This window comes from Eupeodes corollae, chromosome 1 (assembly GCF_945859685.1).
Source record: "Eupeodes corollae chromosome 1, idEupCoro1.1, whole genome shotgun sequence".
Classification (NCBI taxonomy): domain Eukaryota; kingdom Metazoa; phylum Arthropoda; class Insecta; order Diptera; family Syrphidae; genus Eupeodes; species Eupeodes corollae.
The window spans coordinates 154,332,773-154,404,861 of record NC_079147.1 but is presented as its reverse complement, the minus strand read 5'-3'; the positions used below and the strand labels follow the sequence as shown (position 1 = coordinate 154,404,861).

Below are 72,089 nucleotides of genomic sequence, written 5' to 3'. Positions count from 1 at the left end.
TCTGTAAAGTGAAGGGTATCTTCCTCAATTATGAATCTTCCCAAAAAATTAATTTCGATTCAATAAAAGAAGCGGTTTTAAATTCTTCTATACAAGAAGATTCTGAAGAAAGTATTGTCATAAAATCTAAAAATATACGACGTACCATAGAACATCAGGTAGTTACTGTAGAAGAAGTCAAAACATATAAACCAAGAGCTGAAAAACGTCAATTTTTCGACGATCACAGTTCTCTGCCGTACGGATATAAAAGGAAAAAACCCAACCCACCTTCATCATCATCATAATAATCATTATAGTAATAAAAAGTCGCACTTTATGTAAATATTAAAATAAAAAAAATAATTTAAAATTTTAAGCAAAAGTTTTTTTGTTTTATTTGAAAATATTAATTACAATTTTTAGCTTCTTTAATGTATCTGCTCAAAAGATAAACATTCTGGAGTGCACATATTTTTCCATGATACCAACATTTCAAAGTTATATCCGGATAAATTCTTTTTAGTTCTTTTAAATTAGGACACTTATAGTTAAGATCTTCAAGGTTAATGACTTCAACATTTTCGTTATTAATAAGTTTTTGTAGCCAATGTTTCTTTTCTCTACCCTTGACGTAAACAACATTTTTAATTTTTTTTCGAAGATATGACTTAACTTTGCAAAAATCTGTATCTCCTCCATCCCAGGTAAAACCATGATGATACTCACGCAACCAATGAGCTTGTCTTTTGAGGTGTGACGGAAGAAAGTTAGAGTGAAATGGTGGAGTGAGTATGAAATGTTGGTGATATCCATTAAAAAGTACAGCCATTTCCTTTAAGATAAACTCATTGTTGACTCCTCTAAAACCTTGAAAGTCTACAAAACAGGTATCCATGTTTAGATCTGTTCTAAGCAAATGCACTTTTTCTACTGAAAAAATATAGATTATGACACCAATTTAAAAAAGTTTGTTAACTTCTCAATGGATTGTACTCGATTATGCGATCATGAAGTATTAAACAATACATAGTTGTTGAAGCAGGAATCGAAGTTAATGTTTTAAGTTCAATTTTTACATCCACAGGACCCGTTTTGATTGACTCATTTTGATGAGAACAATCAATAACCAGAATTGGGGCGATATCTTTAAACTCTTGTCGCGATAAAAGTGGATTTGATTGTTGTTGATAATACGATTGTTGAAATTTACTATACATTTCATAGAGAATAGCATATCGATCCAGTTTATATTTAACATTTAAATCTTCGCGAGGGTAAGATTCGGAATTTAAATGTACTTTTACATTGCTCACATCACAATGATCAAATATGCTAGCATCTTTATTTCGTTGATTTTTTCTATCAGTTTGTAGAGCAATGATAATATATCTTGGTTTCTCAAGCTGACTTGAAGTTTTAACTGTCCATACATGATCAGTGGTGGTTGGTAGTGTTGGATATTCGTACATTTCCCAATTTCGAAAATGAATTTGAATTGGATTTGATTGTATTTGTTTCAATAATGTAAGTTTATTCGAATCAGATAAGGTAATGTGTGGTACTCTCCACTGCAGTTTAAAAATCGAAAGTTTTAATTCTTCGTTGTCTTTAGAAAAATAAGCATTCTCATTCGATCGAGTACGAATTAAAATCAATTCATGTCTTGCATTTGTTATGATCTTTTTATAATCTTCAGCAAATCCTAACAGATATTTTAATTTTATACAAAAATTAAAAGTACCCGATGCAAGAGAAAAACTGCTACCCCCAGTCCATGATCCATTTTCCAAGCTCTTACTTTCATTTGCGTTTAAAGAAATATAATTTTTTAAGGTCGATGTTATTCCCACGTTTTTATTGTTGTCAATGTTTACTCCATTCAGTTCATATTGTATTTCTTCAAAAAGAAAAGCCATTGCATTATTAGTTAATTTTCCTGCTGAAACAGTTCCATCTGCTTTTGTTAGACTCCCTTCTACATAAATATAGCTTTCACTAGGTAATATACATAAGTCTTGTTGTTGTATGGGAATACGTATTTCATCACTCGGATTGAAGGACTGAAGAAATGGTGAGTAACAATGGTACTCAAACTTAGATATGCTATTATCAAAGATGGGTCCTTGAGTAATATTTAATATATCGTTCATATTGTAAATTATTTTAATTTGAATCCCAGTGACAGAAGATAGGCTTTATTTTCAGGTGATAACTTAGGTGTTGACAGTGTTGATGTTTGGAAAGAACTAGTTAAATGGTTACCTTTGATATCTGTTAAATAATTATTGTAGATTATCATTATTCTAATATTGGGGTTAGATGTAATCGAACAGTTATTCTTTCTCCTCTAAAATTTATTAAGTCTCCGTTCTGGTCCACAAGTTTTAATGTTATAGTACTTATTCGTTTGACATTCACAGGTAGATAGATGACATTTTTTGGAACTTCAATGATTTTATACCCTGACCCTGTTTCTGGTGAGAATTCATGTATTGTATGCATAGGAGTATTATTAAAGTAAGAGCCAGTAATTATATTACACTCGACTCGTATTACATTTACCTTGTTTATGTCAACAGGTAAATCTGACAAATGAGTTTTTTTACCTTCTAGAACACGTTTACTGAAACCCAATAATTTTCCTATGGTTCTGTTCTTATTGAAATATATGTTCTCGTTGCATTGGATTTGACATTCCATTGTGTTATTATTTGCTTCTATTTCAATAATAATGGAGGAATTTCGCAATAATAATTCTTCGGATACATATTCTGCAATAGCATCAATTTCATACGATCCTATTGGGATTTCAATTTCATATTCGCCCACATGAAACAAATTATTATTCGCATCAACATTCGGTATAGAGTTGTACGTGTGAAAATCAATCAATCCACAAACATAGTCTTTATCCAAGTTCAGCGGTGGAAAATATTCAGCTGATAGAAGGGAAGTTCTCCCGCTCAGTGTAAGTGTCATTGCCATAGTGATGAAAAACATAATGAAAGCCATTGTATATAAAACTCTTTATTTATTGAAAATAACATTCATATAAAAATCTCAAACATAAATGACCACAGTTAAAAGAGTCATAACCTTGGTATTTTGTATAATTATAATTAATTTTTTCACCCAAATAATTAATAATTTCAATAGGAGGTTGAAGATTTCCAAAACTATCAAAATATTCAATTCGGTTGCCTTTTTTATAAAACGCTACCCAGTGTGTTCCAGGGCCAATTGATGAGTCTAGATTTACAATTCCACATTCGTTTTTCAAAGGTTTAGTTTTTGGTAAATTATCTCTCATGAAAACTCCTCGAAAATTCGGAATGAATTTCCTTGCAAAATTTCTCAAATCTATTTCATTTAATGCACGATTGGGTAGCGAACTTAGAAGTTTTTTGGCTGTGGATTTAAATAAAGTCCAAACCCTTTTCTATAAGGTTTAAGGTATAAGCCCTGGCCTACTGCAACGGATTCCAATTGTTGATTATGACGCTTTTTCTCCTCTAAATCTTTTTTAGCAATGCTAATATCGTTGACAGCTTTTGCTACGCCTGCAGCACCTCCCGTTAAAGCTCCAAGAGCTGAAAGTCCAGCAAACAACGGTACAAGAAATGGAATTACACCACCAATTTTCGGTACAGAAATAACTCTGGGTGTCTTAATGTTATTACTGTTTTTTCTTACTGTTTTCTTAGCAGATGATATGGCTATTTGGATTGCCTTTTCCAGATTGAAGGGTTTTTTACGTTTAATATTATTTCCAATAACTGTTATTATTTTTCTAAATGAGAGTTGCTTAGCGTTTTTATCTAAATTTGACTTATTGTCGTTTTCTTTTTTATTTTTCGCTTTTTTCTTAGGCTTTTTGTCTTTATTCTTAGAACAACCCATACCGAATTTTGTTTTTGCCTTCAAAAGATTGGTAACCAATAGTGCGTTTGCCTTTTCACCTAAACTAGCGTCTCCGGATTTAACTCGTTGCCAAGCTTTTTCAGTTAAAATCCTATCGGCAATGTGTCGATCAGATGTATTTTTAAATTTAGAATAAGATATATCGTGTTCCTTGCACGCTTGATCAAGTAAATTAATTCCCGGATCCCCTCGAGCTAGACGTTGTCGGAGTTTTGTTCCAGGTCCACAGTATTGATAACCAGGTAAATGTAGTTCAAGAGGTAGTTTGTTTATTAAAGTATTTAATAAACCTTTTCCTTTCACAATGTTTCGTCGACTGATATATTTTTTGGAATAATCAATCATTTTAAATGATTATCTTAGCGTAAGAATGGTTGGATGTCATATGACACTTTTAAAATATAAACTTGTCATTTATAGGAAATCATTTAGTTTTAATTACTATGCGTTTCGTTAAACAACAATGCCAGTTACCAGTAATAAATATGGAACTGGCTAACAATATTGAAAGAAAAAAACATGGTAAACTATTCCCTCATAGTATAAGAGGGTTAATTACTGGTCCCTCAAATTGCGGAAAAACAAATGTCATGATGAGTTTGTTACAACATCCAAATGGATTAAAATTTGAAAATATCTATATATATTCTAAATCCTTACATCAACCAAAGTATGAGTTTTTACGAAAAGCCATAAAACCTATTAAAAATATGGGTTTCTTCACTTTTGCCAATAACAGTGATGTTATTTCACCCGAAGAGGCTAAACCAAATTCTATATTTATTTTTGACGATATTGCCTGTGAAAAACAAGACACAGTTCGAGTTTACTTCAGTATGGGACGGCATCATCATATTGATAGTTTTTACTTATGCCAGACTTATACAAGAATACCCAAACACTTAATTCGAGACAATGCGAATTTACTAATCATCTTCAAACAGGACGATATGAATCTAAAACATATATATAATGATCATGTTAATTCAGATATGACATTTAATACATTCAGAATAGTTTGTGCAGAATGTTGGAAGACAAATTACGGATTTGTGGTAATTGACAAGGATAGTCCTTTGAATGAAGGTCGTTATAGAAAAGGCTTTGACTGTTTTCTTAAGTTATAAAACAAATAACACTTTTGCTTTAATACCATATGTAAAGAAATGTTCTATGAGAACAGTACAGAGCAGTACAGTGAGCAGATAGTAGCAGTAAAAAGCAGTTCCACTCAGATTGAGACCCAGTATTCTTCAGTTAAGATCAGTAATCTCAATATCAAATTCAGTTTAAAATTTTTTGAACGATTCTTTCAACAACTTCGAAACAAATTAACAACTTGCCTCTGTAGGAAGAAATAAATGTTTACATTATGATGAATATAGATGTAAAACTTACAAAGGAATTAATTAAAACTACAGATGCTCTACGAAAGAAATACAAAGCTCTTAAGATCGGTAGGGAAGCTTACGAAACTCAAATTAAAGAAACTCTTAAACCTCTTACAAAACCACTAAACGAATTAGTAAAAAAATCAAATATCAAACAAGATCAACATAACCTTATAAATAGTCCTTTAAAGAAAATAAAACTCAATTTTGAACATCCTCAATCACAAGAAAATGATTATGATAACAAGAAACATTTTCATGAAGAATTCACAACCCCCAAAACTTCTATTGATGATGATGATGATTCACCAATTTTTTCCGTTGATAGTAATACTACTCCAAAAAGAACAAAGAACAAGTCAAGCCATAGTAGTTTTGCAGAACGCTTGTCACAAAAACAATTTCATGACACACCTAAAAAATATATAGATTTATTTCTAAATAATTCCAACACCCTTGATAAAACGTATGGTGTACATTCAAAAGATGGAAAAATTTACATCGGTAATAGTGAGTTAAACCTTATCGGAAAAGATATAGAAATTAAAAATAAAACCTTCGAAGGAACAAATGGGTTATATGAGCTTATATTTAAGAAAAACCCTGATAATCAAGTTTACACCAATGAAGATTTAAAAAACTACAGGACTATATTACATGACACTAATGCTCATAGAATTGATCATAATTCACAGAGACAAGTACACGGCAATAGAGGTTATAAGTATAAAAAAATTATAAGTAAATTATTCGGATTAACAACAAATACTTCTAATACTCTATCGCCATCATCTTCAACACTACAAATACCTTCAGGAAGTGGAATAATGCAATTATCAAATTTGAAAAAAGACTATATATTTTGGGATAATCCCAATGAACTAGTAGATCGATTGAGACTTCTTATTGGTTCACAACAAGCTGGACACAACAATCACTCTAACGAAATTATTTCAATCATTGAAGAACTTAAAGAAGCCAATATTATCGAATAATAATAAAAAAAAGATGAGTGTTGATAAATTTGGTCGTTTCTCAAATAGAACCCCACCCAGAGGACCAAGAGGAAAACAAGGAGAGCAGGGACCACCAGGTTTACAGGGAGAGCGAGGTTTGCCTGGACCACCTGGAGAGGGATTCCTCAAAACAGAAAGCGGAGATTACAACACACAATTTAAACGGTTAAAAAATGTTCAAGAACCACAAGAACAGGAAGACGCTGCTACCAAAAAATATGTTGATGAAACATACGAACAACTTAAAGAATACATCCAATATAGAGTAATTGACAAATTTGAGAAACTACTGTTTGACACAATTGATAATAAGGAAAAAAAATCTGAAAATAAAATTGAAGACAATTCTATTAGTTATTAAAACTTAAAACCAATCATTATATAACTTTAGTCTTTAATCTATCTCCTCAGTGTGGAGAACTCAATCATTATGTCTAACATAGATTTTTTATTAATTTTTGATGAAATTCTACAGTTTCTGAAAACAAATCATCATAATATACTAGAAGAACATCATGAAGAGCTTTTGAATTGTGTAATCTTTTTGAAAAGATTTATGAATGTATCTACTACAACATCAAAACATGGATGTCATTTCGATAACTGCCCATGGTCTTCAAACTTATGTAAAAATGGTCCAGATACATGCGCATGTTACATGCTTGAAAATAGACTGTTAAAAATAAAAAAACTGATGTCTTTGTATAAAAGATTGAAATAGTATGACTTAAACTTGTAGTTATTATATAGAAATATTTTAATTAATAAAATGCATGAACAAATACTTTGTTTTTATCATTCAATAAAAAGATGAGTCAGAGAAACGTTGTTGAAGAACTACATAAGCCTGCTCGAAGGAATTTTCCAAAAAGACGAGTAATTATTAAGGGTCTAGATGATTTATGGCAAGCCGACCTAGTCGAGATGGTTGTGTATTCACCCGAAAACGAAAATTATCGATATCTTCTCACAGTTATTGATACATTTTCTAAATTTGCTTGGACGGCTCCTATTAAAAATAAAACAGGAACGAGTGTCACTCAGGCTATGGAAGATATATTTAATAAAGGTCGTCACCCAAAAAATTTACAAACAGATGATGGAAAAGAATTCTTCAATGCATCGTTTAAAAAACTTATGAAAAAGTTTCAAATCAATCATTACTCTACATTTAGTGTTCTCAAAGCTTCCATTGTTGAACGATTTAATCGTACCTTGAAAACTTGGATGTGGAAAGAATTTAGTTTAAATGGTTCATATCGTTGGATTGATATTATAGAACAACTAACAAAAACGTACAATAATTCCAAACATCGTACGATAAATATGAAACCATCTGAAGTCAATGCTGCAAATGAAAACATATTACTCTCCAAGATCTATAATCACATCAAAATACATATTACTCCAAAGTTTAAAACCGGGGATTTTGTCAGAATTAGTAAATACAAACATGTTTTCGATAAAGGATACACACCGAATTGGACCACAGAAATCTTTAAGATAGCCAAAGTGCAACGCTCAAATCCAATAACGTACCTATTGGAAGATCACCAAGGACATCCCATTAAAGGAGGGTTTTATGAGCTTGAACTACAGAAAACTAAGTTCCCCGATACATATCTAGTCGAGGAAGTGCTTCAAAGAAAAAAAGATCGATTATTTGTTAAATGGCTCGGCTTTTCACACGATCACAACTCTTGGATTCCTATACCTAAAATTAATAAATAAGACACATCTTTTTGTAATTTTTTTTTAAATAAAAATCTTTATTGATATATACACTTATACATTTTTTTTTTCTTAAGAGATATTCATATGGTATGATTGTTTTAATGATTTGAAATTCAGTAATTCGACATCAGATTTGTATGCGAGATCCTCCTTCATAAAGACCTCAACTTCTCCATTACTTAATACTCTCTCAGTTTCATATTCATGATACTCATAACATTTAATGCTTAGAGTGCGCAAATTATAATTGCTATCATACGAACATCGAACAGTTAGTGCCTTATCTTCATCAAACTCAAGCTTGAAATGTCTATAAAAAACATCCTTACTTTGTATAATTCCTGATATTTCAGTTTCTTTTTTAATTAAGTCTTGCCTAAAACTCTCGATTGCTTCCTCTACGGTTACTATTTTTTTCTCCTCCAAAATTGTATTTACCACCGTTCTTGCTGTTGTTGAAGTCACTGTTGCATCATTTTGAAATGATGTTGTATCGGTTGTTGTTGTTGTGGTATTAAGCAAATTTTTACCATTTGTAAAGGTTAACAAACGAAACGATAAACCTATCTGCACAGTATCATTATTAGGTAAACTCAATGAAAAAGAGAGATTGTCAGTTATGTTTGCTTGTTGCAAATTGATATCCACAGGTAATGGCAAAGTAGCAATTAATGAAGGACAAATTAAAAGCAGACATAAGACTGATGAGTAAAACAACATTTTAAAAAAAAGATGTTTGCTATCCAAAGGTTTGTCATAAACTAATAAACATTACACTCAAATTTTAAATTTTATAAAATTTTTATTCTATCTATATTCATCTCTCTTTCTCACATCTTTTATTCTTATCTCATTTTGTATATATTAAAATACATTCGATTGAAATGATGTGTCATGAACTCGTTCAACTGTCTCTATTTTTATGCGATGACTGTCTTTTTTCTTTTTAAGTTTTTGAGGTTCATTAAGTAATTCAACCTCACCAAATGGACAAAGCGATGGATATTCACCCTCTTTTCTCTTTACAGCATTCGAATGAGGTGTAATCGTTCCGATCAGTGTTAACTCCCCTCCTATAATATAATTTTATGTTTTATTCATTTCATTTTACTTTTTTTTATGAAAACTAATATTCTCACCTAAAAGTTTAAACCGTACATGTTGCATAGATTGAAACTGCAACTTAAAACTCAGAATAGGCGAAACGGTCTCACCATTTCTAATATGAAACAAAACGCACTCGCTTCCATATTCTGGCTGTAGCATCAATTTTAATGTGTCATTATAGAATATTACATCCGTAAATTTTATGTCCAACCATCCAGATTCACAGATACAAAATGTTTCTCCTTCCCTTAATCTTTCACACCAAAACATATTATTTTTTCTACTTCCCCCAATTAATGTTCTCTATATCAGAGCTGTTCTAAAAATAAAAACACTTAAGCAATCATTGCTAGAATATACATTTTTTTTCTCACATATGTATGTAGACATATAAACCCATTAAACAAAATACAAACCACAAATTACAATGAATCATAAAAAACATATTGTGATAACACCATTACACATTTTTCTATAACTCACACTGGCACGCGCTCCTAACCCCAAAACATCAATACTGATAAGACATACACAACCACCACGACTCAAACACTACCTACAAAGGCTGCCGACCTCTTTGCCACGCGCTCCTAACCACAAAAAATTCCCAGACTAGAGTGCCCCCTTTCCTACTGTTCTACGATCTCTCGTTTCCGAAAATTCGTCAAAAAGTAAAAATACAGAATTTCGACCCTTTCCCAGCTCATCACAAATTATCTTTCGATTGCTCTATTTCTTCAACCAAGCCTCCAAACATGATGCGGTTTTCACTAAAATACAGAGCATCAACACACCTATCAATTGATGCATAAATCTCAAAAATGTCTTTTACAGTTTCTCGAGAAAATCGTGGGCTAACCCCTTGCCGAAAAAAAGTAGTATTTTCAAAACTATTTCCCACCCAATCAAAATACACATCAAAAGAAAGGTATTTAAATGCTCTACCCACAACTGCAAACCAAAATGTTCTACGATCTCTCGTTTGCGAAAAATTCGTCAAAAAGTAAAATTACAGAATTTCGACCCAGCTCATCACAAATTAACTTTCGATTGCTCTATTTCCTCAACCAAGCCTCCAAACACGATGCGGTTTTCACTTAAATACAGAGCATCGACCCACCTTTCAATTGGTGCATGAATCTCAAAAATGATTTTTTTCAGTTTTTCGAGAAAATCGTGGGCTAACCCCTTGCCGAAAAAAAGTAGTATTTTCAAAACTATTTCCCACCCAATCAAAATACACATCAAAAGAAAGGTATTTAAATGCTCTACCCACAACTGCAAACCAAAATGTTCTACGATCTCTCGTTTCCGAAAAATTCGTCAAAACGTAAAATTACAGAATTTCGACCCAGCTCATCACAAATTATCTTTCGATTGCTCTATTTCCTCAACCAAGCCTTCAAACATGATGCGGTTTTCACTAAAATACAGAGCATCGACCCACCCTTCAATTGGTGCATAAATCTCAAAAATGATTTTTTTTCAGTTTTTCGAGAAAATCGTGGGCTAACCCCTTGCCGAAAAAAAGTAGTATTTTCAAAACTATTTCCCACCCAATCAAAAAAACATCAAATGAAAGGTAATGCTCTACCCATAACTGCAAACCAAAATGTTCTACGATCTCTCGTTTCCGAAAAATTCGTCAAAAAGTAAAATTACAGAATTTCGACCCTTTCCCAGCTCATCACAAATTATCTTTCGATTGCTCTATTTCTTCAACCAAGCCTAAGAACATGATGCGGTTTTCACTAAAATACAGAGCATCGACCCCCCTTTCAATTGATTCATAAATCTCAAAAATGATTTTTTTCAGTTTTTCGAGAAAATCGTGGGCTTAACCCCTTGCCGAAAAAAAGTAGTATTTTCAAAACTATTTCCCACCCAATCAAAATACACATCAAAAGAAAAGTATTTAAATGCTCTACCCACAACTGCAAACCAAAATGTTCTACTGGGTCTCGTTTGCGAAAAATTCGTCAAAAAGTAAAATTACAGAATTTCGACCCAGCTCATCACAAATTATCTTTCGATTGCTCTATTGCCTCAACCAAGCCTCCAAACACGATGCGGTTTTCACTAAAATACAGAGCGTCGACGTACCTTTCAATTGATGCATTAATCTCAAAAATGATTTTTTTCAGTTTTTTGAGAAAATCGTGGGCTAACCCCTTGCCGAAAAAAAGTAGTATTTTCAAAACTATTTCCCACCCAATCAAAATACACATCAAAAGAAAGGTATTTAAATGCTCTACCCACAACTGCAAACCAAAATGTTCTACGGGGTCTCGTTTCCGAAAAATTCGTCAAAAAGTAAAATTACAGAATTTCGACCCAGCTCATCACAAATTAACTTTCGATTGCTCTATTTCCTCAACCAAGCCTCCAAACACGATGCGGTTTTCACTAAAATACAGAGCGTCGACGTACCTTTCAATTAATGCATAAATCTCAAAAATGATTTTTTTTCAGTTTTTCGAGAAAATCGTGGGCTAACCCCTTGCCGAAAAAAAGTAGTATTTTCAAAACTATTTCCCACCCAATCAAAATACACATCAAAAGAAAGGTATTTAAATGCTCTACCCACAACTGCAAACCAAAATGTTCTACGATCTCTCGTTTGCGAAAAATTCGTCAAAAAGTAAAATTACAGAATTTCGACCCTTTCCCAGCTCATCACAAATTATCTTTCGATTGCTCTATTTCCTCAACCAAGCCTACAAACATGATGCGGTTTTCACTAAAATACAGAGCATCGACCCAACTTTCAATTGATGCATAAATCTCAAAAATGATTTTTTTCAGTTTTTCGAGAAAATCGTGGGCTAACCCCTTGCCAAAAAAAAGTAGTATTTTCAAAACTATTTCCCACCCAATCAAAATACACATCAAAAGAAAGGTATTTAAATGCTCTACCCACAACTGCAAACCAAAATGTTCTACGATCTCTCGTTTCCGAAAAATTCGTCAAAAAGTAAAATTACAGAATTTCGACCCAGCTCATCACAAATTATCTTTCGATTGCTCTATTGCCTCAACCAAGCCTAAAAACACGATGCGGTTTTCACTAAAATACAGAGCATCGACCCACCTTTCAATTGGTGCATAAATCTCAAAAATGATTTTTTTCCAGTTTTTCGAGAAAGTTGTGGGCTAACCCCTTGCCGAAAAAAAGTAGTATTTTCAAAACTATTTCCCACCCAATCAAAAAAACATCAAATGAAAGGTAATGCTCTACCTATAACTGCAAACCAAAATGTTCTACGATCTCTCGTTTCCGAAAAATTCGTCAAAAAGTAAAATTACAGAATTTCGACCCTTTCCCAGCTCATCACAAATTATTTTTCGATTGCTCTATTTCTTCAACCAAGCCTAAGAACATGATGCGGTTTTCACTAAAATACAGAGCATCGACCCACCTTTCAATTGGTGCATAAATCTCAAAAATGATTTTTCAGTTTTTTGAGAAAATCGTGGGCTAACCCCTTGCCGAAAAAAAGTAGTATTTTCAAAACTATTTCCCACCCAATCAAAATACACATCAAAAGAAAGGTATTTAAATGCTCTACCCACAACTGCAAACCAAAATGTTCTACGATCTCTCGTTTCCGAAAAATTCGTCAAAAAGTAAAATTACAGAATTTCGACCCTTTCCCAGCTCATCACAAATTATCTTTCGATTGCTCTATTTCCTCAACCAAGCCTCCAAACATGATGCGGTTTTCACTAAAATACAGAGCATCGACCCACCTTTCAATTGATGCATAAATCTCAAAAATGATTATTTTCAGTTTTTCGAGAAAATCGTGGGCTAACCCCTTGCCGAAAAAAAGTAGTATTTTCAAAACTATTTCCCACCCAATCAAAATACACATCAAAAGAAAGGTATTTAAATGCTCTACCCACAACTGCGAACCAAAATGTTCTACGGGGTCTCGTTTCCGAAAAATTCGTCAAAAAGTAAAATTACAGAATTTCGACCCAGCTCATCACAAATTATCTTTCGATTGCTCTATTTCCTCAACCAAGCCTCCAAACAAGATGCGGTTTTCACTAAAATACAGAGCATCGACCCACCTTTCAATTGATGCATAAATCTCAAAAATGATTTTTTGTCAGTTTTTCGAGAAAATCGTGGGCTAACCCCTTGCCGAAAAAAAGTAGTATTTTCAAAACTATTTCCCACCCAATCAAAAAAACATCAAATGAAAGGTAATGCTCTACCTATAACTGCAAACCAAAATGTTCTACGATCTCTCGTTTCCGAAAAATTCGTCAAAAAGTAAAATTACAGAATTTCGACCCTTTCCCAGCTCATCACAAATTATCTTTCGATTGCTCTATTTCCTCAACCAAGCCTCCAAACATGATGCGGTTTTCACTAAAATACAGAGCATCGACCCACCTTTCAATTGATGCATAAATCTCAAAAATGATTATTTTCAGTTTTTCGAGAAAATCGTGGGCTAACCCCTTGCCGAAAAAAAGTAGTATTTTCAAAACTATTTCCCACCCAATCAAAATACACATCAAAAGAAAGGTATTTAAATGCTCTACCCACAACTGCGAACCAAAATGTTCTACGGGGTCTCGTTTCCGAAAAATTCGTCAAAAAGTAAAATTACAGAATTTCGACCCAGCTCATCACAAATTATCTTTCGATTGCTCTATTTCCTCAACCAAGCCTCCAAACATGATGCGGTTTTCACTTAAACACAGAGCATCGACCCACCTTTCAATTGGTGCATAAATCTCAAAAATGATTTTTCAGTTTTTTGAGAAAATCGTGGGCTAACCCCTTGCCGAAAAAAAGTAGTATTTTCAAAACTATTTCCCACCCAATCAAAATACACATCAAAAGAAAGGTATTTAAATGCTCTACCCACAACTGCGAACCAAAATGTTCTACGGGGTCTCGTTTCCGAAAAATTCGTCAAAAAGTAAAATTACAGAATTTCGACCCAGCTCATCACAAATTATCTTTCGATTGCTCTATTTCCTCAACCAAGCCTCCAAACATGATGCGGTTTTCACTTAAACACAGAGCATCGACCCACCTTTCAATTGGTGCATAAATCTCAAAAATGATTTTTCAGTTTTTTGAGAAAATCGTGGGCTAACCCCTTGCCGAAAAAAAGTAGTATTTTCAAAACTATTTCCCACCCAATCAAAATACACATCAAAAGAAAGGTATTTAAATGCTCTACTCCCAACTGCAAACCAAAATGTTCTACGGGGTCTCGTTTCCGAAAATTTCGTCAAAAAGTAAAATTACTGAATTTCGACCCAGCTCATCACAAATTAACTTTCGATTGCTTTATTTCCTCAACCAAGCCTCCAAACAAGATGCGGTTTTCACTAAAATACAGAGCATCGACCCACCTTTCAATTGATGCATAAATCTCAAAAATGATTTTTTTCAGTTTTTCGAGAAAATCGTGGGCTAACCCCTTGCCCAAAGAAAGTAGTATTTTCAAAACTATTTCCCACCCAATCAAAATACACATCAAAAGAAAGGTATTTAAATGCTCTACCCACAACTGCAAACCAAAATGTTCTACGGGGTCTCGTTTCCGAAAAATTCGTCAAAAAGTAAAATTACAGAATTTCGACCCAGCTCATCACAAATTATCTTTCGATTGCTCTATTTCCTCAACCAAGCCTCCAAAAACGATGCGGTTTTCACTTAAATACAGAGCGTCGACGTACCTTTCAATTGATGCATAAATCTCAAAAATGACTTTTTCAGTTTTTCGAGAAAGTCGTGGGCTAACCCCTTGCCGAAAAAAAGTAGTACATATTTTCAAAACTATTTCCCACCCAATCAAAATACACATCAAAAGAAAGGTATTTAAATGCTCTACCCACAACTGCAAACCAAAATGTTCTACGATCTCTCGTTTCCGAAAAATTCGTCAAAAAGTAAAATTACAGAATTTCGACCCAGCTCATCACAAATTATCTTTCGATTGCTCTATTTCCTCAACCAAGCCTCCAAACACGATGCGGTTTTCACTAAAATACAGAGCATCGACCCACCTTTCAAATGATGCATAAATCTCAAAAACGCTTTTTTTTTGGTTTTTCGAGAAAATCGTGGGCTAACCCCTTGCCGAAAAAAGAAGTATTTTCAAAACTATTTCCCACCCAATCAAAATACACATCAAAAGAAAGGTATTTAAATGCTCTACCCACAACAGCAAACCAAAATGTTCTACGATCTCTCGTTTCCGAAAAATTCGTCAAAAGGTAAAATTACAGAATTTCGACCCAGCTCATCACAAATTATCTTTCGATTGCTCTATTTCCTCAACCAAGCCTCCAATAATGATGCGGTTTTCACTAAAATACAGAGCATCGACCCCCCTTTAAATTGATGCATAGTATTTTCAAAAATGATTTTTTTTTCAATTTTTCGAGAAAATCGTGGGCTAACCCCTTGCCGAAAAAAAGTAGTATTTTCAAAACTATTTCCCACCCAATCAAAATACACATCAAAAGAAAGGTATTTAAATGCTCTACCCACAACTGCAAACCAAAATGTTCCACGATCTTTTGTTTCCGAAAAATTCGTCAAAAAGTAAAATTACAGAATTTTGACCCAGCTCATCACAAATTATCTTTCGATTGCTCTATTTCCTCAACCAAGCCTCCAAACACGATGAGGTTTTCACTAAAATACAGAGCATCGACCCACCTTTCAATTGATGCATAAATCCCCAAAACGATTTTTTTTCAGTTTTTTCGAGAAAATCGTGGGCTAATCCCTTGCCCAAAAAAAGTAGTATTTTCAAAACTATTTCCCACCCAATCAAAATACACATCAAAAGAAAGGTATTTAAATGCTCTACCCACAACTGCAAACCAAAATGTTCCACGATCTTTTGTTTCCGAAAAATTCGTCAAAAAGTAAAATTACAGAATTTTGACCCAGCCCATCACAAATTATCTTTCGATTGCTCTATTTCCTCAACCAAGCCTCCAAACATGATGCGGTTTTCACTAAAATACAGAGCATCGATCCCCTTCAATTGATGCATAAATCTCAAAATTGATTTTTTCCAGTTTTTCGAGAAAATCGTGGGCTAACCCCTTGCCGAAAAAAAGTAGTATTTTCAACACTATTTCCCACCCAATCAAAATACACATCAAAAGAAAGGTATTTAAATGCTCTACCCACAACTGCGAACCAAAATGTTCTACGGGGTCTCGTTTCCGAAAAATTCGTCAAAAAGTAAAATTACAGAATTTCGACCCAGCTCATCACAAATTATCTTTCGATTGCTCTATTTCCTCAACCAAGCCTCCAAACAAGATGCGGTTTTCACTAAAATACAGAGCATCGACCCACCTTTCAATTGATGCATAAATCTCAAAAATGATTTTTTTCAGTTTTTCGAGAAAATCGTGGGCTAACCCCTTGCCGAAAAAAAGTAGTATTTTCAAAACTATTTCCCACCCAATCAAAATACACATCAAAAGAAAGGTATTTAAATGCTCTACTCCCAACTGCAAACCAAAATGTTCTACGGGGTCTCGTTTCCGAAAATTTCGTCAAAAAGTAAAATTACAGAATTTCGACCCAGCTCATCACAAATTAACTTTCGATTGCTTTATTTCCTCAACCAAGCCTCCAAACAAGATGCGGTTTTCACTAAAATACAGAGCATCGACCCACCTTTCAATTGATGCATAAATCTGAAAAATGATTTTTTTTCAGTTTTTCGAGAAAATCGTGGGCTAACCCCTTGCCGAAAAAAAGTCGTATTTTCAAAACTATTTCCCACCCAATCAAAATACACATCAAAAGAAAGGTATTTAAATGCTCTACCCACAACTGCAAACCAAAATGTTCTACGATCTCTCGTTTCCGAAAAATTCGTCAAAAAGTAAAATTACAGAATTTCGACCCAGCTCATCACAAATTATCTTTCGATTGCTCTATTTCCTCAACCAAGCCTCCAAACATGATGCGGTTTTCACTAAAATACAGAGCATCCACCTTTCAATTGATGCATAAATCTCAAAAATGATTTTTTTGTCAGTTTTTCGAGAAAATCGTGGGCTAACCCCTTGCCGAAAAAAGTCGTATTTTCAAAACTATTTCCCACCCAATCAAAATACACATCAAAAGAAAGGTATTTAAATGCTCTACCCACAACTGCAAACCAAAATGTTCTACGGGGTCTCGTTTCCGAAAAATTCGTCAAAAAGTAAAATTACAGAATTTCGACCCAGCTCATCACAAATTATCTTTCGATTGCTCTATTTCCTCAACCAAGCCTCCAAACACGATGAGGTTTTCACTAAAATACAGAGCATCGACCCACCTTTCAATTGATGCATAAATCCCCAAAACGATTTTTTTTCAGTTTTTTCGAGAAAATCGTGGGCTAATCCCTTGCCCAAAAAAAGTAGTATTTTCAAAACTATTTCCCACCCAATCAAAATACACATCAAAAGAAAGGTATTTAAATGCTCTACCCACAACTGCAAACCAAAATGTTCCACGATCTTTTGTTTCCGAAAAATTCGTCAAAAAGTAAAATTACAGAATTTTGACCCAGCCCATCACAAATTATCTTTCGATTGCTCTATTTCCTCAACCAAGCCTCCAAACATGATGCGGTTTTCACTAAAATACAGAGCATCGATCCCCTTCAATTGATGCATAAATCTCAAAATTGATTTTTTCCAGTTTTTCGAGAAAATCGTGGGCTAACCCCTTGCCGAAAAAAAGTAGTATTTTCAACACTATTTCCCACACAATCAAAATACACATCAAAAGAAAGGTATTTAAATGCTCTACCCACAACTGCAAACCAAAATGTTCTACGGGGTCTCGTTTCCGAAAAATTCGTCAAAAAGTAAAATTACAGAATTTCGACCCAACTTATCACAAATTATCTTTCGATTGCTTTAATTCCTCAACCAAGCCTCCAAACAAGATGCGGTTTTCACTAAAATACAGAGCATGGACCCACCTTTCAATTGATGCATAAATCTCAAAAATGATTTTTTTTCAGTTTTTCGAGAAAGTCGTGGGCTAACCCCTTGCCGAAAAAAAGTAATATTTTCAAAACTTTTTCCCACCCAATCAAAATACACATCAAAAGAAAGGTATTTAAATGCTCTACCCACAACTGCAAACCAAAATGTTTTACGATCTCTCGTTTCCGAAAAATGTGTCAAAAAGTAAAATTACAGAATTTCGACCCAGCTCATCACAAATTAACTTTCGATTGCTCTATTCCTCAACCAAGCCTCCAAACAAGATGCGGTTTTCACTAAAATACAGAGCATCGACCCACCTTTCCATTGATGCATAAATCTCAAAAATGATTTTTTTTCAGTTTTTCGAGAACATCGTGCCGAAAAAAAGTAATATTTTCAAAACTTTTTCCCACCCAATCAAAATACACATCAAAAGAAAGGTATTTAAATGCTCTACCCACAACTGCAAACCAAAATGTTTTACGATCTCTCGTTTCCGAAAAATTCGTCAAAAAGTAAAATTACAGAATTTCGACCCAGCTCATCACAAATTAACTTTCGATTGCTCTATTTCCTCAACCAAGCCTCCAAACATGACGCGGTTTTCACTAAAATACAGAGCATCGACCCACCTTTCAATTGGTGCATAAATCTCAAAAATGATTTTTTTTCAGTTTTTCGAGAAAATCGTGGGCTAACCCCTTGCCGAAAAGAAGTAATATTTTCAAAACTTTTTCCCACCCAATCAAAATACACATCAAAAGAAAGGTATTTAAATGCTCTACCCACAACTGCAAACCAAAATGTTCTACGATCTCTCGTTTCCGAAAAATTCGTCAAAAAGTAAAATTACAGAATTTCGACCCAGCTCATCACAAATTATCTTTCGATTGCTCTATTTCCTCAACCAAGCCTCCAAACATGATGCGGTTTTCACTAAAATACAGAGCATCCACCTTTCAATTGATGCATAAATCTCAAAAATGATTTTTTTCAGTTTTTCAAGAAAATCGTGGGCCGAAAAAAAGTAGTATTTTCAAAACTATTTCCCACCCGATCAAAATACACATCAAAAGAAAGGTATTTAAATGCTCTACCCACAACTGCAAACCAAAATGTTCTACGGGGTCTCGTTTCCGAAAAATTCGTCAAAAAGTAAAATTACAGAATTTCGACCCAACTCATCACAAATTATCTTTCGATTGCTTTAATTCCTCAACCAAGCCTCCAAACAAGATGCGGTTTTCACTAAAATACAGAGCGTCGACGTACCTTTCAATTGATGTATAAATCTCAAAAACGATTTATTTTTCAGTTTTTCAAGAAAATCGTGGGCTAACCCCTTGCCGAAAAAAAGTAGTATTTTCAAAACTATTTCCCACCCAATCAAAATACACATCAAAAGAAAGGTATTTAAATGCTCTACCCACAACTGCAAACCAAAATGTTTTACGATCTCTCGTTTCCGAAAAATGTGTCAAAAAGTAAAATTACAGAATTTCGACCCAGCTCATCACAAATTAACTTTCGATTGCTCTATTTCCTCAACCAAGCCTCCAAACACGATGCGGTTTTCACTAAAATACAGAGCATCGACCCACCTTTCCATTGATGCATAAATCTCAAAAATGATTTTTTTTCAGTTTTTCGAGAAAATCGTGGGCTAACCCCTTGCCGAAAAAAAGTAGTATTTTCAAAACTATTTCCCACCCGATCAAAATACACATCAAAAGAAAGGTATTTAAATGCTCTACCCACAATTGCAAACCAAAATGTTCTACGGGGTCTCGTTTCCGAAAAATTCGTCAAAAAGTAAAATTACAGAATTTCGACCCAGCTCATCACAAATTATCTTTCGATTGCTCTATTTCCTCAAATAAACCTCCAAACTCGATGCGGTCTTCACTAAAATGAAGAGCATCGACCCCCCTTTCAATTGATGCATAAATCTCAAAAATGATTTTTTTCAGTTTTTCAAGAAAATCGTGGGCCGAAAAAAAGTAGTATTTTCAAAACTATTTCCCACCCGATCAAAATACACATCAAAAGAAAGGTATTTAAATGCTCTACCCACAATTGCAAACCAAAATGTTCTACGGGGTCTCGTTTCCGAAAAATTCGTCAAAAAGTAAAATTACAGAATTTCGACCCAGCTCATCACAAATTATCTTTCGATTGCTCTATTTCCTCAACCAAGCCTCCAAACACGATGAGGTTTTCACTAAAATACAGAGCATCGACCCACCTTTCAATTGATGCATAAATCCCCAAAACGATTTTTTTTCAGTTTTTTCGAGAAAATCGTGGGCTAATCCCTTGCCCAAAAAAAGTAGTATTTTCAAAACTATTTCCCACCCAATCAAAATACACATCAAAAGAAAGGTATTTAAATGCTCTACCCACAACTGCAAACCAAAATGTTCCACGATCTCTCGTTTCCGAAAAATTCGTCAAAAAGTAAAATTACAGAATTTTGACCCAGCCCATCACAAATTATCTTTCGATTGCTCTATTTCCTCAACCAAGCCTCCAAACATGATGCGGTTTTCACTAAAATACAGAGCATCGATCCCCTTCAATTGATGCATAAATCTCAAAATTGATTTTTTCCAGTTTTTCGAGAAAATCGTGGGCTAACCCCTTGCCGAAAAAAAGTAGTATTTTCAACACTATTTCCCACCCAATCAAAATACACATCAAAAGAAAGGTATTTAAATGCTCTACCCACAACTGCAAACCAAAATGTTCTACGGGGTCTCGTTTCCGAAAAATTCGTCAAAAAGTAAAATTACAGAATTTCGACCCAACTCATCACAAATTATCTTTCGATTGCTTTAATTCCTCAACCAAGCCTCCAAACATGACGCGGTTTTAACTAAAATACAGAGCATCGACCCACCTTTCAATTGGTGCATAAATCTCAAAAATGATTTTTTTTCAGTTTTTCGAGAAAATCGTGGGCTAACCCCTTGCCGAAAAAAAGTAGTATTTTCAAAACTATTTCCCACCCAATCAAAATACACATCAAAAGAAAGGTATTTAAATGCTCTACCCACAACTGCAAACCAAAATGTTCTACGATCTCTCGTTTCCGAAAAATTCGTCAAAGAGTTAAATTACAGAATTTCGACCGAGCTCATCACAAATTATCCTTCGATTGCTCTATTTCCTCAAATAAACCTCCAAACACGATGCGGTCTTCACTAAAATGAAGAGCATCGACCCACCTTTCAATTGATGCATAAATCTCAAAAATGATTTTTTTTTTTAGGTTTTTCGAGAAAATCGTGGGCTAACCCCTTGCCGAAAAAAGTATTATTTTCAAAACTATTTCCCACCCAATCAAAATACACATCAAAAGAAAGGTATTTAAATGCTCTACCCACAACTGCAAACCAAAATGTTCTACGGGGTCTCGTTTCCGAAAAATTCGTCAAAAAGTAAAATTACAGAATTTCGACCCAACTCATCACAAATTATCTTTCGATTGCTTTAATTCCTCAACCAAGCCTCCAAACAAGATGCGGTTTTCACTAAAATACAGAGCATCGACCCACCTTTCAATTGATGCATAAATCTCAAAAATGATTTTTTTTCAGTTTTTCGAGAAAATCGTGGGCTAACCCCTTGCCGAAAAAAAGTAATATTTTCAAAACTTTTTCCCACCCAATCAAAATACACATCAAAAGAAAGGTATTTAAATGCTCTACCCACAACTGCAAACCAAAATGTTCTACGATCTCTCGTTTCCGAAAAATTCGTCAAAGAGTAAAATTACAGAATTTCGACCGAGCTCATCACAAATTATCCTTCGATTGCTCTATTTCCTCAAATAAACCTCCAAACACGATGCGGTCTTCACTAAAATGAAGAGCATCGACCCACCTTTCCATTGATGCATAAATCTCAAAAATGATTTTTTTTTCAGTTTTTCGAGAAAATCGTGGGCTAACCCCTTGCCGAAAAAAAGTAGTATTTTCAAAACTATTTCCCACCCAATCAAAATACACATCAAAAGAAAGGTATTTAAATGCTCTACCCACAACTGCAAACCAAAATGTTCTACGGGGTCTCGTTTCCGAAAATTCGTCAAAAAGTAAAATTACAGAATTTCGACCCAGCTCATCACAAATTATCTTTCGATTGCTCTATTGCCTCAACCAAGCCTCCAAACACGATGCGGTTTTCACTAAAACACAGAGCATCGACCCACCTTTGAATTGATGCATAAATCTCAAAAATGATTTTTTTCAGTTTTTCGAGAAAATCGTGGGCTAACCCCTTGCCGAAAAAAAGTCGTATTTTCAAAACTATTTCCCACCCAATCAAAATACACATCAAAAGAAAGGTATTTAAATGCTCTACCCACAACTGCAAACCAAAATGTTCTACGATCTCTCGTTTCCGAAAAATTCGTCAAAAAGTAAAATTACAGAATTTCGACCCAGCTCATCACAAATTATCTTTCGATTGCTCTATTTCCTCAACCAAGCCTCCAAACATGATGCGGTTTTCACTAAAATACAGAGCATCCACCTTTCAATTGATGCATAAATCTCAAAAATGATTTTTTTGTCAGTTTTTCGAGAAAATCGTGGGCTAACCCCTTGGCGAAAAAAGTCGTATTTTCAAAACTATTTCCCACCCAATCAAAATACACATCAAAAGAAAGGTATTTAAATGCTCTACCCACAACTGCAAACCAAAATGTTCTACGATCTCTCGTTTCCGAAAAATTCGTCAAAAAGTAAAATTACAAAATTTCGACCCAGCTCATCACAAACTATCTTTCGATTGCTCTATTTCCTCAACCAAGCCTCCAAACACGATGCGGTTTTCACTAAAACACAGAGCATCGACCCACCTTTGAATTGATGCATAAATCTCAAAAATGATTTTTTTCAGTTTTTCGAGAAAATCGTGGGCTAACCTCTTGCCGAAAAAAAGTCGTATTTTCAAAACTATTTCCCACCCAATCAAAATACACATCAAAAGAAAGGTATTTAAATGCTTTACTCACAATTGCAAACCAAAATGTTCTACGGGGTCTCGTTTCCGAAAATTCGTCAAAAAGTAAAATTACAGAATTTCGACCCAGCTCATCGACGTACCTTTCAATTGATGCATAAATCGCAAAAATGATTTTTTTCAGTTTTTCGATAAAATCGTGGGCTTACCCCTTGCCCAAAAAAAGTAGTATTTTCAAAACTATTTCCCACCCAATCAAAATACACATCAAAAGAAAGGTATTTAAATGCTCTACCCACAATTGTAAACCAAAATGTTCTACGGGGTCTCGTTTCCGAAAAATTCGTCAAAAAGTAAAATTACAGAATTTCGACCCAGCTCATCACAAATTATCTTTCGATTGCTCTATTTCCTCAAATAAACCTCCAAACTCGATGCGGTCTTCACTAAAATGAAGAGCATCGACCCCCCTTTCAATTGATGCATAAATCGCAAAAATGATTTTTTTCAGTTTTTCGATAAAATCGTGGGCTTACCCCTTGCCCAAAAAAAGTAGTATTTTCAAAACTATTTCCCACCCAATCAAAATACACATCAAAAGAAAGGTATTTAAATGCTCTACCCACAATTGCAAACCAAAATGTTCTACGGGGTCTCGTTTCCGAAAATTCGTCAAAAAGTAAAATTACAGAATTTCGACCCAGCTCATCGACGTACCTTTCAATTGATGCATAAATCGCAAAAATGATTTTTTTCAGTTTTTCGATAAAATCGTGGGCTTACCCCTTGCCCAAAAAAAGTAGTATTTTCAAAACTATTTCCCACCCAATCAAAATACACATCAAAAGAAAGGTATTTAAATGCTCTACCCACAATTGCAAACCAAAATGTTCTACGGGGTCTCGTTTCCGAAAAATTCGTCAAAAAGTAAAATTACAGAATTTCGACCCAGCTCATCACAAATTATCTTTCGATTGCTCTATTTCCTCAAATAAACCTCCAAACTCGATGCGGTCTTCACTAAAATGAAGAGCATCGACCCCCCTTTCAATTGATGCATAAATCTCAAAAATGATTTTTTTCAGTTTTTCAAGAAAATCGTGGGCCGAAAAAAAGTAGTATTTTCAAAACTATTTCCCACCCGATCAAAATACACATCAAAAGAAAGGTATTTAAATGCTCTACCCACAACTGCAAACCAAAATGTTCTACGATCTCTCGTTTCCGAAAAATTCGTCAAAAAGTAAAATTACAGAATTTCGACCCAGCTCATCGACGCACCTTTCAATTGATGCATAAATCGCAAAAATGATTTTTTTTCAGTTTTTCGAGAAAATCGTGGGCTAACCCCTTGCCGAAAAAAAGTAGTATTTTCAAAACTATTTCCCACCCAATCAAAATACACATCAAAAGAAAGGTATTTAAATGCTTTACTCACAACTGCAAACCAAAATGTTCTACGATCTCTCGTTTCCGAAAAATTCGTCAAAAAGTAAAATTACAGAATTTCGACCCTTTCCCAGCTCATCACAAATTATCCTTCGATTGCTCTATTTCCTCAACCAAGCCTCCAAACAAGATGCGGTTTTCACTAAAATACAGAGCGTCGACGTACCTTTCAATTGATGCATAAATCTGAAAAATGATTTTTTATTTCAGTTTTTCGAGAAAATCGTGGGCTAACCCCTTGCCCAAAAAAAGAAGTATTTTCAAAACTATTTCACTAAAAAAAAAGAGCATCGACCCCCCTTTCAATTGATGCATAAATCTCAAAAATGAATTTTTTTCAGTTTTTTGAGAAAATCGTGGGCTAACCCCTTGCCGAAAAAAAGTAGTATTTTCAGAACTATTTCCCATCCAATCAAAATGCACATCAAAAGAAAGGTATTTAAATGCTCTGCCCACAACTGCAAACCAAAATGTTCTACGATCTCTCGTTTCCGAAAAATTCGTCAAAAAGTAAAATTACAGAATTTCGACCCTTTCCCAGCTCATCACAAATTATCCTTCGATTGCTCTATTTCCTCAACCAAGCCTCCAAACAAGATGCGGTTTTCACTAAAATACAGAGCGTCGACGTACCTTTCAATTGATGCATAAATCTGAAAAATGATTTTTTATTTCAGTTTTTCGAGAAAATCGTGGGCTAACCACTTGCCGAAAAAAGTATTGTTTTCAAAACTATTTCCCACCCAATCAAAATACACATCAGAAGAAAGGTATTTAAATGCTCTACCCACAACTGCAAACCAAAATGTTCTACGGGGTCTCGTTTCCGAAAAATTCGTCAAAAAGTAAAATTACAGAATTTTGACCCAGCCCATCACAAATTATCTTTCGATTGCTCTATTTCCTCAACCAAGCCTCCAAACATGATGCGGTTTTCACTTAAATACAGAGCATCGATCCCCTTCAATTGATGCATAAATCTCAAAATTGATTTTTTCCAGTTTTTCGAGAAAATCGTGGGCTAACCCCTTGCCGAAAAAAGTTTTGTTTTCAAAACTATTTCCCACCCAATCAAAATACACATCAGAAGAAAGGTATTTAAATGCTCTACCCACAACTGCAAACCAAAATGAACTACGGGGTCTCGTTTCCGAAAAATTCGTCAAAAAGTAAAATTACAGAATTTCGACCCAGCTCATCACAAATTATCTTTCGGTTGCTCTATTTCCTCAACCAAGCCTCCAAACAAGATGCGGTTTTCACTAAAATACAGAGCGTCGACGTACCTTTCAATTGATGCATAAATCTGAAAAATGATTTTTTATTTCAGTTTTTCGAGAAAATCGTGGGCTAACCACTTGCCGAAAAAAGTATTGTTTTCAAAACTATTTCCCACCCAATCAAAATACACATCAGAAGAAAGGTATTTAAATGCTCTACCCACAACTGCAAACCAAAATGTTCTACGGGGTCTCGTTTCCGAAAAATTCGTCAAAAAGTAAAATTACAGAATTTTGACCCAGCCCATCACAAATTATCTTTCGATTGCTCTATTTCCTCAACCAAGCCTCCAAACATGATGCGGTTTTCACTTAAATACAGAGCATCGATCCCCTTCAATTGATGCATAAATCTCAAAATTGATTTTTTCCAGTTTTTCGAGAAAATCGTGGGCTAACCCCTTGCCGAAAAAAGTTTTGTTTTCAAAACTATTTCCCACCCAATCAAAATACACATCAGAAGAAAGGTATTTAAATGCTCTACCCACAACTGCAAACCAAAATGAACTACGGGGTCTCGTTTCCGAAAAATTCGTCAAAAAGTAAAATTACAGAATTTCGACCCAGCTCATCACAAATTATCTTTCGGTTGCTCTATTTCCTCAACCAAGCCTCCAAACAAGATGCGGTTTTCACTAAAATACAGAGCATCGACCCACCTTTCAATTGATGCATAAATCTCAAAAATGATTTTTTCCAGTTTTTCGAGAAAATCGTGGGCTAACCCCTTGCCCAAAAAAAGAAGTATTTTCAAAACTATTTCACTAAAAAAAAAGAGCATCGACAGCCCTGTCAATTGATGCATAAATCTCAAAAATGATTTTTTTTTCAGTTTTTTGAGAAAATCGTGGGCTAACCCCTTGCCGAAAAAAAGTAGTATTTTCAGAACTATTTCCCATCCAATCAAAATACACATCAAAAGAAAGGTATTTAAATGCTCTACCCACAACTGCAAACCAAAATGTTCTACGGGGTCTCGTTTCCGAAAATTCGTCAAAAAGTAAAATTACAGAATTTCGACCCAGCTCATCACAAATTATCTTTCGATTGCTCTATTTCCTCAACCAAGCCTCCAAACACGATGCGGTTTTCACTAAAATACAGAGCATCGACCCACCTTTCAATTGATGCATAAATCTCAAAAATGATTTTTTTCAGTTTTTCGAGAAAATCGTGGGCTAACCCCTTGCCGAAAAAAAGTAGTATTTTCAAAACTATTTCCCACCCAATCAAAATACACATCAAAAGAAAGGTATTTAAATGCTCTACCCACAACTGCAAACCAAAATAATCTACGGGGTCTCGTTTCCGAAAAATTCGTCAAAAAGTAAAATTACAGAATTTCGACCCAGCTCATCACAAATTATCTTTCGATTGCTCTATTTCCTCAACCAAGCCTCCAAACACGATGCGGTTTTCACTAAAATACAGAGCGTCGACGTACCTTTCAATTGATGCATAAATCTCAAAAATGATTTTTTTCAGTTTTTCGAGAAAATCTCGGGCTAACCCCTTGCCGCAAAAAAGTAGTATTTTCAAAACTATTTCCCACCCAATCAAAATACACATCAAAAGAAAGGTATTTAAATGCTCTACCCACAACTGCAAACCGAAATGTTCTACGATCTCTCGTTTCCGAAAAATTCGTCAAAAAGTAAAATTACAGAATTTCGACCCAGCTCATCACAAATTAACTTTCGATTGCTCTATTTCCTCAACCAAGCCTCCAAACATGACGCGGTTTTCACTAAAATTCAGAGCATCGACCACCCTTTCAATTGATGCATAAATCTCAAAAATGATTTTTTTTTCAGTCTTTCGAGAAAATCGTGGGCTAACCCCTTGCCGAAAAAAAGTAGTATTTTCAAAAATATTTCCCACCCACTCAAAAGAAAGGTATTTAAATACTCTACCCACAACTGCAAACCAAAATGTTCTACGGGGTTTCGTTTCCCAAAAATTCGTCAAAAAGTAAAATTACAGAATTTCGACCCAGCTCATCACAAATTATCTTTCGATTGCTCTATTTCCTCAACCAAGCCTCCAAACATAATGCGGTTTTCACTAAAATACAGAGCATAGACCCACCTTTCAATTGGTGCATAAATCTCAAAAATGATTTTTTTCCAGTTTTTCGAGAAAGTCGAGGGCTAACCCCTTGCCGAAAAAAAGTAGTATTTTCAAAACTATTTCCCACCCAATCAAAATACACATCAAAAGAAAGGTATTTAAATGCTCTACCCACAACTGCAAACCAAAATGTTCTACGATCTCTCGTTTCCGAAAAATTCGTCAAAAAGTAAAATTACAGAATTTCGACCCTTTCCCAGCTCATCACAAATTATCTTTCGATTGCTCTATTTCCTCAACCAAGCCTCCAAACATGATGCGGTATTGCGGTTTTCACTAAAATATAGAGCGTCGACGTACCTTTCAATTGATGCATAAATCTCAAAAATGATTTTTTTCAGTTTTTCGAGAAAATCGTGGGCTAACCCCTTGCCGAAAAAAAGTAGTATTTTCAAAACTATTTCCCACCCAATCAAAATACACATCAAATGATAGGTATTTAAATGCTCTACCCACAACTGCGAACCAAAATGTTCTACGGGGTCTCGTTTCCGAAAAATTCGTCAAAAAGTAAAATTACAGAATTTCGACCCAGCTCATCACAAATTAACTTTCGATTGCTTTATTTCCTCAACCAAGCCTCCAAACAAGATGCGGTTTTCACTAAAATACAGAGCATCGACCCACCTTTCAATTGATGCATAAATCTCAAAAATGATTTTTTTCAGTTTTTCGAGAAAATCGTGGGCTAACAACTTGCCCAAAGAAAGTAGTATTTTCAAAACTATTTCCCACCCAATCAAAATACACATCAAAAGAAAGGTATTTAAATGCTCTACCCACAACTGCAAACCAAAATGTTCTACGGGGTCTCGTTTCCGAAAAATTCGTCAAAAAGTAAAATTACAGAATTTCGACCCAGCTCACAAATTATCTTTCGATTGCTCTATTTCCTCAACCAAGCCTCCAAACATGATGCGGTTTTCACTAAAATACAGAGCATCGACCCACCTTTCAATTGATGCATAAATCTCAAAAATGATTTTTTTCCAGTTTTTCGAGAAAGTCGTGGGCTAACCCCTTGCCGAAAAAAAGTAGTATTTTCAAAACTATTTCCCACCCAATCAAAATACACATCAAAAGAAAGGTATTTAAATGCTCTACCCACAACTGCAAACGAAAATGTTCTACGGGGTCTCGTTTCCGAAAAATTCGTCAAAAAGTAAAATTACAGAATTTCGACCCAGCTCATCACAAATTATCTTTCGATTGCTCTATTTCTTCAACCAAGCCTCCAAACACGATGCGGTTTTCACTAAAATACAGAGCGTCGACGTACCTTTCAATTAATGCATAAATCTCAAAAATGATTATTTTCAGTTTTTCGAGAAAGTCGTGGGCTAACCCCTTGCCGAAAAAAAGTCGTATTTTCAAAACTATTTCCCACCCAATCAAAATACACATCAAAAGAAAGGTATTTAAATGCTCTACCCACAACTGCAAACCAAAATGTTCTACGGGATCTCGTTTCCGAAAAATTCGTCAAAAAGTAAAATTACAGAATTTCGACCCAGCTCATCACAAATTAACTTTCGATTGCTCTATTTCCTCAACCAAGCCTCCAAACAAGATGCGGATTTCACTAAAATACAGAGCGTCGACGTACGTTTCAATTGATTCATAAATCTTAAAAATGATTTTTTCAGTTTTTCGAGAAAATCGTGGGTTAATCCCTTGCCGAAAAAAGTAGTATTTTCAAAACTAGTTCCCACCCAATCAAAATGCACATCAAAAGAAAGGTATTTAAGTGCTCTACCCACAACTGCAAACCAAAATGTTCTACGATCTCTCGTTTCCGAAAAATTCGTCAAAAAGTAAAATTACAGAATTTCGACCCAGCTCATCACAAATTATCTTTCGATTGCTCTATTGCCTCAACCAAGCCTCCAAACACGATGCGGTTTTCACTAAAATACAGAGCATCGACCCACCTTTCAATTGATGCATAAATCTCAAAAATGTTTTTTTTTTTCAGTTTTTCGAGAAAATCGTGGGCTAACCCCTTGGCGAAAAAAAGTAGTATTTTCAAAACTATTTCCCACCCAATCAAAATACACAACAAAAGAAAGGTATTTAAATGCTCTCCCCACAACTGCAAACCAAAATGTTCTACGGGGTCTCGTTTCCGAAAAATTCGTCAAAAAGTAAAATTACAGAATTTCGACCCTTTCCCAGCTCATCACATATTATCTTTCGATTGCTTTATTTCCTCAACCAAGCCTCCAAACATAATGCGGTTTTCACTAAAATACAGAGCATCGACCCACCTTTCAATTGATGCATAAATCTCAAAAACGATTTTTTTTTCAGTTTTTCGAGAAAATCGTGCTCTAACCCATTGCCAAAAAAGTAGTATTTTCAAAACTATTTCCCACACAATCAAAATACACATCAAAAGAAAGGTATTTAAGTGCTCTACCCACAACGGCAAACCAAAATGTTCTACGATATCTCGTTTCCGAAAAATTCGTCAAAAAGTAAAATTACAGAATTTCGACCCAGCTCATCACAAATTATCTTTCGATTGCTCTATTTCCTCAACCAAGCCTCCAAACACGATGCGGTTTTCACTAAAATACAGAGCGTCGACGTACCTTTCAATTAATGCATAAATCTCAAAAATGATTATTTTCAGTTTTTCGAGAAAATCGTGGGCTAACCCCTTGCCGAAAAAAAGTAGTATTTTTAAAACTATTTCCCACCCAATCAAAATACACATCAAAAGAAAGGTATTTAAATGCTCTACCCACAACTGCAAACCAAAATGTTCTACGGGGTCTCATTTCCGAAAAATTCGTCAAAAAGTAAAATTACAGAATTTCGACCCAGCTCATCACAAATTATCTTTCGATTGCTCTATTTCCTCAACCAAGCCTCCAAACATGATGCGGTTTTCACTAAAATACAGAGCATCGACCCACCTTTCAATTGATGCATAAATCTCAAAAATGTTTTTTTTTTCCAGTTTTTCGAGAAAATCGGGGTCTAACCCCTTGCCAAAAAAAAGTAGTATTTTCAAAACTATTTCCCACCCAATCAAAATACACATCAAAAGAAAGGTATTTAAGTGCTCTACCCACAACGGCAAACCAAAATGTTCTACGATATCTCGTTTCCGAAAAATTCGTCAAAAAGTAAAATTACAGAATTTCGACCCAGCTCATCACAAATTATCTTTCGATTGCTCTATTTCCTCAACCAAGCCTCCAAACACGATGCGGTTTTCACTAAAATACAGAGCGTCGACGTACCTTTCAATTAATGCATAAATCTCAAAAATGATTATTTTCAGTTTTTCGAGAAAATCGTGGGCTAACCCCTTGCCGAAAAAAAGTAGTATTTTCAAAACTATTTCCCACCCAATCAAAATACACATCAAAAGAAAGGTATTTAAATGCTCTACCCACAACTGCAAACCAAAATGTTCTACGGGGTCTCGTTTCCGAAAAATTCGTCAAAAAGTAAAATTACAGAATTTCGACCCAGCTCATCACAAATTAACTTTCGATTGCTTTATTTCCTCAACCAAGCCTCCAAACAAGATGCGGTTTTCACTAAAATACAGAGCATCGACCCACCTTTCAATTGATGCATAAATCTCAAAAATGATTTTTTTCAGTTTTTCGAGAAAATCGTGGGCTAACCCCTTGCCGAAAAAAAGTAGTATTTTCAAAACTATTTCCCACCCAATCAAAATACACATCAAAAGAAAGGTATTTAAATGCTCTACCCACAACTGCAAACCAAAATGTTCTACGGGGTCTCGTTTCCGAAAAATTGGTCAAAAAGTAAAATTACAGAATTTCGACCCAGCTCATCACAAATTATCTTTCGATTGCTCTATTTCCTCAAGCAAGCCTCCAAACACGATGCGGTTTTCACTAAAATACAGAGCATCGACCCACCTTTCAATTGATGCATAAATCTCAAAAATGATTTTTTTCCAGTTTTTCGAGAAAGTCGTGGGCTAACCCCTTGCCGAAAAAAAGTTGTATTTTCAAAACTATTTCCCACCCAATCAAAATACACATCAAAAGAAAGGTATTTAAGTGCTCTACCCACAACGGCAAACCAAAATGTTCTACGATATCTCGTTTCCGAAAAATTCGTCAAAAAGTAAAATTACAGAATTTCGACCCAGCTCATCACAAATTATCTTTCGATTGCTCTATTTCCTCAACCAAGCCTCCAAACACGATGCGGTTTTCACTAAAATACAGAGCATCGACCCACCTTTCAATTGATGCATAAATCTCAAAAATGATTTTTTTCAGTTTTTCGAGAAAATCGTGGGCTAACCCCTTGCCGAAAAAAAGTTGTATTTTCAAAACTATTTCCCACCCAATCAAAATACACATCAAAAGAAAGGTATTTAAGTGCTCTACCCACAACGGCAAACCAAAATGTTCTACGATATCTCGTTTCCGAAAAATTCGTCAAAAAGTAAAATTACAGAATTTCGACCCAGCTCATCACAAATTATCTTTCGATTGCTCTATTTCCTCAACCAAGCCTCCAAACACGATGCGGTTTTCACTAAAATACAGAGCGTCGACGTACCTTTCAATTAATGCATAAATCTCAAAAATGTTTTTTTTCCAGTTTTTCGAGAAAATCGGGGTCTAACCCCTTGCCAAAAAAAAGTAGTATTTTCAAAACTATTTCCCACCCAATCAAAATACACATCAAAAGAAAGGTATTTAAGTGCTCTACCCACAACGGCAAACCAAAATGTTCTACGATCTCTCGTTTCCGAAAAATTCGTCAAAAAGTAAAATTACAGAATTTCGACCCAGCTCATCACAAATTATCTTTCGATTGCTCTATTTCTTCAACCAATCCTCCAAACACGATGCGGTTTTCACTAAAATACAGAGCATCGACCCACCTTTCAATTGATGCATAAATCTCAGATGATTTTCTTCAGTTTTTCGAGATAATCGTGGGCTAACCCCTTGCCCAAAAAAAGTAGTATTTTCAAAACTATTTCCCACCCAATCAAAATACACATCAAAAGAAAGGTATTTAAATGCTCTACCCACAACTGCAAACCAAAATGTTCTACGATCTCTCGCTTCCGAAAAATTCGTCAAAAAGGAGAATTACAGAATTTCGACCCAGCTCTTCACAAATTATCTTTCGATTGCTCTATTTCTTCAACCAATCCTCCAAACACGATGCGGTTTTCACTAAAATACAGAGCATCGACCCACCTTTCAATTGATGCATAAATCTCCAAAACGATTTTTTTTCAGTTTTTCGAGAAAGTCGTGGGCTAACCCCTTGCCGAAAAAAAGTAGTATTTTCAAAACTATTTCCCACCCAATCAAAATACACAACAAAAGAAAGGTATTTAAATGCTCTCCCCACAACTGCAAACCAAAATGTTCTACGGGGTCTCGTTTCCGAAAAATTCGTCAAAAAGTAAAATTACAGAATTTCGACCCTTTCCCAGCTCATCACATATTATCTTTCGATTGCTTTATTTCCTCAACCAAGCCTCCAAACACGATGCGGTTTTCACTAAAATACAGAGCGTCGACGTACCTTTCAATTAATGCATAAATCTCAAAAATGATTATTTTCAGTTTTTCGAGAAAATCGTGGGCTAACCCCTTGCCGAAAAAAAGTAGTATTTTTAAAACTATTTCCCACCCAATCAAAATACACATCAAAAGAAAGGTATTTAAATGCTCTACCCACAACTGCAAACCAAAATGTTCTACGGGGTCTCATTTCCGAAAAATTCGTCAAAAAGTAAAATTACAGAATTTCGACCCAGCTCATCACAAATTATCTTTCGATTGCTCTATTTCCTCAACCAAGCCTCCAAACATGATGCGGTTTTCACTAAAATACAGAGCATCGACCCACCTTTCAATTGATGCATAAATCTCAAAAATGTTTTTTTTTCCAGTTTTTCGAGAAAATCGGGGTCTAACCCCTTGCCAAAAAAAAGTAGTATTTTCAAAACTATTTCCCACCCAATCAAAATACACATCAAAAGAAAGGTATTTAAGTGCTCTACCCACAACGGCAAACCAAAATGTTCTACGATATCTCGTTTCCGAAAAATTCGTCAAAAAGTAAAATTACAGAATTTCGACCCAGCTCATCACAAATTATCTTTCGATTGCTCTATTTCCTCAACCAAGCCTCCAAACACGATGCGGTTTTCACTAAAATACAGAGCGTCGACGTACCTTTCAATTAATGCATAAATCTCAAAAATGATTATTTTCAGTTTTTCGAGAAAATCGTGGGCTAACCCCTTGCCGAAAAAAAGTAGTATTTTCAAAACTATTTCCCACCCAATCAAAATACACATCAAAAGAAAGGTATTTAAATGCTCTACCCACAACTGCAAACCAAAATGTTCTACGGGGTCTCGTTTCCGAAAAATTCGTCAAAAAGTAAAATTACAGAATTTCGACCCAGCTCATCACAAATTATCTTTCGATTGCTCTATTTCCTCAACCAAGCCTCCAAACACGATGCGGTTTTCACTAAAATACAGAGCATCGACCCACCTTTCAATTGATGCATAAATCTCAAAAATGATTTTTTTCAGTTTTTCGAGAAAATCGTGGGCTAACCCCTTGCCGAAAAAAAGTTGTATTTTCAAAACTATTTCCCACCCAATCAAAATACACATCAAAAGAAAGGTATTTAAGTGCTCTACCCACAACGGCAAACCAAAATGTTCTACGATATCTCGTTTCCGAAAAATTCGTCAAAAAGTAAAATTACAGAATTTCGACCCAGCTCATCACAAATTATCTTTCGATTGCTCTATTTCCTCAACCAAGCCTCCAAACACGATGCGGTTTTCACTAAAATACAGAGCGTCGACGTACCTTTCAATTAATGCATAAATCTCAAAAATGTTTTTTTTCCAGTTTTTCGAGAAAATCGGGGTCTAACCCCTTGCCAAAAAAAAGTAGTATTTTCAAAACTATTTCCCACCCAATCAAAATACACATCAAAAGAAAGGTATTTAAGTGCTCTACCCACAACGGCAAACCAAAATGTTCTACGATCTCTCGTTTCCGAAAAATTCGTCAAAAAGTAAAATTACAGAATTTCGACCCAGCTCATCACAAATTATCTTTCGATTGCTCTATTTCTTCAACCAAGCCTCCAAACATGATGCGGTTTTCACTAAAATACAGAGCATCGACCCACCTTTCAATTGATGCATACGAGTAAATCTAAAAAATGATTTTTTGTCATTTTTTCGAGAAAATCGTGGGCTAACCCCTTGCCGAAAAAGAGTAGTATTTTCAAAACTATTTCCCACCCAATCAAAATACACATCAAAAGAAATGCTCTACCCACAACTGCAAACCAAAATGTTCTACGGGGTCTCGTTTCCGAAAAATTCGTCAAAAAGTAAAATTACAGAATTTCGACCCAGCTCATCACAAATTATCTTTCGATTGCTCTATTTCTTCAACCAATCCTCCAAACACGATGCGGTTTTCACTAAAATACAGAGCATCGACCCACCTTTCAATTGATGCATAAATCTCAGATGATTTTCTTCAGTTTTTCGAGATAATCGTGGGCTAACCCCTTGCCCAAAAAAAGTAGTATTTTCAAAACTATTTCCCACCCAATCAAAATACACATCAAAAGAAAGGTATTTAAATGCTCTACCCACAACTGCAAACCAAAATGTTCTACGATCTCTCGCTTCCGAAAAATTCGTCAAAAAGGAGAATTACAGAATTTCGACCCAGCTCTTCACAAATTATCTTTCGATTGCTCTATTTCCTCAACCAAGCCTCCAAACATGATGCGGTTTTCACTAAAATACAGAGCATCGACCCACCTTTCAATTGATGCATAAATCTCAGATGATTTTCTTCAGTTTTTCGAGATAATCGTGGGCTAACCCCTTGCCGAAAAAAAGTAGTATTTTCAAAACTATTTCCCACCCAATCAAAATACACATCAAAAGAAAGGTATTTAAATGCTCTACCCACAACTGCAAACCAAAATGTTCTACGATCTCTCGTTTCCGAAAAATTCTTAAAAAAGTAAAATTACAGAATTTCGACCCAGCTCATCACAAATTATCTTTCGATTGCTCTATTTCCTCAACCAAGCCTCCAAACATGATGCGGTTTTCACTAAAATACAGAGCATCGACCCACCTTTCAATTGATGCATAAATCTCAGATGATTTTCTTCAGTTTTTCGAGATAATCGTGGGCTAACCCCTTGCCGAAAAAAAGTATTATTTTCAAAACTATTTCCCACCCAATCAAAATACACATCAAAAGAAAGGTATTTAAATGCTCTACCCACAACTGCAAACCAAAATGTTCTACGATCTCTCGTTTCCGAAAAATTCTTAAAAAAGTAAAATTACAGAATTTCGACCCAGCTCATCACAAATTATCTTTCGATTGCTCTATTTCCTCAACCAAGCCTATAAACATGATGCGGTTTTCACTAAAATACAGAACATCGACCCCCCTTTCAATCGATGCATAAATCTCAAAAATGATTTTTTTCAGTTTTTCGAGAAAATCGTGGGCTAACCTCTTGCCGAAAAAAGTAGTATTTTCAAAACTATTTCCCACCCAATCAAAATACACATCAAAAGAAAGGTATTTAAATGCTCTACCCACAACTGCAAACCAAAATGTTCTACGATCTCTCGTTTTAGGAAAAATTCGTCAAAACGTAAAATTACAGAATTTCGACCCAGCTCATCACAAATTATCTTTCGATTGCTCTATTTCCTCAACCAAGCCTCCAAACATGATGCGGTTTTCACTAAAATACAGAGCATCGACCCACCTTTCAATTGATGCATAAATCTCAGATGATTTTCTTCAGTTTTTCGAGATAATCGTGGGCTAACCCCTTGCCGAAAAAAAGTAGTATTTTCAAAACTATTTCCCACCCAATCAAAATACACATCAAAAGAAAGGTATTTAAATGCTCTACCCACAACTGCAAACCAAAATGTTCTACGATCTCTCGTTTCCGAAAAATTCGTCAAAAAGTAAAATTACAGAATTTCGACCCAGCTCATCACAAATTATCTTTCGATTGCTCTATTTCCTCAACCTAGCCTACAAACATGATGCGGTTATCACTTAAATACAGAGCATCGACCCACCTTTCACCTTTCAATTTATGAATAAATCTCAAAAACGATATTTATTCAGTTTTTCGAGAAAATCGTGGGCTAACCCCTTTCCGAAAAAAAGTAGTATTTTCAAAACTATTTCCCACCCAACCAAAATACACATCAAAAGAAAGGTATTTAAATGCTCTACCCACAACTGCAAACCAAAAAGGAAAATTACAGAATTTCGACCCAGCTCATCACAAATTATCTTTCGATTGCTCTATTTCCTCAACCAAACCTACAAACATGATGCGGTTTTCACTAAAATACAGAGCATCGACCCACAACTACAAACCAAAATGTTTTACGATCTCTCGCTTCCGAAAAATTCGTCAAAAAGTAAAATTACACAATTTCGACCCAGCTCATCACAAAATATCTTTCGATTGCTCTATTTCCTCAACCAAGCCTCCAAACATGATGCGGTTTTCCCTAAAATACAGCACATCGACCCACCTTTCACCTTTCAATTTATGAATAAATCTCAAAAACGATTTTTATTCAGTTTTTCTACGATCTCTCGTTTCCGAAAAATTCGTCAAAAAGTAAAATTACAGAATTTCGACCCAGCTCATCACAAATTATCTTTCGATTGCTCTATTTCCTCAACCACGCCTCCAAACAAGATGCGGTTTTCACTAGAATACAGAGCATCGACCCACCTTTCAATTGGTGCATAAATCTCAAAAATGATTTTTTTTTAGTTTTTCGAGAAAATCGTGGGCTAACCCCTTGCCCAAAAAAAGTAGTATTTTCAAAACTATTTCCCACCCAATCAAAATACACATCAAAAGAAAGGTACTTAAATGCTCTACCCACAACTGCAAACCAAAATGTTCTACGGGGTCTCGTTTCCGAAAAATTCGTCAAAAAGTAAAATTACAGAATTTCGACCCAGCTCATCACAAATTATCTTTCGATTGCTCTATTTCCTCAACCAAGCCTCCAAACATGATGCGGTTTTCACTAAAATACAGAGCATCGACCCACCTTTCAATTGGTCCATAAATCTCAAAAATGATTTTTTTCAGTTTTTCGAGAAAATCGTGGGCTAACCCCTTGCCCAAAAAAAGTAGTATTTTCAAAACTATTTCCCACCCAATCAAAATACACATCAAAATAAAGGTATTTAAATGCTGCAAAACAGAATGTTCTACGATCTCTCGTTTCCGAAAAATTCGTCAAAAAGTAAAATTACAGAATTTCGACCCAGCTCATCACAAATTATCTTTCGATTGCTCTATTTCCTCAACCACGCCTCCAAACAAGATGCGGTTTTCACTAAAATACAGAGCATCGACCCACCTTTCAATTGGTGCATAAATCTCAAAAATGATTTTTTTTTAGTTTTTCGAGAAAATCGTGGGCTAACCCCTTGCCCAAAAAAAGTAGTATTTTCAAAACTATTTCCCACCCAATCAAAATACACATCAAAAGAAAGGTACTTAAATGCTCTACCCACAACTGCAAACCAAAATGTTCTACGGGGTCTCGTTTCCGAAAAATTCGTCAAAAAGTAAAATTACAGAATTTCGACCCAGCTCATCACAAATTATCTTTCGATTGCTCTATTTCCTCAACCACGCCTCCAAACAAGATGCGGTTTTCACTAAAATACAGAGCATCGACCCACCTTTCAATTGGTGCATAAATCTCAAAAATGATTTTTTTTTAGTTTTTCGAGAAAATCGTGGGCTAACCCCTTGCCCAAAAAAAGTAGTATTTTCAAAACTATTTCCCACCCAATCAAAATACACATCAAAAGAAAGGTACTTAAATGCTCTACCCACAACTGCAAACCAAAATGTTCTACGGGGTCTCGTTTCCGAAAAATTCGTCAAAAAGTAAAATTACAGAATTTCGACCCAGCTCATCACAAATTATCTTTCGATTGCTCTATTTCCGCAACTACGCCTCCAAACAAGATGCGGTTTTCACTAAAATACAGAGCATCGACCCACCTTTCAATTGGTGCATAAATCTCAAAAATGATTTTTTTCAGTTTTTCGAGAAAATCGTGGGCTAACCCCTTGCCGAAAAAAAGTAGTATTTTCAAAACTATTTCCCACCCAATCAAAATACACATCAAAAGAAAGGTATTTAAATGCTCTACCCACAACTGCAAACCAAAAAGGAAAATTACAGAATTTCGACCCAGCTCATCACAAATTATCTTTCGATTGCTCTATTTCCTCAACCAAGCCTCCACACATGATGCGGTTTTCACTAAAATACAGAGCATCGACCCACCTTTCAATTGGTGCATAAATCTCAAAAATGATTTTTTTCAGTTTTTCGAGAAAATCGTGGGTAACCCCTTGGCCAAAAAAAGTAGTATTTTTAAAACTATTTCCCACCCAATCAAAATACACATCAAAAGAAAGGTATTTAAATGCTCTACCCACAACTGCAAACCAAAATGTTCTACGGGGTCTCGTTTCCGAAAAATTCGTCAAAAAGTAAAATTACAGAATTTCGACCCAGCTCATCACAAATTATCTTTCGATTGCTCTATTTCCTCAACCAAGCCTCCAAACATGATGCGGTTTTCACTAAAATACAGAGCATCGACCCTCCTTTCAATTGGTGCATAAATCTCAAAAATGTTTTTTTTTTCAGTTTTTCGAGAAAATCGTGGGCTAACCCCTTGCCGAAAAAAAAGTAGTATTTTCAAAACTATTTCCCACCCAATCAAAATACACATCAAAAGAAAGGTATTTAAATGCTCTACCCACAACTGCAAACCAAAATGTTCTACGATCTCTCGTTTCCGAAAAATTTGTCAAAAAGTAAAATTACAGAATTTTGACCCAGCTCATAACAAATTATCTTTCGATTGCCGTATTTCCTCAACCAAACCTCCAAACATGATGCGGTTTTCACTAAAATACAGAGCATCGACCCCCCTTTCAATTGATGCATAAATCTCAAAAATGATTTTTTCAGTTTTTCGAGAAAATCGTGGGCTAACCCCTTGCCCAAAAAAAGTAGTATTTTCAAAACTATTTCCCACCCAATCAAAATACACATCAAAAGAAAGGTATTTAAATGCTCTACCCACAACTGCAAACCAAAATGTTCTACGAGGTCTCGTTTCCGAAAAATTCGTCAAAAAGTAAAATTACAGAATTTTGACCCAGCTCATCACAAATTGTCTTTCGATTGCTCTATTTCCTCAACCAAGCCTCCAAACGTGATGCGGTTTTCACTAAAATACAGAGCATCGACCCACAACTGCAAACCAAAATGTTTTACGATCTCTCGTTTCCGAAAAATTCGTCAAAAAGTAAAATTGCAGAATTCCGACCCAGCTCATCACAAATTTTCTTTCGATTGCTCTATTTACTCAACCAAACCTCCAAACATGATGCGAATTTCACTAAAATACAGAGCATCGACCCCCCTTTCGATTGATGTATAAATCTCAAAAATGATAATTTTCAGTTTTTCGAGATTATCATGGGCTAACCCCTTGCCGAAAAAAAGTAGTATTTTCAAAACTATTTCCCACCCAATCAATATACACATCAACATAACAATACAATACCTACATATTAACTTGCCTATAATAGTTCAATTTATAATTCCCTTATACAATCCTCAAATCATAAAAAATATATAATCTCAACCATGAATATTAAATTCCTTTCCTAAACGAAATCGCAATTCACCTACTTTTGTCTTATCATCTTTGTATAGAAAGTCTATCGTTTTGCGTCTGTAAATATACAACCAAACCAAAATACGAACACAAAGAAACAAATATTTATTTCTCTCGCACTCAGACTTTCGTTAATTTACTATAGTCTTTCTCTATTTCAAATTCTATAATTTTTAAGTCTCCCGTCTGAAATTGATTTCTCCACGAATGTCTTTGCTAGACGTTCCACAAAAAATATGTAGATGCCGCCCTATTCGACTCCCACCATGAGAGTACTTTAGTTTTTATCTTTGTATATGAAAACTTTTCATATACACAGGTTTTCATATCCAAAGCTAAAGTGCAAAAATATTTGAAGCTTATATTGCAACCAATATTATATTAAAAGCTTAAAGCTTACATAAAACTTTCGAACTTTATTCCTTCATCCTTTCAAACCTCTCAATATCTGCGACCGTACTCTTTCTTTTTTCCTTCTGAGAAGTCAGTGTTCCTCTGGCCTCTTCTGCTCATAGAGCTTGTAAGCAGCTCTCGTCCTTCTATCCAGCATCGCTTTGTGGGCATGTTGTTTGGCTGCATTTGCCTGCCGACATTCTTCATCAAACCAGGGGGTTCCTTGTTGCTGGCTGCTTGAAACCCATCACGTCAGAGGCAGCTTCTCTGATTCCATCTTCGCAATTCTGCAACTGGTTCTCGATACATTGTTTTGGCGACAGAGAACTTTGAGCGAGGTAACTTGTGACTCGGTCTGAGAAGTTGTTTTGCTTTTTTAAAATTTATTTTTCCATCTTTTTCCAACCAAGTTGATGTTAACGATGACGAAGAGACTCATGCAGACTCACTTGAACACTATTTTTTTTTTGCACTATTGTTATGCACGTTTTCTGGCGATTGAATGTTCCTCTGATGGTTGGCTTTCATGTCCGACAGAAAAACTATATTCGCTCGCAATGGCATATTGGTTCGTCCAAAGACAGTCCAAAGCTTTCACATCGCTTCAGTGACAAACCCTCCGTATCCACAGTTTCAGTACTTCGCGTCGTTGCAAAGTAGGGGATGTTATAAAAAAAGGAGAAGCTTGTGTAACATTGTTGAGACCCAGTAACTAAAAAGTCCTGGTGTTATTAAACTATGCATTTCCACTGGAATACCCTTAACAAAACTAAGACTAAGACTTGACTATTACTCACTTTTCTTTCCTGGTGCTTAGTAAAGTCTCTTCGATAGTACAGAGAGAAGAGCTTTTTAAATTAACTGGTGACAGTAACATTTGCGTCGCTTTCCCTCAAAATTAAAATTATCCTTAAGTCCGTTGAGTGGTTCCGAAAAAAAAAACTTAATAGGCTTCAAATATAAAATGTAAATGTTGATGTTGCCTGACAAACTTTTAATGAAAAACAAGAATATTGATGTATAATGTCCCACATCTAAGCATACTTGTCTAAACAACAATTATCTCAAAATGAACATTAAAATGAATGACTAAATATAACATAATCGGCTAGCGTGGTGGTCTCGCTTTTTGATAGTTTTTCTTGGTCTTCCAGTTCACTTTGTAAGCTCAAATAAAGAACACTGAAATCTTAATAAAAGTCTTTCAATAATATAAATGAACTTAAAAAAAAGAAAGGAAAAACGTTTTAACAACAAAAAAAAATAATAATAATCTAGTAAAAACGATATAAAACTTACTATACCTACTAAATATTAATTTAAAATACAATAGCAAATTGTGACTTTCAAAAGCCCGGCCCCTTACTTTTGGATGGAAATGTCAAAGAGAATTGGCGCAAATTTAATAACATGTGGAAAATATATACGGTGGCTACAAAAACGAACACGGAAAGTGAGGCTATCCAGACAGCTAGATTTTTATCATGTGCTGGAGAAAAGGCCATTGAAATATTTCAAACACTTCCTTTAGCTGAATCTAATATCATTAAATTGGCAGAAAGCTGTGATTTTGATTGCCAAAAGTAGGACATGATCAGAGATCGAATCGTCATGGGTACTGCAGAGCAAACATTGCAACTTTTGAAGACAGACAACCCGGACCTGACTAAAGCCAAGGAGCTTTGTCGCGTGGCGGAGCCAGCAAGTATGCAAGCTCAACAGATGCAAGGAGAACGAGGATCAATTGCAGTAATAGCAAATAAAAATCGTCAACAAAAAAAATACAATAATAGTTCTAATCTTAATTTTAATAGCAATCTCCATCTTATTCTAATTCTAGATTTCCAAATAATGTGACGAAGAGGAGAGACCACCTAACTAGCGAAGAACCTTCGAGTTCGGGAAAAAATATAAACATTTTCGGATGCGATAAGTGTAAAAGAAATCATATTCCAAATCGCTGTCCAGCATGATGACAAAGATGTTTGAGATGTGGTAAGTACAATCATTTTGCCTTAGCATGTAGATTTAAGAGGGTAAATGACATTAACAGTAACGAAATTACTCATGAAGATGATGAGGATGACTCATATATTGATTCGGTTGAGGTGGTCGGTTTTAGTTGAGTTGGTGACATTTATTCGATAAATCAGGTTCGACAAAGTTGCAAGAGTTGGTATGAAAATATCGCGGTAGAAAATAGTTTGATTAAATTTAAATTCGAAAGTGGGGCTGATGTTAACGTTATACCGCTAAAAGAAGTTCAAAATTTGAATTTAGAACATAAAATAAGACCGGATAGAACAAAATTAGAGGCATATGGTGGTTCTTATGTTCCTACAAAGGGTTTAGTTAGTCTTCAAGTTCAGTATTGTAATGTTTAATTTTACTTAAATTAACAGCATGCAAAATTAAAAAACTTAAAATAATTTGAACGTGCAATTTAAATATTTAAGCATGTAAAGCAAAAGAAAAAAAACATAACTTCTTCGATTGACTTATTTATTCAGACTGTACTTAAGATTAAGACATTCATTTTAAAAGAAAGCTTTCTTAAAACAAAGAAACAATAGATTTTAAGTTCTGTACATAAAAACAGTTTAAATATCATTCGATCATTGAGTTATAATTTTATACATAAAATAGTTCATGTTTCGAACGAAACATATGTTCAAAGCTTTTCTTTTATAATATTTCTTTAAGCTGAACATAATATCGTAAATCAGCGTTGCCGTGATACATTATTTGTATTATTTAAATAAAGTTTAGTTGTAAGAGATGAAGTCCCTTACAACTCGGTCATCCTGACCTTAAATCGTCCTCGATTTACGACATCGTGTTCTTACACGTATAATGTACTTAATATAATGAATTATACATTTTTTAATATTTTGGAATCTTTGAATACATATTACATGTATGTGCATAATTTGGAAATTACATAGTAATTGAGTTTAATTTATCATTTACATTTAAAAATACAAACATTTAAATAATATTATTCTTTGAAATGGTTATTTATATAAAAAAAATATCATTCTGTTGAGATTGTAAGGATGTATGTGCGTAAGTATGTATGAATAAAAGTATTTTAAGTTATCATTTTGTTTTTTTTTTTTTTTTTACATTTGAAGTAATGATAAACAAGATATAATAGTAACATAAAAGAAAGTAGAAAATAATATAATATACATTTTTTAAACATTGATGTATGCAGTTTTAAGCTTATGTTGAATTATAAGGTTTCATATTTTCTGGAGAACAAACTCCTTTGTACGGTAACCGAGATATTTGTAAATTATTTAAATCCTTTATGATATATCTATCATTCGGTAAAACTTTAACGACTTTAAATGGACCCTTATACTTGGCCAAAAACTTTTTATTTGTTCCGGGAGTGTTTACAGTGTTTTTTATTAAAACAAGATCACCAATTTTATATTGATTAGGATTTTTGTGTCGTTTATCAAAAAGAATTTTATTGTGTTCCTGACTCTTAACAATTTTTTCTTGTGCATGCTTCCTTAGTTCATTTAAGTCTCTAGGTTTTTCTTCAATAATGTTGTCTTCTAAATATTCCTTAACGTTATCTTTGATAACACCTTTTTGGGAAACTCCAAAGAGTAGCATACTAGGGCATACACCTGTACTTTTGTTTTCGGTATTGTTTAAAGCAAATTCAACCTTTTGTAAAAACTTAGCCCAACCACTTGAATCACTTTCGCACTCTTTTGAAAGCATGGGAGTAAGACACCTGTTAATTCTTTCAACCTGCCCATTTGACTGCGGAGAACTGGTTGCAACTTGTATGTGCTTAATCTCATGTTTTTCACAGAAGGTTAAAAAATCATCGGAGGTGAAACAACTCCCCTTATCCGAAATAATACGCTTTGGTGTGCTATAATACGAAAAATACGATTCCAGACATTGAATAACTTCTTTGGTTGTCGTACTCTTCACTGGATATAATTTTGTAAATTTTGAAAAACCGTCAACAATCACAAAGATGTGTTTCTTATTATTGCTAGCAGAAGCAGGCAAAGGACCATAATGGTCAACGTGGATTGTTTGAAATGGCTTGTCTCCTTTAGGGATATTATGCAAAACCCCCTCTTTCTTTCCGCTTAGTGGAGAAAAATGCATACACTTTAAACAACTACCAATAAATTCCTTAATTTTATTTTTCATTCCTGGAAACCAATATGTTTTTTTCAGGAAATTAAAACATTTTTCTACACCTAGATGGCATAGTGCTTCGTGGTGTGTCTGGATGACATTCTTCTCCATCTTCGCCGGAACATAAAAATATAATTGTTTGTTTATCTTTCTATAAACTAATCCATTAATGAGATCGTAAGATGGACTATCCCTCTTTTCTAACATCTCGACTATACGTTTCAAAATTGGATCTTTAGCCTGAGCTGCAGCAAGTGCGTGCTCAAAGGACTCGGTTTCGACAATTAAAATGTTGTGACACCTACTAAGGGCATCAACATGACCCATCCTCTTACCATCTCGATGTTCGATAACGTAGTCAAAATCTGATAGCTCTAAGGCCCATCGAGATATTCTTGGATTCAAAATCTTTTTATTAAGTGTTTGGGTCAGTGATTTGCAGTCAGTGACTATTTTAAATCGAATTCCAGTTAAATAAATGCGAAATCGTCTAAGGGCATAAATAATGGCAAGTGTTTCCAATTCATACGAGTGATATTTGGATTCCTGTGCAGTTGAACGCTTTGAAAAGAAGAAAATCGGATGAAGCAGGTTATCATCTTGACGCTGCAACAATACAGCTCCAAAACCTATACTACTGGCGTCGCAGTGTAGTTCTGTTTCGGCCTTGGGATTGAAAATTCTTAAAAGTGGAGCGTTCAAAAGTTTTTCTTTTAATAAATTAAAAGTCTGCAACTCTTTTTCACCAAATTCAAACTTCGCATCTTTTTTTAAAAGATCATTAAGTGGCTGTGCTATTAAAGAAAAATCTTTAATAAACTTTCTGAAGTATGAACACAAACCTATAAATGAATGCAACTTCTTTTGGTTTGTTGGAATCGGAAAATCTGAGACTGCTTTTAAACCGTCAATATTTGCACCTATGCCATTTGCTGAAACTATGTATCCGAGATATTTAATTTTTTCATACATAAAAACACATTTATCAAGACGAAGTTGTAAATTTTTCTCCGAAATGATATCTAAAACTTTTTTTAAAATCTTAAAATGTTCGTCCTTTGTTTCAGAAGCAATCAACAAGTCGTCAACATACACTAGAAGTTGTCCACTACTAATAAGATCCTTAAAAACTTTATTTATAAATCGTTGAAAAACTGAAGGCGCGTTTTTTAGCCCAAAAGGCATTCGAACGTATTCGAATTGACCCAAAGGAGTCACGAATGAGGTAAATTTTATAGAATCCTCGGCCATTTTAACATGGTGGAAACCACTTTTAAGGTCGAGAAGCGAAAAATATTTTTTATTTCTCAACCTATCTAAATGGTCTTCAATAAGCGGTAAAGGAAAGTTATCCTTTACAGTTATTTTATTTAAATTGCGGTAGTCCACACATAATCGCAATTCACCTGTTTTCTTCCGGGTCAAAACGATTGGGGATGCAAAAGGCGAATTACTTTCCCGAATAATATTGTTTTTTAATAAATCGTCTAAAATTTTATCTAATTCAATTTTATGAGAATATGGAAGACGTCGAGGTGCACAACTAAAAAAACTGTTAGGGTTAGAGACAACTATTTGCATTTCAAAATCATCTGAATAATTTGCACTAGTTTTTGAAACACTCTCGAGAACCAAACGTTTTAACTCTACTTTCTCGTCAAAATTTAAAAGTTCGTTAATATTTAATGAAATATTTTCATCACGTAAATCACATACATCAATTTTTAAAATTTCATTTTCAAAATCTAAATCATCAAAATCGTAATCATAATTATTTTTTGAATTATTCGAATCATAATTAGTTTCATAATCATTTTCATTATTATTTTTATGTTCGGCAATTGTTTTGAAATTATTTCCTTTAACTTATTTGATTTTAGATTCATGCAAAAAATCTCGTCCTAAAATAATTGGATCTTTCATAGTTCCATCAGGAACAACATAAAGACATACATTTATAAGTTCACAACTAAACTTTAAATAACATGCAAATTTACCTAAAATAATCAGCCTTGAATTATTTATACCATAAAAGTCATTATTTGCTGCTTCCAAAGATGTCATCATAAAAGGTGGCACGTATTGCCGCTGGATAAAGCTAATAGGGCTCCCGGTATCAATCGTAGTCATCACATGCAGGATTACCCGAACACTATCCAACCTCTTAAATTGGAACTCCAAAACGCCATGAAATTCATTCATCAATGTTGAAATATTGGATGTCATTGGTTGGTCATCTTTTTGCACCATAAGCACCGAAGATGATTGCGGACAATCGTTCAAAATATGGCCCATTTTCCCGCAGCGGAAGCATGAACCTTTTGGTCGACGTGGTTTTGGACACTTTGGGGAAATGTGTCCCATTTCATTGCAATTGTAGCACTTTATTTTTTGGTTCGACTCGCGGCTTTGATTGCAAGACAGGTTTATTATACGAAGAAGTAGATGGCTGCACTTCGGTTTTCATTTTTTCGTACCTCCGAAGAATAATCTTCAACTCAGCGATTGTGTTAGCCGTAAGCATAAGCTGTTTATTGAAGACGGAATCTGGAATTCCCTTAATTATGTAAGCAATCACATCTTGCTCGTCGATTTCGGCTGAAGAAGCTATCTCTTGCATGGCCAGAACATATTGCTGAAAACTCTCGCTCTTACATTTTCTTCGCTGTCGCAAAGCATTGTGGACATCGGTTGCAGTTGTATGGTGGTGGAACTCTGTCAAAAGTCCATCCTTAAGCTCAACCCATGACCTGAATGACTTTGATCTTGCAAACAACCTTGCAGTGCCCTTGAGCAGGCGCTTAAAATATATGAATGACTCAGACTCATTTAGATGATAGGTGACAACAGCGTCGTCGACATTCTCAATCCATTTTTTAATTGGATAATCGTCATCACCTGAAAACGTTGGCAACGAGTCTTCAATATCGCGTGATGTACATCCACCTGTTGGACGAATTTCTCTAGCAGGGCTATTAAGTTCAGCTAGCCGTTTTTCTAGCGCTAGAATTTCCTCCTTTTTTCGAAGTACCGCACGAAGTCGATCTAAACGTTGTTGCACAAAATTTTCTTCGTCTACCAAATCGTTGTCGGCGACGGCGGCGGCGGCGGCGGCGGCAGCGCCATCGTCATCGTCGTCATCGTCGTTACCTTCGACAATATCGTTTTCTGGATTGACAGGGAAATAACCCTCGATTTCATTTTGCTCCATTGCAGAAATGGCTTCATTTAAGCGAGCTTTAAGAGCAGATTTTAAGCCATTTGTAGCAAAACCCATTTCGTCTAATTTCAATTTAAGATTTGGAACAGTAGAAGTTTCCACAAATCTCAACGCACGTTCTTTAGCATTCATTTTCATGCAAACAATTTTACGTAAAAAAAATATAGCAAATTAATTACTGGGATTTTTATTCCACTTCTGATTTACTGTAATGTTTAATTTTACTTAAATTAACAGCATGCAAAATTAAAAAACTTAAAATAATTTGAACGTGCAATTTAAATATTTAAGCATGTAAAGCAAAAGAAAAAAAACATAACTTCTTCGATTGACTTATTTATTCAGACTGTACTTAAGATTAAGACATTCATTTTAAAAGAAAGCTTTCTTAAAACAAAGAAACAATAGATTTTAAGTTCTGTACATAAAAACAGTTTAAATATCATTCGATCATTGAGTTATAATTTTATACATAAAATAGTTCATGTTTCGAACGAAACATATGTTCAAAGCTTTTCTTTTATAATATTTCTTTAAGCTGAACATAATATCGTAAATCAGCGTTGCCGTGATACATTATTTGTATTATTTAAATAAAGTTTAGTTGTAAGAGATGAAGTCCCTTACAGTATAAAAATAAAATTGTTGATGCAGATTTTATGGTAGTTGGTTGTGATTCAAAACCATTGTTAGGGCTTAGTTCATGTGTGGACTTAGGGTTGATTCAAAGAGTAAATGAGGTTAGCAACATTGGTGAATTTATTCATAAAAATAATGACGTTTTTTCGGGCGATGGACGATTCCCAGATAAATGCTCATTAGAATTGAAACCAGATAGTTATTCTGTGAGTAAGCCACCGGGGCGAATACCAATAGGCATAAGGCAAAAAGTTAGAGAAGCACTAGAGATGATGAAACGTCGTGGAGTAATCACTAAGCGTGATCAACCTTCAGCATGGTCACACCAGCTAGTAGTTGTTGAGAAGGCTAGTGGGTCCTTGAGATTATGTCTTGACCCAAGTGCCCTTAACATGAACTTGAAAGACGAGCACTTCATAATTCCTACACTGGATGATTTTTGTGACGCAATGCGGGAGCTTAAGTACTTTTCAGTTTTTGATTTAAAGGAGGGCTTCTGGCAGCTTGGCTTGTGTGAAAAATCGAAAGAATTGACAGTTTTTAGTACGCCATTTGGATCGTACCAATATAATGTTCTACCTTTTGGTTACAAAACGGCTCCAGAAAAGTTTCAAAAATTAAACTCTAAATATTTTGCCAGTTTACCTGGCACATTTGTTTACATTGATGTATCATCGTTGGAGGAAAAACTAAAAAAGAGCATGATGAAAATGTTGAGAGAGTATTAAAAAGAGATCGTGAAGTAAACGTTAAATTTAATAGAGATAAACTGCAGCTAGTAGTACCCGTAGCATGATGGTTAGTGCGTTGGACTGTCATGCAAGAGGTCTTGGGTTCAATCCCTGCCTGTGCCACCTTAATTTAAAAAAATAATTTTCGCGGGTACTGCCTCTTGCGAGGAATTGACAAATCCTTCAAGAGTAATTCTTGTCATGAAAAAGTGCTTTCCCAAACTAGCCGTTCGGATTCGGCCTAAAATTGTAGGTCCCTTCCATTTCTGACAACAGTACTCGCACACAGGAATGGTTGAGAGTTGTAAGTCACTAGGCCCTGGTTCACAACGGACTGTTGCGCCACCCCATTTGATTTTGAAACTGCAGCTTTGAGTAAATAAGGTTAGATATTTGGGTCATGTTTTTACTGGTGATACAATTTGTCCAGATCCAAGTCGAGTTGAAAATATTATAAACCTAAAAGAACCACAAGACAGAAAACAATTAGAAAGTGTTATGGGTATGTTCAATTACCTTCGTTCTTTTATACCTAGTTTTTCAAATTTAAATTCACCCCTTAGGGAATTGTTGAGAAAAAATGTTGAATTTCAGTGGTCTTCAAGCCACAGCCAAGTTTTTAAAGATATGAAAGATACTCTTGCCAAACATTCAATCCTTTACGTTTTTGATCCAAAGAAACCAATTTTGATTCAGACTGATGCTTCCAAAAATGGGCTAGGATGTTGTCTTTTTCAAGAACTCTCAAAACTTAACTAGCTATCGAAAAGGTGCAGCCTCGCTTTGGACAGCGGCCTTTCCTTAGCATTAATAATAAAAACAATTATTGTACGTAATACAAAAATGAAATAAATAAATAAAGTATAAAGAAAACAAAAAGAATAAAAAAGAAAAAGAAAGACTTAATGCTTTTTTTTTTAATCTCAACCGCGAGATGAATCATGTAATTAGATGTTGGTGAAATTTATTCGACTCGATTGCAACGTATGAAATTGAAACTCTCAAAATACGATTTTGATATTAAGTTTGTTCCGGGAAAGTTCTTATACGTGGCAGATTTGTTATCACGTAATTTTATAAATGATCCTATAGTTGATATAGAATCATCATTAAAGGACCTCATACACAGCATCAATATGAGTGATCCTAAAAGAAAAATGTTCGAAGAAGAAACCCGAAAAGATGTTGTGTTACAGACTCTTGTACATCTGTACGAAGATGGTTGGCCAGCAGATAAGCAACGGGTCCCAGAAAATGCTAGGTTCTTTTGGCAGTTTAAAGACAAAATCTTTGTAGAAGACGGCCTAGTTTTTTATGAAAATCGAGTTCTGGTCCCAAACAATTTAATCAAAGGTATGTATTTCATAAGTCTCACATGGGAATAACAAAGACACTGAATAAAGCTAAGAACACTCTTTTTTGGCCTTACATGAATAGGGACTGTTTTCGATTTTAATTGAAAATTTCAAGACTATTTAACCACGTTACAAAAAAAGGTAATTTATTAAATATTAATTATATTTACATAATCAATAACAATAAAGTTATACTTAGCAAAGGTGGTGGTCAATGATGTGGTGTGCTGTGTGGTCTCGATCCAAGTGAAAGAGGTTTCCTTTTTTTTACTTTTAATCAGCAGCTAGCAGCGAAGACAATTAGCACACTCATTGTAGATTTTCTATCCACGCATATTCGCACTAGTAATTGTTGTTGTAATTTGTGGATGCTGTTGCAACTTGAGAGTGAGCAAGCTGTGCAGGTAAGTTCACTACATCATTGACCAACACAAGTGCAGCAAACAGTGTAACAAATTTAAGTTAAGAAAGAGAATTTAAAGCAAAATATTTTAAACAAAATAAACAGATTTGCAACAATATACGATGAGAGGTTGGTTTCCAAACATTCCGGCCCCCCTGGAACGAGTTTCAGGACATCGGTAGCAAAGCCAATTTTGAGATAGGACGAACATATGTTCCTGTTGCGGTTCGTACGTTGGCCACTCGTACCCTTTCATCTGTGCCAGGTTTGACCGATACGATTCGGCCCAAGATCCACTTCGTTGGTGGAAGATTAGGTTCCTTGATTACAACTAAGTCTCCAGGTCTAAGGTTGATTGTAGGTTTTGTCCACTTTGGCCTTTCTTGTAGAGATGTCAAATACTCGGTGTGCCACCGTTTCCAAAAGCCTTGCACCATGCTTTGGATATGATTCCAATTCGAGAGGCGGTTGATTGGAGTATCGATATTGCTCGGTTCAGGAACAGCTGTGAGTGGTTCACCTATAAGAAAATGACCTGGTGTTAATGGGTTTAAATCAAAATCAGACACAGAACATAAAGGACGTGAGTTTAGAATGGCTTCTACTTGTGTTAAAAAGGTATATAATTCCTCAAATGTTAGAATTGAGCTTCCGATAACACGGCGCAAATGAAGCTTGACTGACTTTACGCCAGCCTCCCATAATCCACCAAAGTGTGGAGCAGAGGGAGGAATAAAGTGCCAAGATATGCTGTCCATGGCAAGGGCTGCAGTGACTGCATCATTATGGGATTGTGAAATAACAAGAGTATGCATCTCATTTAAGCATCTTCGAGCTCCATGAAAGTTCGTCCCATTGTCGCTGTAGATATTGCTACACTTGCCGCGGCGAGAAACAAATCTTCGCAAGGCTGCGATGAAAGCGTCTGTGGTGAGATCACTGACCAGCTCCAGATGTATGGCCTTCGTAGACATGCACACAAACACGGCAATATATGCTTTGGACATCTTAGCTTTACGACATCGAGATAGCCTGATGGTGATAGGTCCCGCATAGTCACAACCTGTATTTGTAAATGGGCGACTGGGTTGAGTGCGATAGGATGGAAGATTACCCATAATCTGCTGCATGTTTCCCTTACGTTGCATAAAACACGTTTTGCACTTATGAACAATTTTGCGGATAAGATTTCGGCTACCCATTATCCAGAATTGTTGTCGAATGAATGCGAAAGTTTCAGATACTCCTGCATGGAGATATCGACGATGAAAATCTGTAATAATGAGGTTAGATATGGGATTAGATTTTGGTAAAATGATAGGATGTTTGATATTGAAGGATACGCTTGCGTTTTTTATACGTCCACCGATGCGAAGTAGCCCATCACTGTCCAAAAAGGCGTTGTATCTCAAGAGTTTCGATTTTGCAGGTAGTTGGTTTTTGGTTTGCAGGTGCAAGATGTCATCTTCAAAGAATAAAAGCTGAACGAATTTTAAGATGGCAATTCTAGCCCTTTGAATTTCAGGGTAGCTCAGACCATGAACAGCCCGAGGATTGGTTTTTGGTTGAAGGTTGGAAATATATCTAAAGATGTATGCAGCAACACGCTGCAGGCGACTCCAACTCGAAATCCTTCCTATCAGATCGTGAAAGACATGTCCATCAAACGACGTGACGAGTGCATGCCTTATGACTGATTTCTCCTCCAACTTAGCTGATTCCGCATTAAAGGTGCTTGGATAAAGGTTGGATTTTGGCCAACTGACTTCTGAATCGGATAACCAGGATGGACCGGTCCACCAAAGATTGTGACTGAATAAATTTGAAGGTGGTACACCACGTGATGCACAATCAGCAGGGTTCGATTCAGACGGAACATGTCTCCAAGCAGATCTGGGTAAGGTTTCCAAGATGGCAGCGGTTCTATTGGCGACAAAGGTTGCCCACCTGCGTGGGGGCGATGAAAGCCAATGCAACACGATCTCAGAATCGCACCACGCAAATGTTCTAGGAATGTTAATGTTGAATGATGATTTTACGAATCGTATTAACCGAGCAAGCAAAACCGCACCACAGAGTTCAAGGCGGGGAATAGATACCGGTTTTAAAGGGGCTACCTTAGTTTTAGCAGCAACGATGACAACGTTCACTTTTCCGTCGGCAGATTTCGAAAGGGCATAGACTACCGCGGCGTACGCTAACGATGAGGCATCTGAAAATCCGTGAAGCTCGATAGTCTGTTCAGACGAAAACACATTACGCGGAACGCAAATTTTTTCGAAACATGGCAATTGTTCACGATAGGTTATCCATTTTTCCGCGAGATCAGTGGGAAGAGGATCATCCCAACCCAAAGTCAAAGACCAGAGATTTTGAAATAGCATCTTGAAAAGGATCACTGAAGGGGCCAAGAGCCCTAAAGGGTCAAAAATACTTGCTACTTCCGATAGCAAAGTTCTTCTGGTTATCAAGGGACAAGGCTTTGAAGTTGTTAGGCGATATGAGTACATATCGGACGCAGGATTCCAGTACATTCCCAATACTTTTATGAGTGACTGCGAACGTTCAGGGTCTACGAAAGAATACTCACAATCCTCAGGGTTTTGTTTGGCTAGTAGAGCCCAGCAGTTGGAACTCCATTTACGAAGCTGAAGACGAGCTTCTGATAGTAACGAGGTCAGTTCAGATTGCAAATCTAACAAGGTTTGGATTGAATTCCCGCCTGTCATCACGTCGTCAACGTAGACGTCACTAAGCAAAACCCGAGATGCATTTGGGTACACAGTTTTATAGTCCTCGGCGATTTGTTGTAACACACGTACCGATAAAAATGGAGCCGACGCAGTGCCATAGGTTACGGTTCGTAGTCGATAATGTTCGATGTGATTATTTGGGTTTGACCGCCATACGATTCGTTGATAATCACAATCCTTCTCGTTTACCCATATTTGTCGAAACATTTTGACAATGTCGGCGGTAAACACATAACGATGTTGCCGAAACCGTAGACAAACACCAATTAGATCACGTTGTATAGGCGGACCGATTAACAACTTGCTATTCAACGACTGTCCATTTGAGTCTTTGACAGACCCATCAAAAACGACGCGAAGTTTCGTTGTCGAACTGTCCGGCTTAAAAACGGCATGATGGGGTAAATAAAATTGACTACATGGATTTTTTTGAATATCACTTTGAGGAATAAGTTCCATATGACCAAGGTCGAGGTACTCTTGCATGAATTCAGAGTATTGCCTTTTCAGTTCAGGATGTTTTTGAAATCGACGCTCCATCGAATACAGCCGTGAAACCGCCGAATGCAGCGTACCTTCAAAATTTGGTAAAGGAGTTTTAAAGGGAAGCGCAACCACGTATTTTCCGTCGGAAGCGCGACTAAATGTTTGTTGGAAGTGTTTTTCAGCTGGATCATTAAAGGCATCAAACGAATTGTAAGAAGAGATATGCTCTAGCTCCCAAAATCGTTGGAGAAGAGCATCCAAGTCAAGAGCAGAATGATATGACGATAATTCGAAATTACCAGAGGTTGGATCAAAGAACTCTCCAGTGATAACCCATCCGAAGGAAGTATTTTGAGCGATAGGTTTACCTGGAGGTCCAACAACTTGGTCTGATTTCAAGATAGACCAAACCTTATCAGCCCCAAGAATCACGTCAACTGCACAAGAGAAGTTAAAGCCAGGGTCTGCCAGATCCAAGTTGCAAATATAGTCCAAAGTCGAGATATCAAACGAGTTAGACGGTAGATTTGAAGTCAATTTAGTCAAAACTAAGGCATCGACCGTCAAAAATGTAGAGCTATATCGAGAAAGTAGTTTCAAAGATACGACTCCCTTAGTAAACCCGGCTTCCATTGAACCTAATCCTAATACTGGTATTCGAGCGTGAGTTCGTCGAAGTCCAAGTTTTTGAACACACGATTCAGATATGAACGATGATTGGGACCCGGTATCTAATAATACACGAACATCAATGAGCTGATTTTTGTTATTTTCTAGCTTAGCAAGAATTGTTGGTAAAACTGTTTGTTTTCGAAGGCTAAATTCACGAGAATGGTTACTGACCAAATGTGTAATGGCATACGGATTAGGTGTCCCCGAGGACTGATTTTGTAGCGAAGCTGATGACGACGACGATGTCGATTGATTTGTTTGAGAAGGGTCAGATACCGGCGCAGAAATATTATTTGATTCATCCTGATGCACTAAGTAATGATGCCGAGCTTTGCATACGCGACATCGAAAAGTCGATCGACATTTTTTTACGGAATGACCTGACCGAAGGCAGTTAAAACAAAGCACGTTTGTTTTGGTAAAGTTTCTACGCGATGGAATGTCTAATTCAAGAAATTTTGAACACTGGTGTAAAAGATGATTGGTTTTACATAATGGACATTGCGAACTATTTTCAGAAGGATTAGCTATTAACGCTCGAATCGAACTTGCTGGCTTTCCACGCGATGATGATGAGGACAAGCGATTTAGAGTCTGGCATGACTCTAGTGCATCGCACCGACGCTCAAGAAATTCGATAAACGTTAATATTGTCATATCCTCCCGAGACCCGACTTCTTCTGCCCAAGCATGTTTTGTTTCACCATCTAGTTTATTGAGCAGGATAAAAATAAGCCACGGATCGCGATTGTTCTTAGATAGTGCATTTAATCCCCGAATCACCTCATCCGCACCGTCCGTAATCTTTCGAAGTATTTGTGCATTTGGAGCGTTTATTGACGGTAGGGACAAAAATTTTTAAACAAAGGACTGAACAACTAAAGTTCCCCTATCAAAACGTTTTTCAAGTCTATCCCATGCTTCAGTGTAATTAACATCTGAAACCTTTATGTGTTGGATTAGATCAGCGGCCGTTCCGCTTAAAAAAGATTTTAAGTATTGAAATTTGTGAGTCGGTGATAAGTTTTCTTTTGTATCCACCGAACCCAGAAACAAATCACGAAAAGACGGCCAGTCCTTATAATCACCCGAAAACTTCGGAATCACAATTGGTGGCAGTTTTATTTTTTCAGGAGTTTTTGCCGAAGAATCTAACACGGCATTGTTTGAATTTTTAGAACTCCTTTCACGTATTGCTACAGTCAACCCCGCGTGGGCTTCGAAATATTTGTCTTCATATAACCCGAAATCAGTATTAAACTCCTCGGCCTCACCTTCCCCCACAAGCTGAAGACATTCATAATGTAGGGTAGTGAATTCATGCCATGCTTCAATCACCCTATTTAATCTAATTTCTAACATCTCCAATGATGTCAATTGTTCAATGGATGTTATAAATTCAACCGCACGAGTTAAAGTGGCCTTTGCAATACCACGCCTATGTTTTAATGCGTTCATATTTCACAAATATATAGAATGTTCGACGGTGAAATATAAAAGAAAAACAACCAAAGTACTAGTAATTAACTAAACAAAACCAGCTTAATCAAATTGTTCAATTGTTTAAATGTATATATGCATATATTATGCAGTAAACCATAAGTACATTTAATGTTCTATTCATATACAATAATTTAATTATATATATGGGCATTTCCACAGTATTTTTAACTTTCATGTTACCGCAGTATATTAAGCCTTAGAAATGAAATTGGCACTTTCTAAGTGGAAAGATTTTCGTATCATGACTTATTTCAATTATATAACCTACTTTTGACTTGATTGGATTAAAATTTTTAATTAAAATTAATAAAAAATAGGCTTAAATATTGCAAATTTCAAGCGTAACAGATGCAAATTTATTAAGTTTTATAAACAAAAAACATTTCAACGACCTTTGACCCATCTTAACATCATTATTTTATAATTATTTATAATATACACTGATAGAAAAACCTCGAAAGAAAGGTGTGCTACCATTTAAAAAATAGTACAAAGCAATTAAATTAGAGTACCTCCGTTTTTACAAATATTAAAATCTGATCTTTTTCTCTATATAACTTTCTCAACGATCGATTCTGGTAGTATTTTATAGGCTTAAATTATTCTCTATCAATCAATAAATCAATTAAAATTTAATTGGATCATGTGCCTCTATTTAAAAATAAATAATGTCATTTTAAAGTTTAAAATTGAAAACGTGATTGGTATAGAATGTGTGATTTTTTTAGCGGCACACCTATCGATAAGATCTTACAGAAAAATAAACGATTGTGAATGATAATTTTACGAATAATCAATAGTAAGAAAAAGCCGTTGATCGAAAATTTCAAGTTTCAAAGTTTGTACGACAGTACAAAATCAAATTTTTGTATGAAATGAGGGTTTTTCATTGAATGCACACATGTCCACTGCACTGCACAGAACTGAAGATATTTATTAACGATGTTTCAAAATGAATCACGCAAGTATTTTCTTGTTATTTAGATGACAAACAACCAAGAAAATGTTTGTTTATAGATGTGCCTCAAAATAAAAAAAAAAATATTTCAATTGTTGAAAATGAAAGATTCTGTGGAAATGCCTATATATGCAAAACGATATTAGCCAAGAGAACACACGAGGTTTTCTTGCTATGAATATATACAATATATATGTACCACGAAAAGCCTACGAACGACTTTGCACTTAATTTTTTTTTTTATGCACAAGATTAACACCGATTCAACTAATAAATTCGGCTAACGAAGGACCATATGTTTTCGATTTTAATTGAAAATTTCAAGACTATTTAACCACGTTACAAAAAAAGGTAATTTATTAAATATTAATTATATTTACATAATCAATAACAATAAAGTTATACTTAGCAAAGGTGGTGGTCAATGATGTGGTGTGCTGTGTGGTCTCGATCCAAGTGAAAGAGGTTTCCTTTTTTTTACTTTTAATCAGCAGCTAGCAGCGAAGACAATTAGCACACTCATTGTAGATTTTCTATCCACGCATATTCGCACTAGTAATTGTTGTTGTAATTTGTGGATGCTGTTGCAACTTGAGAGTGAGCAAGCTGTGCAGGTAAGTTCACTACATCATTGACCAACACAAGTGCAGCAAACAGTGTAACAAATTTAAGTTAAGAAAGAGAATTTAAAGCAAAATATTTTAAACAAAATAAACAGATTTGCAACAATATACGATGAGAGGTTGGTTTCCAAACAGGGACATTGAAAACATGATTTTCAAGTGTAAAAAATGCGAAAAATTTAGATCCGAAAACAAGAACGTGGATACCAATAAAAGATGAAGACCTTGAACCGAAAATTCCAAATAACTTGAAGGCGGTATTAGAAAGACGTCAAGAAAGAATTTTAAAACATAATAATCCAGTTAAACCGCGTCGTGAAACACATTTTGAGAAAGGAGAAAACGTATAGTATATAGAAATAATGGAAAGTGGGAACCAGGTAGAATAGTATCCAAACATGATAGTCCGAGGTCATACTTACTCCAAAATGAAAATAATAGAGTCATTCGTAGAAATACATTACACTTACGTAGGTCAATGCATTCTCCACAAATAAGACTACCTGAGGCGGAAGAAAGGACGCCTATTGTCTCTGGAAATAATGATAACCCTTCTCTTGAATTGTCAGACACAATGTCGAACAAGATGTCGAGTCAGTGCGGCAACCGTACCGAGAGTATACCACAAGATCTGGTCGAATAAGTCGGAAACCAAACTTTTATATACCTCAATAAAATTGAATTTTAATACATGGAATTTTGAACTGTTCTATAATACATCATAAATTATAATATAATGTAATTATTATAACTAATGTATTATTTTTAGGAAGATGATGTACAATTTCCCATCTCTAAGCATACTTGTCTAAACAACAATTATCTCAAAATGAACATTAAAATGAATGACTAAGCATAACATAATCGGCTAGCGTGGTGGTCTCGCTTTTTGATAGTTTTTCTTGGTCTTCCAGTTCACTTTGTAAGCTCAAATAAAGAACACTGAAATCTTAATAAAAGTATTTCAATAATATAACAGATACCATTTAATTTGTATTATTTATTACAGAATTATAAATTTTGATTTTGATCGCCAACCACATAAAATATATGTAAATTATTTTATTGACAAAAAGCGGGTAGAAGACCTACGACACGGTGCTGAAATCTAACAAACAAAACACTGGACACATCTAATTACTGGATAAAATGATTCATCACTTCAAAATCCGTGGTTTAAAAACTTAATTTAAAAATCAAAATCGTGGTAATCAAATTGCACAAGTATTATTAAGTACTCAACAGCAACACCCGTCATAACAAATCCTGTCGCCCAATTCAAATTGAACATTCCAAAAATCATCAACTCCATTTTCTCTCGTATAAACTGATACGTAAGTATTTGAACCTAAAATTTTTCATTTTCAAATCAAATGGCCCTACGCTCAAAAATAAACCAAGCTACTTACCCTTGTTTCTAATTGTTTATTAAGTTTATTGTAGGTTGAAAGCGATCCCAAAGTTTTTCCAGAAGAATCACATGACTCAATAACATCGCCACAAATATAAACCATTAGCCATAGATCTACGAAAGAAATGAAACACGTTGCAAATGCACACATTTTTTGAAATTCACCATCCGAATAAGTCCCATTTAAAAGAATGAGAAAGATATAAGCGTAGTAAACTTGGGAAAGAATAATGGATGACATAATAAGAAGTATATGCATGTTGACAGTATCCTTGTATTTGATAATGAGGCTCAACACACTTGTATGAATTCTTCCAATATTTTTCATTTCATAGCATAAAAGTCCTGTCTTTCGGTTCACAATATGCTCAGCTTTTTTTTCGCACAGCGAATTTATTTCTTCGACTACCCATACAAGGCGACAATTTAGCATCTTGAAGATATACGCCCCGAAAATCATTGCAACACATATTTGATTCTCCATTGCAATCAAGATGATCAATACAAAGATCGATAATACGGCCCAGTAATAATCAATCACGAGGCCACCCTTTGATTGGTACACAATAATTGCTGACAATCCCAGTGTTACAAAACACGAACATAATATTTTTGAATAAATAACCATCTTTATTTCATTTCGAATTTTGTTAAATCTTTCCCGAGGAAAGGGGAACTCAGTAAGCCTTATTTTATTCAATTCGTCATAAATAAATATGGTCTGCTTGCGCTGTAGCCAATTTCCAAACCGGCTTAATGCAATGCCAATAAACTGAGCCATCAGTATGAGACAATTCATGTACATTGCAGTGTACCTTGTCATAAAAACTTCACACCTCAGATATTTTGAAATGTACGTGGTATAAAATGGGCCCGTCACAAGAAAAAAACAGTCAACAACGGCACAATAGTCACCTGCCCATTGCTTGTAGATGAGTTTTTTTGTATTGTAATCATAATCATGGGCCGAAATGCCCATATAAATTAAATACCGAAAAGTGTAAAAAAGTAATTTGCCATCCGGATCTTCGCCACTATGCATGTTGTTAAATTTGCTTGGGAAGTTACTAGAACAAGGTGCAAGTCACAACTAACATGTCATGTAGGAGCACATGGGAAAGGACTGCAATACATACAAAAATAACATGGCTATAAGAATTCAGATGGGATTTGGCTAACTGTAAATTAAAACAAATAAAATAATTATGATATTTCGAAAAAAAACTATGATAATTGTAGTATAAGGTTCAACTCCTAAGAGATACGAGGATTGTATCTTTGAATCATCTTTCAATTTCGGTGAACTTTCAATTTAAAAAATGTCGATGAAAAGCTGAGGTATTACAGTTGCACCTGTAGAAGTTAGTCAACATGATAATTGATTTGATATAAATTAACAGTAGATAATCTAATGTTAGCCAAGGCCAGCCATACTTTTTGATAGATTTTAACTTCCCATAGCAAAATATTGTACTCGAAAATTTTAAAATTTTGACATTTGAAATGTTGAGATGAAGGTCGTAAGCTTGTAAGTCCGCAGAATTTTGAATATGCCCTTAACAGACCACGCGTAGCCGAAGAGTTAGGAGGCCCTAGACAGCTATAAAGCAGACATCACCGCCATCCAGGAAATACGATGGGATGGGCCGGACAAAAATAGGATACAAAACTGCGACATTTACTATGGTGACTGCTACCAAGAAAACCAACAGCGCTTATTTGATCGGGGCTTTATTATTGGAGCCAGACTTATGCAACAAGTATTTATCTATATGTGCATCAATAAGCGCCTCATGACCAGCCGCATCAAGGCTAAATTCAGCAACATTAGCCCAATATGCGCACTAGCCCCAGAGAAGAGAAGGGTGACAACACCGAGGATATTTTCTTCGAGCTCTTAGACAAAACATATGAGCAGTGTCCTAGCTACGATACTAAAATTGTTCTGACCGATTTTAATGCTAAGCTAGGAAGGGAAGACATCTTTAGTTGAATAATCGGAAAGAACAGCCTGCACGACAACTGTCGGCGCGCAGACTCTGGTGCAAAATTAACCAAATTTCTCCCAAAACAAAAACCGTGTTTGTCCAAAATAATTCAATTTGTTTTTATTTTCTAAAAGTTACAATTTTGAAATTAATGAAAAAAGGGAAATTATAAAAAATAACTTACATAGGTATGAATATCTTAATTTTTAAACTGCCGCCATCCGACTGTACCTTTTTCTCATTAAAACTTAGGTTAGGTACATGGCGAGGAAAATTCTCGAGCCTTTTTTCATTTTTCTTTGTTTTAGCTATTCTTGTGGCGCGGTATTGCCAGAGTAATTAAACAAATAGTTTTTAGTACTGGAGAGTTTATGGCTCGATGACATCCCGGGGCCCGTCTGAAGCTCTATCTGAAGACTCCAGATCCAAGACAGCGAGCCTCCCAACCGACCTCTTCACCAAAATGTTTCCATTTGGCAGACGAACATCAGCTATCCGCACAATTCCATCAGGACCAGGAAAAACGTTTGTCACTCTGCCAAGCCTCCAAACAGATCGAACTTCCCCCGGCTCAATAACAAGAACAATGCTTCCAATCTCTACTGGCTTTGTTTTTGTGTACCATTTTGAACGCCTCGTCAGCTCAGGAAGATACTCTGTGTACCAACGCCTTGTTAATTCTCTCATTAGGTGTTGCGCTCGACGGCTATACAGCCTACTCCATTGATCTTTGCCAGAAAACACTCCAGGTGCGGTTAAATTCCGATCGGCATCTCCAAAAAGTATAGAGTTTGGTGTAAGTGGTCGAGGATCCTCCGGGTCGACGGGTATATGAGTTAGCGGCCTCCTATTAATCTGCCCCTGTGCCTCATATAGCGCGTTTAAAAGAACATCTTCTCGAGGTGTCACTCCCCTTAAGGTAAATTCTATGCTGGATTTAATGGATTTAATAAGGCGCTCCCACGCTCCACCCATCCACGGTGAATATGCAGGTATGAAACGCCAGAGTATCCCTTCGTACTTGGCGCAGTACTCACCGAGAGCAGCCTCCATCTCCTTTACATCTTTATCTAGGCGGTTCTTTGTGCCGACGAAGTTAAGGCCATTATCGCTATAGATGAATTTGGTGACTACACGAATGATGAGAAATCGACGAACAGCCATATAACACTGGTCCATAGAGAGATCATTGAGCACCTCAATGTGGACGGCACGGAAACTCAAACAAGTAAAAATCATCCCAAATCGTTTAACTGTGCCTCTTCCATATTTAACATGCATGGGACCGAAACAGTCTACCCCTACATGGGTAAAAGGTCTCAACTCAAAGGCTAACCGACCTTCAGGCAATTGACCCATAAATGGTGTTACTGCCTTAGCCTTGAGTCTTTTGCACATAAAACACTTTGATTGGACTCGTGCCACTGTCGAACGAATGCTTATAACCCAAGCTCTTTCCCTGATGTCTGAAATCGTCGTGGCCGTTGCAACGTGATTGTTAGCTTCATGGTGGTGCTGAACTAATAACTCCACTAGCGGATGGTGTTTCGGCAGTATGGCAGGATTCCGTGCTGCGTATGAAATATTTGCTTTCTGTATTCTCGAGCCTAGTCGCATAGTACCCTCATCATCGATAAACGGACTTCGATTAGCTTGCAGACAAGTAATTTCATCCGAAAAGGCATCTTGCTGGATTTTCCGAAATAACCAGTCCTGAGCTCTTACAATTTCTGAAGGTGTTGCGAAAGGCTCTGTTTCAATTCCCTTTTTACTCAACAAGTCTTTAAAACGAAGTAATAGTGCCACTACTCTGACTGCCGAAAACCATCTAGCTCGAAATCTTGGTTTTAACTCATCAAATATTTTAAATGATATTGGTTGATGTCTATGCAAATTTACTGGGAATTTAGATAAATCAATTGTGCTTACCTTATTTGCATTAGCGATAATTTTCCCTGGCGTAACTGGCCAATCAACTTGGGGAAGCTTCAAAAATTCGGGTCCTGCAAACCATCTCGAGTTATTAGAGCTTTCTGCATTGTCGCACCATCTGGTTCCGTCATCCGCAACATTATCCGCAGATCTTACGAACCACCACTGATGCGGATTAGTAGTTTCTAAAATTTCTCCAACACGAACAGCAACGAAACTTGGGAATTTGAAGGTGGAAGAACTAATCCATGAGAGCACCGTCTTAGAATCGGACATAAAGATTATGTCATTAGCTCGAATTGAGTGAGAACTTCTCACAGTTTTCGCAATCCGCACCCCAAGCACAGCCGCCTGTAACTCTAAGCGAGGTACTGACAGTCTTTTAACCGGAGCAACCTTCGCCTTAGCCATGGCAATTGCCACTTCGACTGCTTCATTATGCTCGAAGCGCCAATATGATACAGCAGCAAATGCCTTCTCCGAAGCATCCACAAAAACGACCAAACTGATCCTTGAGTAACCCGGGTTCAATGTCGTATAGGCACGAGGAATCTTGATTTCCTCTATTTGTCGCAAGATTCTTATGAAATTCAGCCACTGCTGTCGCAACACATAGGATATCTGCTCGTCCCAATTGAAGCCTTCGCGCCAGATCTCTTGCAAAATAAATCGCCCTCTGATGATGATACAGGAAATAAGACCAAGGGGGTCGAAAACTCTCATAATCGTTCTTAATATTTCTCGTTTGGATATATTAGCATTTGAATCCGACATCTTCTTTAAAAACTCTTCATCGTAGAGCTTATAAATCAGATAATCAGAGGAAGGCTGCCATAACATTCCCAAAATCTTTGTGACGTAACTCTCGGACTCATTAGGATCGATACTCACCAGGCTTGCTTTTATATTCGATTCAGGAATCTGGTCCAAAAACGCACGACTATTCGATTGAAATCCCACCAGCTCGAAGTTCATTGCCTTACAGATTTCAATGGCATCTTTGCTAACAGCAACAGCTTCTTCAACCGTGTCGTGACTATTAAAGTAGTCGTCAACATACGTTCGGTTAACAAGCCCATCAACTGCCTCCGGACACTGCTGCTTATAGAGGTTCGCATGATGATTTTTCACAAATTGTGCAGATGTGGGAGAGCAGGAAGGTCCAAACATCATGACCTGCATAATGTAGACTGCTGGCCTTCTAGAAACATCGCCATCTCGCCAAAGAAACCTCTGACAATGCTGGTCCGCTTCACAAATCTTAATGCGGTGGAACATCTCTCGAACATCCGCATTTACAGCAACTTTTCGTTCGCGAAATTTGAACAGCCCAGCGTGGAGAGGTACCAAGTTGTCTGGACCCTTCAATAAATGCGAGTTCAATGAAACTCCATTCACCTTCGCAGCGACGTCAGCAACAACTCTTGGCTTCGGTGGATGTTTATTTTGATTCACAACCACAAATGTAGGTGTGTACCAAACTCTCGGATGCTCTTGACACAGCTCTTCATCTGAAACTATCCTAGCGTAACCTTTGGATAATAAATCTTTTATGTATTGGTTCATCCACTTCAACAGCTCAGGTCTCTTCAACAAAGACTTCTCAAAAGTAATAAGTCTTTTTTCAGCCATGGGGTAGCTATCAGGAAGTTTAACGTCATCGGAAGCCCATAGCAAACCAATCTCGTAGTGATCGTCAACATAGCGCAGGGTGCGCTTCATCACCTCTAATGCCCGAGCGTCAAGTTGGCTAACAAAATTTTCGCTAGGAGGCCGAACCCCAAACTCCTCGGTTGAGAAATGACGTTTTACTATATCATGAAGTTCTTCATCTTGCTTGCTAATTCCATGAAAGTAAGAAATCGAAGCTATTCTTGAAGGGCCAATACAGGATACGCTGGATTCCATCTTTGTTGTACCAAAGACGGTCCAACCTAGGAGAGTCTTCATCGCATGTGGTTCATCATCTTTACCAGATCGCTGACGGCTGCCCACAAGAAGCTTAGCTTGATCTAACCCCAGTAATATTTTCGGCCTTGCATCATTTAGATTCGGTAACGGCAAATCTCTTAGATGCAAGAACTTTTGCTTTAAAGCGGCAACGTCAACACTCTGGTGTGGCAGTTCCAGATTCTTCACTGAATAAATGTCCCTTAGCAAATGTCGTTTACGTTTATTTATGCCAGAAACATGTAAATTTGTACGCAAAGAGTCCTCAGTTCTGGAAACGCCCTTTGTCCACTGGAGTGTAAGCTGCTCTGGTTCACCTCTCAAGTCCAAAAGATCAAAAACATCTTTTTCCACCATCGTAATGGATGAGCCATCGTCCAAAAAGGCAAATGTGTCTAAAGATTTATTATTGTTCCCAAATAAACGAACGGGAACAACTTTGAACATAACTGGAGCTTTAGGTTCTAGATGTGACGAATGAATTTGCGACGGTGGAACGAAAGGATGTGCCGATGAATTCAAGGTTGGCTTCGTTGTTGACGGATGAAGTAACGGATGATGATTTTTCGAGCAGCCCTCGATACCACACAACTTCTTTTGTGAACAGTTTTTCCATCTATGTGGTGATAATTTTAAGCATCTAAAGCAAATAGCCTTGCTCTTAGCAAATGTGAACCTATCGTCTAAAGACAAAGCTTTAAATTCTTCACATTCACTTAAAGTGTGTTTGGCTTTTTCACATTTAACACATTTTTCTTCACTCTGTATAACTGGTTGGTGAGTCAGGACCTTCCGTGATGAACTGGAGGCGCTTGCTTTGTCTAACGATAACTGCTTTGTTGCTTTGGATAACTCTGGTGGCAAGTCGTATAGTTTCTCAGTGAGAAAAACTGCGAAATCTTCTAAATTCGAGTGCGTCTTCTTGGATTTTCGTTTTTGCCAGTCGTGGTATTGTCCAGGAGACAACCTACTTGCTAGATCTGTCAGAATATAATTGTTGTCTAGTTCCTTACTTAAATCCATCGACTTGATGTCCGCAACAAAACCATTTAGAACCACAGCCCATTGACGCAGTTTTGTATCACTCGGTGAGCTCAACGACGGCAACTTAAGCAGATTCGTAGTGAGACTGTGCACTAAAACATCTGCTCTCCCATAAATCGCACGTAATGAGTCCATCACGGCGTTTGCATCAGTAGAATACCTTAGACGATCGCTCACCAGATTGTAAACTTCGCCTTTTAGTGCCTTTCTTAGACGAGCAACATTTTCTTTGGCACTGTAGTTGCCTTCAACTGTTGTTGATATGAATACCGATTCAAAATACGGCCATTCTTTATTATCATGCCCCGAAAAAGAGGGCAACTCCTGGACTTGACTGCGGTTCAAGATCGTCAATAAATTCGCCATATCTGACTGATGGCACGAACTGTCTTTTGACGCATCTTGCAATTTAACATTGCAGTCTTTCTGCCCCGACAGAGGAGTTGAGTGGGCAGCAGCAGGACCTACCATTTGCTTGTGTCTGCAATCAATTTGTCGAATCGCTTCGAGCCTCTCACTAGCAAGCCTTTTCAAATCTGCAGAATGAGCAGAACTAGCTTCTTGCCTTGCAACTGACGATGTTGCAACCAACTGCGCTTTCAGCGTGTCCATTTCTGCTTTCAGAGAAGCGATTTCCTGGTCTCTCATGTCAACGATCGTTTGGGCCACCCTAGCCGCCTCAATCAATCCATCCACAGCAGCTAAAACATCATTTTGAGTATTACTTGCCGTGGCACCTGCAGTGTGTGTATTCTCTTCCTTACTTTGACTTCCAATTTCATCGCAATCATCTCTACGACAAAACCAAGGAGTAGCAGTGTCAAATAAAGTAGGGTTAAAATCCGCACACTTGTAATGCCACCACCTTCGGCATGTTTCACACGAAACCATCTCATCGTCATCGGGCAAATCACACTTCGTTGAAGCACAGCTGTGTTCCATGTCGGTTAACATAATTGGAGTCTTCGTGGTGCAATTTTAATTAGCACCAACTATAAAATAAAAATATGTCGGCGCGCAGACTCTGGTGCAAAATTAACCAAATTTCTCCCAAAACAAAAACCGTGTTTGTCCAAAATAATTCAATTTGTTTTTATTTTCTAAAAGTTACAATTTTGAAATTAATGAAAAAAGGGAAATTATAAAAAATAACTTACATAGGTATGAATATCTTAATTTTTAAACTGCCGCCATCCGACTGTACCTTTTTCTCATTAAAACTTAGGTTAGGTACATGGCGAGGAAAATTCTCGAGCCTTTTTTCATTTTTCTTTGTTTTAGCTATTCTTGTGGCGCGGTATTGCCAGAGTAATTAAACAAATAGTTTTTAGTACTGGAGAGTTTATGGCTCGATGACAACAACACTTCCGACAACGGATTCAGGCTCAAAAATTTTGCTGGGGGCGAAACGTCATGGTAACCAGTATACGCGTTTTTCAAACCCCAACATTCACAAAGGAAGTTGAACTTATCCGGATTAATCTACAGTCCAGACCCAAGTAACCTCTCTCGAAGTTCTCTGCCGCCAACACAATGTATCGAAAACCAGTGGCAACATTGCCAAGATGCAATCAGAGAAGCCGCCTCTGACGTAGTGTGTTTCAAGCAACCACTAACAAGGAACCTCTTGTTTGATGAGGAATGTCGGCAGGAAAAAGCGGCTGCGCTGCATAGAAGGACGATAGCTGCTCACAAGCTCTATGAGCAAAAGAGGCGAGAGGAACACCGTCTTTTCAGAAGGAAAAAGAAAGGTTTAAAAGGATGAAGGAATAAAGTTCGAAAGTTTTATGAAAAGGTGAAACGAAATTCACAGGTACATAAACTTAGAACCGAAGGCTGCAAAGACGAAAGTGGAAACATCATAGTGGAACTGCAGTCAATGATGAGGATATGGAAGGACCACTTCTGCAGACTGTATAACGGCGATGAAGAACTGAATTCCGCTGTCAGGCAGGATGACCCATTCGATATAGACAACGAAAGCCAACAATCCCGTCCTCCCGACTTAGACGAAGTAAAGATTGCCATATCTAAGCTGAAGTCTAATAAAAACGCTGGAGCAGATTGCTTGAACGCCGAGCCCATACTGGAACGTCAGTATAGTTTGCCCGATTCTGAAAAAAGGAGACCCTCTTAACTCGAACAACTATGGAGGCATCAGTCTACTTAAAATCGCTTACAAAATCTTCTCTGCCGTAATTATGTGAACGTCTAGAGCCCGTGTTGTCAACAGCGTAACAGGTCCTTATCATTGTGGTTTTAGACCAGGAAAGCCCATCATCAAATATTCACATTACGGCAGATCCTGGAAAAAAACCCAAGAACACCAAATCGACACACACCATCTTTTATCGATTTCAAGGCCGCATATGACAGCATCTACAGGGACGAGCTGTATAGGGCTATGTCTAGTTTTGGCATCCCTGCCAAACTCGTCCGTTTGTGCAGGATGATCATAGAAAATTCACGCTGCTCCATAAAGGTTAGAAACAACTTTACAGAACCTTTCGATGTAAAAAAAAGGTTTTACCGAGCTTATGCGCTGTCATACGACAGGCTCCGCTATAAACGCAGAAAACAACCGCTGTTTTTTTTTTAACTTTTTCTCGAGCGACGAAAGTGTCGCTTTATAAGACCCTTATCATCCCCGTCCTGCTATACGGTGCAGAAGCATGGACTATGACAAAAGCGGATGAAAGCTTCTTAGGTCGTTTCGAAAGGAAAGTTCTTTGTGTGATCTACGGTCCCGTGTGCATCGAAAGAGAGTGGAGGAGAAGTTGGAACGACGACCTATAGGTACGGGCTATACAGCGACGAACGTAGGCTTAGACAGAAGGGGAAAAGTCCAACGACTAATATGGCTGGGTCACGTAGAAAGCATGGAGACCAATGCTCCGGCCAGGAACGTCTTCGAATCTACAAGAAGGAAGACCGAGAATTAGGCGCACAAGTGGAAAGTGACTTCACCCAACTTGGAGCATGAAACTGGAGACATCTAGCTTGAGAAGCTTGTTGGGTGAGGCCATGACAAAACCTAATCGTATGGGAAACTGTAATCCTCTTTGTTTTTATTTTTTCTCTTTTATATTGTGTGCGAACAAGGGGATATGAATACCCTTATAATGATTAACACAGTGCGAGAAATTAGGAAGGGAGGATAGTATTCTAAAGGGGATTCGATGCACATTGGTTTGAATGCGTGCACATGGTAAAGCATTCTACATTCATGTAGTGCGATTAAAACAGAATCTCTGTACTTTACAGTACGTCCGAAATTGGGCTCAAGGGTAAACTGATGGACATTTCTAAAAGAAAAGGTATTACGGTTAAATTGTTTGAGGGGAGGAATGCAACTGGCTATTTCACTAGAGCATTGTTTATGAAAATAGCGGCAAAATAATGACAGAAATGAAACCTTACGGCGGTACTCAAGATGTAAAAAAGTTTCAGTTAAACACCGGTCACCTATGTTTTTTGAACTATGTCCAAGAGACTCAAGTGTGTTATTGGAGCACCTGCCCAGATATGGGAATCGTATTCGAGGACGAATATAGGCTTTATAAATAATAAGCAGATCCGAAGGGGTAAACAACTTCTTACATCAACGGAGAAATCCTAAACACTTAGGACCGTTTTTGGCGACTTCATATATGTGAACACTCAACAAGAGATGATTTGTGATACACATACCAAGAACTGAAAGCTGTTCAGTCTACTCGATGCAATTACTTCCCATGGATAGTGGCACTGGGGGATAATTACGCTTTTTCGACGGTAGACAGCATTGAGTTTTTGAAGCATTAAATTCTACACGGTTTTTGATTTCCCATTATCCTGTCAAGATCAGAATTTAATAAGCTTAGACTATTATAAAAATAAGTTTCGGAGGCAAAACGGAGCCCTGGGGCACACCAGCGATTATTTTGTGGATATCAAATTTGAACCCGTTCAATACATCTTGAATTGAACGGTCCGTAAGGTTATTTCTAACCAAACGAAGAAGAGATTCATCAATACCAAATGCACTAATTTTCGATAAGAGAACTTGGTACCAAACTTGTTCGGTGAGATAAAGCATGCGATCACTGCAACTAAAGCCATACTGACGGTTATTAAGAAGCTTTCCTTCTTCAAGATATTTTTTAAGCTGAAAATTGATTAGCGTTTCCATGACCTTGGACAGAAAGGACGTTCGTGGACTATTGTAAGATGGTGAGGAGGATTCGACTTTTTTAGGGACAGGCTAAGCAAATGCAGTTTTCCATCCACTCGGAAAGAGACCTGTAGAATAGGATAGGATGCGAAAGCTTGCGCAGTGGTTTTGCCAGCGTTAAGGAACATCTCTATAGAACAATAGTGGGTATACTATCCGGGCCATCAGATTTGTGAATGTCAAGATTTTTAAGTACTCTAGTACTCCATCGCGGATAAACATTGTGACATATTTTTTATAAGGAAATTGTAAACTTAATTTTTACCAAATATTAAAAACAATATTTTACGTACGATAAAATTAGGTCAAAGGCAGTGAGCCATATTCGTAGTTCTTTGATTAATTTTGATTTTGTCCTTGCAAAACCAAACTATAATTTATGTTTTTTATAGACAATTAAATTCTATTTTCAAACGATAGCCTATAGTCTTAAAATAAACACGACATAACTTAATTTTTAAGCTATTTTAAATCTGTAAAATGTCAAAAATAAACAATCTGATTGAGAAAATCACTTTGGGAGACACAAAAATTAAAATTACAAAAGACTTAAGCATAGATCAATATTTTGATATTTTGCTGGATGTTGGAATGCTACCGCAAAATTTTTTTTATTTGGGTTTTTATTTTTTGGGGCACAACACCAGCACTCCCCTCAATCCCATCAAGAAACAATCCAGGTCCAGTGACGTTGCGAAGGGCGAAGTCGTGGTTGCGGTAATTGACGGGAGCAATGATGATGGCACAATATCGGCTTATCGTTGGCAGGTGGTCAAGGTTCAGCTCTCGGGTGGCATTTTAAGCATTTTGAATACAATCGAACCTGCTGGTATCAAGGACATTCTCGAGATGATCAGA

The 72,089-nt window shown here is 36.1% G+C and overlaps 6 protein-coding genes across 6 annotated transcripts in view; 1 reads left to right on the top strand and 5 right to left on the bottom strand.

Moving 5' to 3' along the window:
* Positions 1–287, top strand: part of LOC129946001 (uncharacterized) — a 2,190-nt gene extending 1,903 nt beyond the window's left edge. The window contains exon 2 of the mRNA XM_056056008.1: positions 1–287. This exon is cut by the window's left edge and continues 1,559 nt beyond it. Coding sequence (XP_055911983.1) covers positions 1–287 — 287 coding nt within the window.
* A 666-nt stretch (positions 288–953) lies between these two features.
* Positions 954–2,132, bottom strand: LOC129945993 (uncharacterized). Its single transcript, XM_056055996.1, has one exon. The coding sequence runs from the start codon at positions 2,130–2,132 to the stop codon at positions 954–956; it is 1,179 nt and encodes a 392-aa protein (XP_055911971.1).
* A 49,733-nt stretch (positions 2,133–51,865) lies between these two features.
* Positions 51,866–56,266, bottom strand: LOC129945983 (uncharacterized). The gene has a single exon (XM_056055984.1). It carries the CDS (start codon positions 56,264–56,266, stop codon positions 51,866–51,868), a length of 4,401 nt encoding a protein of 1,466 aa, XP_055911959.1.
* Positions 56,267–56,467: 201 nt separating this feature from the next.
* Positions 56,468–57,067, bottom strand: LOC129945972 (uncharacterized). Its single transcript, XM_056055972.1, has one exon. It carries the CDS (start codon positions 57,065–57,067, stop codon positions 56,468–56,470), a length of 600 nt encoding a protein of 199 aa, XP_055911947.1.
* Positions 57,068–59,681: 2,614 nt separating this feature from the next.
* LOC129941661 (gustatory receptor for bitter taste 22e-like) lies at positions 59,682–61,182 on the bottom strand. Its single transcript, XM_056050354.1, has 2 exons — positions 60,103–61,182; positions 59,682–60,041 (listed from the first exon to the last, which is right to left on the bottom strand). The coding sequence occupies exons 1-2, from the start codon at positions 61,144–61,146 to the stop codon at positions 59,883–59,885; spliced, it is 1,203 nt and encodes a 400-aa protein (XP_055906329.1). The 5' UTR covers positions 61,147–61,182; the 3' UTR covers positions 59,682–59,882.
* A 1,279-nt stretch (positions 61,183–62,461) lies between these two features.
* LOC129945961 (uncharacterized) lies at positions 62,462–68,369 on the bottom strand. The gene is made up of 2 exons (XM_056055961.1): positions 68,176–68,369; positions 62,462–68,118 (listed from the first exon to the last, which is right to left on the bottom strand). Exon 2 carries the CDS (start codon positions 67,970–67,972, stop codon positions 62,462–62,464), a length of 5,511 nt encoding a protein of 1,836 aa, XP_055911936.1. The 5' UTR covers positions 67,973–68,118; positions 68,176–68,369.
* Between the last annotated feature and the right edge of the window lie 3,720 nt (positions 68,370–72,089).

What these genes read in the sequence shown, in the direction of transcription:
- LOC129945993 (XM_056055996.1), bottom strand. Translation starts at nt 2,132, where the DNA reads ATGAACGATATATTAAATATTACTCAAGGACCCATCTTTGATAATAGC.
- LOC129945961 (XM_056055961.1), bottom strand. Translation starts at nt 67,972, where the DNA reads ATGTTAACCGACATGGAACACAGCTGTGCTTCAACGAAGTGTGATTTG.
- LOC129945983 (XM_056055984.1), bottom strand. Translation starts at nt 56,266, where the DNA reads ATGACAATATTAACGTTTATCGAATTTCTTGAGCGTCGGTGCGATGCA.
- LOC129945972 (XM_056055972.1), bottom strand. Translation starts at nt 57,067, where the DNA reads ATGAACGCATTAAAACATAGGCGTGGTATTGCAAAGGCCACTTTAACT.
- LOC129941661 (XM_056050354.1), bottom strand. Translation starts at nt 61,146, where the DNA reads ATGCATAGTGGCGAAGATCCGGATGGCAAATTACTTTTTTACACTTTT. An exon ending in ATAAACAATTAGAAACAAGG is followed by an intron (nt 60,042 to 60,102) that starts GTAAGTAGCTTG and finishes GAAAAATTTTAG; the next exon opens with GTTCAAATACTTACGTATCA.